Source organism: Patiria miniata, unplaced genomic scaffold (genome assembly GCF_015706575.1).
Source record: "Patiria miniata isolate m_02_andy unplaced genomic scaffold, ASM1570657v1 HiC_scaffold_21, whole genome shotgun sequence".
NCBI classification, from domain to species: domain Eukaryota; kingdom Metazoa; phylum Echinodermata; class Asteroidea; order Valvatida; family Asterinidae; genus Patiria; species Patiria miniata.
Window position 1 is genome coordinate 3,333,393 of NW_024037060.1, and position 68,902 is coordinate 3,402,294.

A 68,902-nucleotide genomic window follows, 5' to 3' on the forward strand; every position below is an offset into this window, starting at 1 on the left:
CATTTTTCAATTTGTACTTAAGACAACAGCACAAGTTCTTACGCTCGTAGCATCTCCTTAAGTTCATCTCTTTAAAAACATTGATGTAAATAATTGCCAAATATATTTTATCTGGCAATAAAAGTGGACTAACTGCAATCTTTTCGCAAAAAAAAGTTGTTTTTATACAACATGAGTATCATGGATGGGGAACCAGATACTTAATGTTAGCGGGTCTTAATTGCCCTTTTGCCAGTAATAAAAGTGTTTTCGAAGAATTTCCGACCCCTGGAAATGTTATAAATTACATTCTGAGTGCCATGTGGCACAGGACCAACCTAAGATAAATGGATTCTCGTACTTGTCCAAGGTGGTCAACCGTAAACCAGGCGACTGTAACTCCACGCTGTTAAACGTTAACAAGCTGAGTAACAGCCCAAGGTAATTCAGTTACTGGGTCTCAAAGCCCGATGCGTGCGTTGGATCTTCGGGACGTGTATATGAACAGCTGCCGTGACGGGCAGGTGCAGGGCCAGTTGGACAAGTTAGACTTTAACGATGACTGATTCAGTTCTGCAGTCACTCCTCTTGGAAAGTGCTTGGTGGGCGGATGTTTGGGGCTGTATTAGTCTCAAGGGAGGATAAAATTGAAAAACATGGGGCTGGATAGCTCAGTTGGTAGACACTGGAATGGCAATACGGAGGTGGCAGGTTCAAACCCCGCTCCAGTCACTCTTTGTAGGAATTACAATAATGCACCTAGTCAGTTTCCCTTTGTGGTTTCTTTGAAATCTTTTATCCAAGATAACAGTGGGAAATGTAACCGGAAACACTGGAATTATTACACTCATAATCAGTTTTGTTTACCTGCTGTGGTATTTTTTTATTGTGCAGGTGTCAACATGGTCCCAATCAGTTGGTGTGAGATGGTGTGTCCTAAGACCCACAGCAAAGAGTTTCGCAAGGTAGCCAGGGTACAACCCCAGTATCTGATTCAGCCAGCTGGTACATAGCACCCAGTAGTACCCGGTATCTGATCCAGCCAGCTGGTACATAGCACCCAGTACGTAGTACCCAGTATTTGATCCAGCCAACTGGTACATAGCACCCAGTAGTACCCAGTATTTGATCCAGCCAACTGGTACATAGCACCCAGTAGTACCCAGTATTTGATCCAGCCAACTGGTACATAGCACCCAGTAGTACCCAGTATTTGATCCAGCCAACTGGTACATAGCACCCAGTAGTACCCAGTATTTGATCCAGCCAACTGGTACATAGCACCCAGTAGTACTCGCCAGTAACATGGTCTTTTTTATAAATCCAATTAGCACCCAGTCTCTGGTACCTTTAGGTAGATCCCTGCCTTCTCTAGCTTTTGTTAATATGTACATAGGGTATTAAAGCAAGCACCTCATCGAAACCCAGTGAAACATTAGCACCCAGTCTTTAGTACCAAGAACAAATGCCCACATTATTATCTAGCTTTGGTACATGGCACCCCATCAAATACTAATCACTTGGAAGGTGCCTAAGGTATCAACCCTAGTACTTGATCCAGCCAGCTGGCATATAGCATCAAATCGGTACCCATGCAGTAGAACCTTTTGGTAATAGCCTAGTGCCCGATGAATTCAATTTGACAGTCCGTGTGATCTTGTTATCCTTAAGGACTGAGCACTTGCTCTCACAACTTATGGGGTACTAGCACAAAGGGAATGATAGTACCAGCAAGTCGACCTTTGTAATAAAGCGGTACCCCAGAATAGAAATTCTAAAGAAGAAGGATAAAGGGACAACAATGCAAGTATCACATAAACCCCTTGTGTGAGGTTGCGTGGGACAATGGAGGATTTGCGATACCAATAAGCCAGAGGACCTGAGCCAAGTCCTGTGGAGGTTTTCGTGTACAAACCTTAGGGGAGATGTTGAGGAAAAGAGTTCAAACAATAGGAACAAAAGAAGGGAGCATACAGGAGGTCCTCGTAAGTAGAAGGATAACAGCGTATGATGAATCGCGGGAATTATCTATTTTGTTGGAAACTAACAACAGATCAGAAACCATTCGCCCAGTATCATTGTAATGTACTATTAAACCAATGTGCTCTTTGGTTCGAAGGCTTCAAAACCAGAAATAAAGATGCATCGCAATTCAAGCCTTGTATTTGTTCGAGCAGAACATTCTACATGGCACTTGGTTTAGCTTCTCACTGTCAATTAGGGGATCATTTTTTCTCTTTCAGAATTATCCAATCTTTTATATTTTTCCCCTGAGACCTGTCCCCAAATGAAATTAAGCAGCAGATGGGAAAGGGGAGTTGTAATCAATGTGTCACATTTCTTGATGTGCCGTGCATTGCATTCACCCTATTCATGTAAATTCCCTCTTTTCATCAAGACGGTAGGATCGTGCGTGACCAGAGGTTAATGTTGTATTCTCCTCGCGCCGTATCAAAATGTATCAGACCAAATTATATTATTGCATGTTCAGATACAATGCCGTTCCAGTTGGAATTTCGCTCATGTTTTTGAGTGCGTGTTGCATGTGATTGCAAAATAATTACTTTTTCTTGTCATCAACCTTTTTCTTAGAATAGAGAATAGATGCCATGCACTATTTAAGACATTATTTTAACAAACCGACCTTTGTTCATGACACGTGTGGTTTTTTGGGTAATATGTCAAAGCTTTGTTTTAAAATAAAATATAAACGTTAATTTATGAGGACATTCGCTGTGTTTGTGTGCGTTTCTTGAATGGATTGTGTTGGTTCTTTACATAATGTAGCCATGTGCCCGTGACCTGTGGTGAAAATGCAGCAATAGGATAATTCCTCTGGTGTTTTCTAAGAGTGGAATTCACTCAATTGGAGTGAAAATTCCACTTCATTGGACTAAAACTAGGACATTGTGATTTAGAGTGACATTCATTCAATCGAGTAAATCGAGTTTTCATTCGAAATTTCACCTGAGTGATTTTTTTTTTATTTCAAAGTATCTCGAGCTAAAATGTTAGTTATTGTCTCCCAAATCGTCTGGTCCCAAGTTCAATTCGTTGCAAATGATCGAGAAGCATGTTACTCTTATTTCTTTCGGGCAGAAAGTTGCATCATGACGCCACTTTGTTGTCATCGTATTATCTAAATGAAGGTCAGTCATTGCCAAAAATGTCGAAAAAAAACATGAACCTGGGACTGAGAGACAGTTCAAATTTTCACAAGATGGATTTTTTTTTTGCGTCGGGGTGATGTAAATCAAATTAGGTAACACACTGAGTATACAGGTTTTATACGTCGGTGAAGGGCAAAACCCAATTTGATTTAGTTCCAATTTTGTTCGAAAATACTTTAATAATTGCACTCAACTCTCCATAGACCTTATCTGGCGACTGTATTCTTTCCTTGTTTTTCTGTGGGTTTTGGTGCATGTATTATTGGTCAAGACACTTTGTTGCTTGCTTCTATGCTCTGCGATTAAAACGAGAAATCTGCTGCAGGAGCTGAGATGGAATAAGGATGTTTTATTTGCCCGGTGAGCATGAGGAATAATTTCAAGAGCCTTGACCTTAATATAAAGTATATACCTATTCGCTGTATCTTCTCTCATACTGTAGGTTCCTTATAAACACCCCTTGTCTTAACTCAAAATACCCCTCCCGTTCTCCTTCATGACTTTTCGTCACACCGTCCTCTCCTCCTTTGCCCCTGCCGGGGTCTCCCGCTTGTTTTGCCCTTGGAAGAAGGACCTGTGCCCCGCTGCTACAAAAAGACAGACGGAGTCCGGCCCAGACGAAATCTGAGAACAAGAGGGGAGGGACGTCTTGCCATCAAAAAAATTAGGTCCGAAATCCATCATGTCGTCCCCTGAACAAATAACGTCATGGCCTGTGACGTCACGGAGAGTATTTTTGCTGGGAATGTGCCATTGATTTAGAGAAGACTACTGAAGGTCGTAGTGAGACATCTCCATCGGAAACGTGCCTCTCATCACTTCTTATGTTTCTTGCAAGAAATTGAAGGCCTATCAGTGAAAATGATTCATGTCTACTAAGTTCAGTCCATTAGATCTTAGGCGTTTTCGGATTTCTCATATGGTATAGTTTTTTCAATGCACAAAAAGGTTTACCCAGGCCTACCCAGCTAGAATTGCGGTCTTCAGAGGATTTTCCGGACACACAAACTCGGCCTTGTGGTTCTATTAAAAAAAACATCGTTGACTCTTACGTTTTGGAGCATACCGGCGATCAGGGCACCATACCTCTGTTTCTTATGGTTGCAGACCAGTAAATCGGTCCGAAATTGCCTGCGCCGGCCAAATCACGATTTGAATGCCCTCAAAATCTTCAGTATTTGAGCATGCTGTGGGCCATGAACTTGAGGGTTTGTAAAAAAATATGGGTGGAAGCCGTGCACAGGACTGTGAGCTTGTAGTTCCGTTCAATTCGGATGAAATTGGGGCCCTTAAAGCGCTCTATTTTGCAATGGAGTGTAGGCATCGTTTTTCAACATGGCGATGGGCTTCAGGACTATTTTCAGGGGTGATCATCTTCGGATGGAAATTTCTCCTAAAAGTCATCAGTTAACCCCCCAAAATTTAAAAAGAAAATGAAAGATGATGAAATAAGCTTTAATTTGATGTGTGTCTCGAACACCTTGGAGAGTTTTGAGTATTTTTCCCGAATTTCTGAAATGCGAGCATTTACCATTGGGGTCTGTGGAAGTTTATTTACTGGTCTGCAACCTTTAACTTCTCTCGAAGTCATCATTCACAAACTTGTCCAAAGTTGGAAGCTCCAATATGCAAAGCCTCTTGTGACATTTTAATAGCCCACCTGTTGATTAGTTTTGATAACTAATTGATAATTGACAACTTGATGGGTTCAAGTACCTGCCAACTCGTTTGTTCTACACACGTGTCCTTTTATTTTTGGTGTTTTGGCCATATTCTTCAAACACAATTATCCAAAATGAAAGAAAGTTACAAGTAAATTTGTGAAATCTGTTCTGTATCGAATGATAAATTAGAACATCGGAAGTGATTATAATCAGGGGTGAGATTTGTCAGGATTTGTCCTGGTTTCAGGATTTTTAAAGAATCCCTTATGAAATCTGGAATCCCTGAGGTTTTGCCGTAAAGGTGTTTTACCTACCGGTATGAAAGTTTCAGAACAAAAGAAATGGGTATTGTAAGGGGTGCCGTGAGGCAAATACAAACGTATACCATAGACCCTACATTGCTCCAAGGGCCTTGGTAGCCCTCAAACTCCTCTGCCGATTATTTCGTGGATTTTTCATTTTCCCTCAATCTCGACCTGTATAATTCAATTGAGCATCGGCATGCAGAGACCGCCATGCAATAAGCGGTAGATCCGTTCAAAATTGGACGGCGTGTAGTGAGGGATATAACTCCGTATGTTTTATTCACGGTGACCGAGAAATCCACCAGACATAATTATATATGTACTAAAAACCTGAGTGCCTCGAAAGCCGGAGAAGCCGTCGATTTTCGCGGTAATTCCCTGTGAAATCCGGGTGATAGGCCAAGTGTTGCATGCTATTCATGAAGATGCAACTTTAATGAGTTGCGAACGATGCCGTATATAGTCGCCGCGCCAGTCAGTAAACCCAGGCCTTACTATGACGGCATTTGTCACTGGAATTATGGTATCCTGTGCTTGTGAACAGCACTATAGCAAATAGCTACAGTAATTATGCTGTGGACACAGAATCCCTGTTTTCTGGAAATCCGATGTACGCTCACGCAAACTACAATTTGCTAAGCCGTGATGGAATACGTTAATTATTGAACTGGCCAATAGCGCAAGCTGTTCACTAAAACGGTTAGCTTGCTTATATGCTTACACCCTGCCACCATCAGTCATGATGGGTAGGGCTGCAGCTACCAGTGCTCTCCATTTTCCTCGGTCCTGTGCAAGTTCTTGTGTATTTTCCATAGGGATGTCCATCTTCGCAAGAACCTCCTTTACTCGATCTAACCATCTTTTCCTTGGAGCCCCTCTTAGTTTTGCCTTCGACTTGCCCTCTAATTATCAAGTTTGGGTAATTTTCAGGAGACATTCTCAGAGTATGCCCATGTAAGTTTACGCTTAATTGTTGGTTATGTCGCTGACCAGATGTTGCTGAGCATTACAAAGAATGTCATGATTTGTGACTCTGTCCCACGAAATTCCCATTATCTTTAGGCAACTGATTTGAAAGGCATTCAATTTTGATGTGTCCCGTTTGTTAAGTGCCCATGTTTCACATGCATATAGAAGAATAGGCATTATAAGTGCCTGTATGTAACATCCAGATCTTCAATGTTTGACTCATGTCCTTTCTTCCAAAGACTTGTTTGTCCAGGCCTTTGAAGGCTGCTGAAGCGTTTGCAATTCTGATGGCAATTTCGTCAGATGGTGTTGTCTCTAGAAATAGGTCCACCCAGGTATGTGAACCGTTCAACCACCTCAAGTTCTTCTCCTCCATATAAAAACTTATCTTCATGTGGGACATTTCTGGCTTCGATGACATGTTTTTGTCTTCTTGAGTTTACCTTGAAGCCCCACTTGGCAGTTGCCTCCTCAAAACGACGTAGTTTTTCCAGGAAGTTGTTAAGTTTGGTAGCAATTGTTGCTATGTCATCAGCATGTATAGCTGTAACAGCATGTATAGCTGTAACACTTCCTCTGCGATCTCAATGCCCGCTTCACAACCGTTAAGGGTGCAGACCAGTAAATCAGTCCGAAATTGCCTTCGCTGGCCAAATCACGATTTGCATGCCCTCAAATTCTTCGGTATTTGAGCATATTGGGGGCCATGAACTTGAGGGTTTGTACAAAATATGGGTGGAAGCCGTGCAGAGGACTGCGAGCTCGTATTTCTGTGAAATGTTGATGAGGATGATTCAAGGGCGGATCCAGGGGGGGGGGCCAAAGGGGGCCATGGCCCCCCCCCCCCAAAACGAAACCAATTATTTTTTTTTTATATGTGACATCGCAAAAAAGGCAGGCAATGAGTACACCACCATCTTTTCCTCAAAAAAACATTGGTTAAAGTGGTCAGAAATTGCCTCAGATCGCACCACAGAGCATCTAGAATCCAAAATTTTTTCGGGGCCCTTAAGCGGGCCCCGAACCCCACGCCGTAATTTTTGGACCCACTTTTTTGGAGGACCAAAATTTTTTGGCCCCCCCCCCAAAATTGTGTTCTGGATCCGCCCTTGGGATGATTAGGACCTAAAATGGCTCTATTTTGCATTGGAGCGTAGGCGTCCATTTTCAAAATAACGATGTGCTTCAGGACTGCTTTTAGGGGTGATCATCTTTGGATGGAATTTTCTCCCAAAAGTCATTGGTTACCCCCAAATAATTGAACAGAAAATGAAAGATGAAGAAATAAGCTTTAATTTGATGTACGTCTTGAACACTTCAAAGAGTTGTGAGTATTTTTCCTGAATTTCTGAAGTGGGGGCATTTATCATTGAGGTCTATGGAAACTTACCGGTCTAGATGTTGAACTGTGTAGGGGAAAGGATGTCACCTTGTCTAACTCGAACTAGTCCGTCAGTTGGCCATTTATCTTGACACATCTCTCTGATGAAGCATAAATTGCCTGAACCAGGTTTTGAATTTTCTTCGGGATGTTATATTTTCTCATCATGTGCTACAGACCCTTCTTCCAGACAGAGTCAAATGCCTGTTTAAAGTCCACTAGCTCTAGGTAGAGCTTCTGGTTGTGCTCCCATGTCTTGTCCATCAGAATGCGCATCACAAATAATTGATCGGTGCATGATCTGTTTGGTCGAAAGCCAGCTTGTGCTTCCAATAGGGCAATGTCAACGGGTTCTTTTATCCTATGCAGAAGAATGGTGGTAAAATATACTTTACTGGGTATGGAGATGAGGCTAATTCCACGGTATTTAACACAGGCTGCTTTGTGGCCCTGCTTGTGAATTGGTACAATGATTGATGCTGACCAATCGTCCGGACTTTCTTCCCTGTCCCAGATAGTCGCACAGACCAATGTAACCAATCTATCATGGCTTCTCCTCCATATTTCAGCATCTCTGCTTCAATCCCGAAAACGCCAAGTTACTTGCCAATTGTTTAAATTTATTGATGGCTTTTCTCACTTCCTCCCTAGTAAAGTCAGGAATTGGGTCTTCTGAATCTGGTGTCAAGTTCCCATTGTCCTGATCCGGCACGCAAGATTCATCAGGAGGAAAGGAGTGTCCAGCAGATCTTCGAATTGTTCCTTCCAGCGGGACCCCTATTTATAGCAGATCCTTAAAAGAATTGGGCCACTCTCAGAAATAAAACATTGGAATATCTCGGGGGGAAACGCGCCTTCTAGCAACGGATCTTGCAAGTCACACTGACGTGTAACTTAAAATAAAATAGAAAATTGCACACAACTGTAATCGCCTTCGCTCTTTTGGTTGAACTTGTGTAAGTTTTATGCCATGTAATATAACAGTTCCTATCAAAGGCACTGCTGGTATAGACCTACGCACCACTAAAGAATGCATGTGTTTGTCTCAAAGTCATAACAACAAATGACAAAACTAGCGAACTTCTGGGATTTGTGTGAGTTTCAGTTTATCTAGCATTTTATGAGGAAATTGGGCAATGAAGGAGGAGGGGGAGAAAGAGGAACATGTCTCGCCAAGCTTGGTTAAGTTTTCCCTCTCTTCTTTTTTTAGAGACAGTGGGAGTATTTATCACCTCAGTGTTTTGTTGTACGGCATATGCTTCACTGACGTACATACAGTTTGCACTGAGCCATTTGCATCATTCGGTGAAAGAGCAAATCAATTGTGACAGCAGCAAATCGTTTGTTTAATGACCCCGTACCGAATCTTCAGAAACGAGACACGATACGTGAATCCCCAACCGGCAAGGCTTAAAGTCCTCCTTGATTTTCCAGACCACTTTTATGTCAGTTAAAAAACAAGTTTGTTATAAAAGCTTCGATCACCGTTGAGGATTTTTTCTAGGTTTCTGGAAAGAAAGGAACAAATCGAAAACATTTTGGGCACCCCTGCGAAACTTTTCAGGTACCCTTTCTTTCTGTTTGATAATCTGTATAGTTTTCCAGACTTTTAAAAAGTTCGGGTTTAATTTGAACCATGTTTCAAAACAAAATTAAATGGGAATAAACCCTATGAGCGAATACTTAAAGATATTATCAACCTGAAAAACGATCTTGTATGCGTGTGTGTGGGTGCGTACGTGTTCATCTTTTCAAACCGTGGACGAAAAATACCAGAGAACAAAATAGAACAATATCGTCCACGATTCCCAGCATACGTCCGCGATTGGGGTCGTGTACAAAACCTATGGGGGTCTTCCTAAAAAGTTTTAGTACAAACAAAAGAGGGACAATAGGACGTCCACGATCGACGGTGAACACACGTTTGTGTGTGTGTGGGTGAATCGGTTTGTTTTAGCTATACGGGCTTTCCGACAATGCATATCGAACTAACTAATCATTGTAAGATTAATCAAGTTTAAATTAATGATTATTTCCCAAATGTTTCAGAAAGTGGGAACAGCTTTCAATTTGGAAGACCAAAATGAAATCAAAGATGTAGATACTTTTTCTTTTTCAGATAACCAGATAGATCATTTGCATTGTAGCCATTTTTGAGTTATTTGCTTTTTGTGCTTTCATTGTTACTGAATTAAAATATCGCATGAGAGACCTCCAAGATGGCTGCTGCTTGAAAAGGGTCTATTCAGTAGGAGGAAGATATTCCACGAAATAATTTTTTTAGTGGGAAAAATACAGCTCCACAGCATGAAAACAACTGAAATCTCGCAAACACTTATAAGCAAGGTCACCCCCTCCCCCCCCCCCATCCCAATCAACATCACATCTTCAGTTGCGTCTTTACGCCAAAACCTCATCATCATCAGACCCGATCGAATCGCGGCCGTCCTTTTTGGATATGGGGCGTAGGCTTCACCTCCAGGCTAGAGATCCCCGCGCAATAATGAGAGGATGATTTCTGATTCGTATAGCCTGCATTTTCGGCCTCACGGGTCGTTGCCCCCGTGACGCGAGACACTTTATCCATACATGCATTATTTCCTCGGATATTGTTCACGTACCAAAGTCATGCCAAGGTCGCGTAACGAAGCATTAAACATCTCTTCTTTAATGGAAGGTCTATGAGGATGAAAAGAGCTCAGAAATTAGAAACCATGAAATTGCGAAGATAGAAAATATGTTTTGTGTACGTGTTTGCCATTATCTTATAACCTTTCAATTTTATACGAGGAAAGATGGCACTAAGCTGTCGATTTTCATTTTTAAAACTGTTAAGAGAAAAAAACAACTGTGTTTATATTCAGTTTCAATCGAAACTTTGAGTCACAAAATCAAATCTCGGCTATAGAACTCATGAAAATTTGTTATCCTTGTGCAAATTCATGATTTGTTTCCATGCATGTGAAGACGTTTTGAAAACCACCATTTTAGCTTGTCGATTCGAAATCGAAATATTTTTAAGATTTCCTAAGACTTCCTCTGGTACACTGCATCGCACAAATAATGAAAACAATATCTTAAGTTGGAAAAAAAATGAAAAGGAGATGTATTTCTGAGATAGTGTGAGCTATAAACTAGATCAATTTTTCGCATGGCCGCGAGTCTTGCAAGGGCGTGCCTAATTGTGAACTGGGTCGTTCTGAGTTTAGATGGTAAACGGCTTGCTTCTTACGCCAAAAGGATTTAGTATGTCGTCCGTTTCTTTCCAGAAAGGTTACCTGCTCCATGCACAGATAGTGGAGATGGGAACTCAAGCATGAGAACCGAAAGTTAATCCTATTTGGTTAGGGGAAAGCCAATACAGCGCAGATCGTGAATTTAAGAAAAGAAAATTGTCGTGACACTCACATGCTGCTATACGATGTTGCTATTGTGTTCATGACTTTTTGTAAAGAATACTGTGCATGAATGCATTATTTCATAATCAATCATTTTAAGTTTCCTTATGCAGAACAGGTTGCATGGCTTGATATTCAACCTGTTCTAGGTAAACCTCCCGTCATATACTTGCATTGCCAATTTCCTATAATTTGGGGAAAACTTGGGTTAAAAATTTGTTTTTATCAAAACCATTCTTTTCCACCTTCAAAATAGATAATTCACTCAAGTTCTCTTTTTATACGCGTGACAATAATAATGTGAATCCCAGCCCATCCAAGGAAAGTTATCAATTCATCAAGTTTCCGCTTTTCTTGGTTCGAGCCACTGTTCCCGAAATCTGTACTCTCATAGTAAACTCCCTCTGATTGGAAAAACATCCTGCCGTATCTCTTGATACCCTCAGCTGTTTCTTTCAATACCGAATGATTTCCTTATTTAGAACCCAAACACCCGGTGTCGCTTCTACACTTTTCTGATTGTCACTCCTCAAAACGAAGCCAAGTATTCAGTCCCAAACGTTCGTCATAATTGCTGATGGGTCATCCTCTCCGGAGAATTCTGTGTACTTGCACCTGGCTTCTTGACCAACATCCTCAGTCGGTCCACAACTCCCCAAGGTGTCCCGAGCGCAACAAAGGATGGTTTCCCAAAGCAAAGTACAAAACAAACGGGGAAAATATGCCCCGTTCATGTTGCTAATGGGTCCTTAATGTGTCTATGCTGTGAATCAATTACATCGTATGACGGCTCATCGTTTGGCCAGATATATCCCCGGTGAATTGTACCCGTGTAAATAATTCATATTTGTTGGCGGCTTTGAGGCGGATTGCAGACACAAGGGATTCAATCTAGAGCTCCGTCTCCAGTAAAAAAAACACACACTAGTTGACAAGTAATCAATTATTTTTCAAAATCCCTTGAAAATCGTGTAGGCTGTGTAAATCTCAAACTCCTCTGTCTGGATCAGAACAACGAACCGTGTCTGTCGCTTTGGCTCGTCCACGTTAAAGATGACACCAATTTGAAAGGTTTTGCCGAGGATATCCCTCTTGCGGCTTTGGTTTCAGAGAATGATGGAGGACGGACGGCGGATTGTCGACCCCGTTTCTTGGTCTTCATTCTGATTAATTTCTGTGACTCCTGAAGCTATTGAATGCCCTGACAGTGTTGACATCATAATAACGTTAAAATATGCGTTATCTTCAAATATTTGCGGGGGAGTCTCTAACTGTTTGTCATTCGAATGTGGTTGGTTGTCAATTTTTTGAACAGTTTTTCAACTTTCTGTGACTTTGTGTCGATTGTTTGTGTCTTTGTTAGGAAGGGTTTCGTACGTGGTGTCAATTGGTTGAAATTTACTGCCGATCAACTTAAACTGTTAGGACTACTTGCTCATTCTCTACGATTGCTTACCAATTGTCTGCGACTACCTACCGATTGTCTGTGACTGGTTTTCAGTTTCTGCGACCGCTCGCCGAATTTTCGTTAATACCGCTTACCAAATTCTCTTGTGACTGTATTACCCTCGTGTGTGTCTGGTGGATGGTAATCTGCGACTACTTTCCATTTGTCTGCGACTGATTTCCATTTGTCTGCGACTGATTTCCATTTGTCTGCGACTGCTTGATGATTGTCTGGGAACCCTAACGATTGTCTTTGACCGCTTTCAGACTGTTTCGTACAAACACCCCTCGGGAGTCGCCAGTGCTTGCTTCCAGAAAAAGAGCTTCCACTTTTGATTTATTGCTGGGTCAACGTGTCCCAGTAACTTGAACTTGGTTCCATACTTTGAAATTAATAACAGTAATGAAAGATTTTGATTGATATAACATCATACACTTATTACGGGCATAAAGCAATACATTTCGCTCATTCAAAAATGCACTTGTCATGGATGGTTAAGTTAGCTTTCAGCATGCAATGGGTTATTTTCAATAACACTCTTCCCGTTGGTGTTCAGATTCTCATAGGCATTGGTAAAACACCGTTTATTTTGCATGCAATGAAGACTTAGTATTTAGCAAAATTCGTCTATAATAAGGTTCAATACGTCTATAATAAGGTTCGTTTCATCATAATACCCATTTGCAGTGCCTTCATCAAATAGCCGTTATCGCATTCTTAAAAACGCAAATCATAACTTTCATTCTTGATAAGAATTGCTGAGCCTCGCATCAATTGCGGTAATGCGATATTAAGTGTTGCATTTTATAACGATTTGCGTCAGAGAGTTCGTATCTGCCTGCTCGTTTGTGTTATGTGTGCCCATCTCTCTAACTTCAATTCTGTTGAGTGCATTTTTGTTTTATCTAACCCCACTCTAACAGGGGTGTATTTTTGATGTCATTAACCCCAACCTTTTGTTCCATCAAAGCTATCAACAAATAAAACCTCCGTACCTATAAATCTGCGAAACAAGGCGCAATGACCTGATGTAAAGGTAAAAGTCAAGCAATGTTTTTTCGATATTGCCCCCACTAAAAGGCATTTTTCATTTGTGCATTGCACTCAGCGCAGTTTACGCCGTTCTACTCCGCTATGACGTTAGCTGCCCACAGCACAACCATATTTTTCTCGAATTGACAAAAACAAATGGTACTTTAGGGAAACCCTTTCTAGTATATTATTTGACATTAGGGAGACAATTTTCATTAGGTTGATTTTTGTTTGTCTCCCTCCCTAATGTTTGAACTACCATTTCTAGAAAAAAAAATTCACACTGCAAAAACTGTGTTTAGCAATTGAACACTTTTCTTAACACTTTCTTGCTTTCATCTCAGTTTGTAAACATGTTTACTTCCTAAACCTGTTTAGAGTATTGATGGATAGTGTTTAGCAATTGAACAATGATGTTTAGGAACTGGACACGTAATGTTTAGCATCTAAACATGTTTACGAAGTGACAGCCAGATTATATAATTGCTATACACACAGTTTAGAGTGTATGGTCGCAAGTTGCCTAAACGATTCCTTAAGACGAAAATAGGATAATTGGAAAGTTTTGCAAGGAATAAGCAAGTTTATTGGAGTGTCACCCTAATGTACCGCTTTCGGTGGTGGACTGGTGGTGTTGTTATCATTATCATCATTATTTCATGAAATGGAAAACCGTTTAATGCGAGTCGATTGATATGAATAAAATGAATAGAAAAATATTTTGAACGTTACATTACGTTGATGCTGTTGGCTCCGGGTTTTTTATCTTAATTTTCACACTTTTTTTCAAAACGCCAATTGGGCGAAGGTCTTTGTTGATTCTATGCACTCTGCAGACGTAAGGGTCCATATTCAAATTAACCCTTGTGTCCAAGGGTTTGAGGAATGTGGGACACCAGCCTTAACTTCAATCAAGTGAATATTTTAACTTTCTGTTATTTCAATCACACTGGAGCATACCTGAGTTTATATTTTGCACAGCTAGTGTACGTTCTCAAAATGTGGAAACCTTTATTCCCTCTACCAAAAGACGAAATGTTGCGGGCGTGGGAGCCCCTAAGCGAGGGCCAAGTAGGCCCGTTGGTTAATCAGCTATACAGGTACAATCGTCGTAAGCCATTATTGTTTTTCTGGGTGTTATCGTGTTACGATAAATTATCTCAGTCTTTCGTCATCTCATATGGTAGGTGTCGTCATCCCGTGGTGATTGTCGTCATCGTCAGGGTAACATATCAAAATATGACGTCACCTATTTTCGAGATATCGTCATAATCCTGAAATAATACTTCACGATGATGACAACTTCATTTCAACAAGTTATGTGGCACTGTTACGGCACATTTAGTGAAAAGAGTTTGAAAGGAGATAAAACTTTAGCAATGTGGCAAACATACAACCTTTCCTTTCATAGAGTGATGAAAGTGTAAGTTACCCTTGACAGAAAAGTGCTCAACCAAGAGAAGCATACACCCAGAAGCATATTAGTGCTAAAATGGTCTCCAACCGAGCGTCCCAATATGCCCTTACCCTTGCCGCCCGACTGCGAACGGTTTAATTAATAATCGTTTAACTCTTGTTCAGATTTTCCGTCTGAGCGGCTGTTTTCAAAAAGCCGAGCCCCGCCTCAACAAAACGTGTCTGTGATCTTGCGGACGGTATCACTTTAATCAGGCTTGTCACTTCGATATTGAGTAGTGCGTCACCGCGTCACGTATACGCTCGGCATCAAACACACTCACCCAATCGCGCTGCAACTTGATGCCCCTCACTTTTTATTCTCCCCTCCTTAATATCAGCTTGGTTCGCCTCTGAGGATGTCTAATCGCCCAGTACTCATCACATCTCACGCTTTTCTCTCACCATTTAACACCAACAAAACGCCACAGTGACTTCGCCTCTCGTACAGTGTCACCTCAGCCACTTATGCGTCGCCTACGGAACAACAATTTCCAGAGCACTTTTAACAGAGAGGAGGTCGATAGAATCTTGGCTACTGTGGCTTAAGGCAGGTGTCATGGTCTGACTCAACCTCGTTCTCAGTTTTCTTTACTTCCATATAGTTGTGGACCCTGGAAGGGTAACCAGCATACCATGTTCTGATTCGTTGCCCCAATAACAAATCACAGAATCGTATTGAATAAGTGATTTGAATTGCCAACTTGCATTACGTGCTTTGGCGTTGATTGCGAAAATTATGCCATGTGATCCTCAAACACAATTCTCACATTTCCCATTTTGCTAATTGACATTTTTGTTAAGTGGAAGTAACACAGCTTGTCACCTTAGCATCTTACAAAATGTCCGCAGCCTTTTTATAACACGGTATACACCCAGTCGCAACGTGAGACATATCTCCCCCCTACCGCCTTTTTATTAATTCTTTTCAAGCCCATGAAATATAGTGTATATAGGTGACGTACAATGCTTGAAAAAATTGCATGAATTTTTTTTTGTGAAGGACACATTTCCAGTTAAGTTATGATTCATCGATATCTTTGGAATTCCAATTCCTTGTATCTTCCCACTCTTTTTTTTCTCCACCCTTGTGCTTTGTCAGTAGGGACCAACAGAAAATGAGCGGGTACGAGATACGTTAGCGGTTCGGAAAAAAAACTACCTGGTTATATCACAAATTTGTGTGGTCATCTGCTACATGAAACAGCTGCACACAAAAATGGCGGTTTAACAAGCAACGTTTTCCGAGCCGCATGCGTATTTTTTTTGCAGCATACTTCTTTATTTTAACCAATCACATCACGCAACCTAACATGAATATTTATCACTCTGTGTGGATGGAAGACACTTAGGTTCTCGTATAGTGTTTTCCGTTCAATTAAACCTATTCCAACGAACAAAAATATTTGTTGAAAATGGGCATGGGTTCGAACCACAGATCTTGCGGTCCATAGTTCATTCCACTATCCACTAGGTCACTGTGGCAGCTCGACGAAAGCCGTTCTTTGAAATGCTTTAAGGTACATGCATTACTGAGTGATAGCAATGGTGTGACGTCAATGTTATTTTCTTATGAATAATTATCGAACTAGCTGAATAATCATGATCCATTGACGATGTGTGCTGCAATAAAAACACCACGAGCCGCATTCGTATCTCGTACCACTTATAATAGTCACTAATAAACCAATCATGCGTAAAATAGTACCCAAACATTAGTAACGTAGTTAAAAGAAAAAAACCTCGAAAATTGCGATACCTTTTTCCTAAATAAAAATGAGATTTGTTCCAATTTTCAAAGTACGATAGTCTTGATTTTGATATTTTTTGATTGTAGCCACGTGAACTATCTCAGTCACGTGATATATCAACAGTATGCTTATTGTATTAAACGTCATGCCTCGCGGGTTTTATGGCCCAAGGAATTCCGAAGGGCGACATTTATACCAATCGAAATACACAGTGCACTTTGGCTTTAAAATTGAAAACCGCTAGACTTGAAAACAGCCTCAGGATATTGTACACAAGGACCCGTGAAAAACTGCTGTACTGTCTTTTATTATCATCAAAATTTTCATGATTTTATTACGACACTGTTCTGTCAACTACGAATTCTATGGGTGGCCCTTCGAAGTTGGTGCAAAATGTGCAGAATAATGAATGATTGTTAATTACGATAATTTTCTTTTATCTGACTGCTGTAGGTTTCATATTTACAAGCGCATTGATATAATAGTGTAACATTCTACGCTTTCACTGCTCGCATACTAACTTCTACATTGTGTGCACGGGTTGGTACACTACACAGAAGCTGTACGGTCAACGTCAATCAGTGTCCTTTATCTCTAAGAAAGAAAGACAGTACAATGTTAGTGCATTACCAAGCTGATAGCAACACAACTGTTAAAGTGACCGTAAGTAACCCTAGCTCTAGAAATCATAAATAACATAAGATATTTTTTTTGTGTCGGCGGATCTACTTAACGTTTAATGTCAGGTTGATTTTTTTAATGATTATTATGAGTGTTAGTGTGGGAAAACACATCTTGATGCACGTATAACATTAGGATATCAGGATACCTACAGTCATGGCTGCTCTACGATATGGAAGTTGGCTTGTACATCAATGAATGATTTAGAAACTTTTATCAACGATGTTAAGACGCAATGCGTGGCAAAGCGTGTTTCTCCGACATCCCCTGATTTTTAGAAGGTGACATGTAAATCCCAGACTGATATCTAGAACGTCAAAATTTATAAAGTACATCCCGTCGCAATTTTTTTGGAGGCGAGGTTCATAATTTATTCAATTAATGCGGCTCGTCAACAAAGAAATTCACTATTTATGACAGTCAGTTTCCTAATGTGCCTGTTTAATACTAAAGATGATTGCATCGCATGCTTGAAACATTTTAAACTTTTTTTAACCAGATTTATAGCACACAAGCCTTTGGGACCTAACAATCAAAATCAAGTTCAAGAATTAATACAGTTTTATTGGATTTTTAAAACCTCAAGAAACTTTGATGAACAGAATCAGAAAATAACTACAGAGTTTGAAGTTCAATGTTAATAAGTCAAGTTCATAATTCACCTCTAGCTGACGCAACGTGTGATTTATTATTCAAGGTGATTTTCTAAACCAAACCAAATATAGCTTTGTTACATAATATTTACAAGACATACACCGTATGGTAGTTTTGTGTATCCCCTTATGAAGTACATCTTCCTATAGTGTTTGCATTGATAGACGTTGGTTTGTCGTCTGTAATGGGGACGGTTTTAGCAAAGCGGCAGATACGAAAATCCTTACATCATAGTGCAACGAGGGCCTTTTGAATCATCTAAAGGAGTTCTGTTTCGTTTCCCTTTTCTCTTGTATTGATTATACACAAAATAAATCATCTTAAACTATATTTGTTTTTACTATTACAAGCGTATGTACACATCTGTTCGAAGTTAACGTTCAACAAAAGTTTTTTTGCAATAATATAGGTTCATCTATAGCAAAACGGGTATAATTCACGGTGCTGGTACAATATTTTTAAAATTAGTGGAATGTCATTTTGATCAAAACTTCTCAGCAGAAACATCTCCTCGGGTCAATAAAACTCAGGCTCTTGGGGGCAGCAAACAGATCAGCTATTCATTTTTTTTTCAATTAAATTCGAGCATGCGCATACCTGTTTTAGGCAAAAGTCAAATAACTTTTTTTCGCTACTAGGGCCTACCTTTTATTTCTCCCTTTCTTTGCAAAGGTTCTAGTTCTGGGAATAAAATCGTTGGCAAGCTTTCAGAAGCACATATTGCGAGACAGACTCGCTTCTTGGCCAACAATCTACTGCTCTGTCAAATTTCGGCAGCTGTTTAACCCAATGTACGCGTAATAAAGTTATCACATTTACCAGCATAACCCAATACAATAATGTCGTCCGTATACACTTTCAGTTTTTAAGCGCGTACTTTAAGGCCTGCATTAATGCATGACGGTGCATTGTATTCTACCCTCGGAGGACCATTAAACGTGGTTTGAATTCATCAGACGAGGATACTTTCAGAACAGCTTCCTCCGTGGCTGCAGCTATACCATTTCCATTTTAAACCACAAAAAATAACCAAATTTTATGGGGAATGAATAAGAGCAGAACAGAAGAACAAAAATCACTGGACAGGAAAAGTGTCTTGACGGAATCTGTCAGAGTGCCAGCTCCAGGGTCGGAAAGTCAGACGTTTTTGTTGCCGTAGAAAGTAAGACTGCGTGCGTTGCTGGCCCTGGAAATGGAAACACAAGAAAAGAAAGACAAGATAACATTAGTTTGATGAGTATTAAAAAGAAAATCAGTTGATGTAACGCCAGATAGCTTTCCAAAAATTAAGCCCGTATGTGTCCGTTTAGACAAGCCATGCGAAGTGACGTCTTCACAAAACGCTAATAAATGCAGGAGCTAATATGCGAAAGAAATTGAGGTATATGCATGCAATTTCATAATGAGATGCTTTTGAGTTGCAATTACCTAATGGGAGCGATCACAATTTTAAAACGTCCAGATTGGCTTTGTTTGGAGAAACCATCTGTAATTTCTGATCAATTACTAAATTAAACGGCATGTTTGGACAACTATGGCGGCAAAACAAAATTGTCCAAAGTGTTTTTTTCTCCCTAAAATGATACGCATGTTAGTATATGAGAGCAAAAAAACATGGAAGTCAATTTGAAAAAAAAAGCATTAGCATGAACTATATTAGACATTATTGGTCTAGCCGATGGCATATCCAACAGCCATTGGTGGGCCATACACCTCAAACATTTTGCTTTATTAAATGCGCTTCACTTTCGAACACTATATAAATATTAGCACCCCTTCCCCTCTTGAAAACAAAAGTATTTTTGGCCCCCAAAACCGTGTTACTTCAATCCCCTCCAAAGACTGATGTTCTTTTGGCACATGTTCTTCCTGGTTCACGTGGCAATAAAAGAACGCTTTGTTTGCATGTTTACATGTTGTAATTGCCCTTCAATCGCCGTTCAGCATTGCACAAACAGTTAACAATCACCAGGCAAATACGGGTTTGTGCAGAACGTTTAACAAACCCGCCTACGGAATCCCATTAAAAAAGTTAATGTTATTTTTTCAACGACACAGTGATTCCAACCGCCCTCCGTTTCGCTCCCACAGGGGCAACCAACAAAGAAAGATGCGCATGCAGCCAAAAAAACATAACTCGATTTAGTTTTAGGGCACAAGAACAATATTTTTGCAAATAAAATAAGCGTTATCACCCGGCAGAGAGCGGATGTGTACACTTCATTGTGATTTTAAGTCAACAGTGACCGCAACCTGTTAGAGTGTTCTTTCGGGTAAGTCAACCCGTGCGTGAGGGGGGTAAACGAGCGGAACTCTGACGCCAATTGCACCGTGCAATTGCGGCAGGTGCTCAAATCCACCTGCAATTTCCCGTTCGTACGCTCAGCGGCTCGAAATTTGAGAGTGTTTAAAAGAATCCAGTTTTTGAGATTGACTCAAACAAAACCTCTGAATGTATCACCGTTTGGGCCGTTTTTGACAACCAGGCGTGTTTCGTCTTCAGGGTTACTGTACTATACCTGCTAGGGTTTACGTGTTGCTGAATTACCAGTTTTTCCCCACTCGTCAAGCGTTATAAACTCATGGTAATTGGTTATAAACTCAAGAAGTTTTCTAGTAGTGTTATGGGGAAAACTGAAACATTTCCTTGAACCAGATCTACTATATTTGCAACCATCTACGTACACACATCGCACACTATAATACGGTATTTGGAGCAAGCAGATTTAAACAGAAAATGTAGTTTGATTTGGTGGAAACACAACCTCAAAAAGACCGTTGAATGTGGCATCGGTGTGAACCCGACAAGGGTCGAAGAAAACTTATTATTGTTCAGAAGTTTTTTTAAAGAACTAAGTCTGCTGCCACGAAGTGTCACAAAGCGTCCAACCATCTCCAACTTTAATACAAGAGCCACGTATATCACGAGAACCGGTTGGTTTGAAGATAGCACGAGAGTTACTCAGCGTTTGATATGCCCCCCTCCCCGTAAGTGTCGCAGTCAATGTCTAATGCAAAGGAGTTGAAGTGTGAGCTGAGAGATCTCCACGTCGACTTTCAGTTGTTGCACTCTCAAGGCAGTCGCCTGTAATCACCTCGCTCATATCCCAAACTCAGAGTTGGTTGTTTATTTGTAGTTTTTTTTCATTTCCTTGACAGAATAGCGGTGCTTCCCTCGCAAGTGCCTTCACTTCTGATTAAGCAAGTTCAAATCCCTTGGCTGCCTATACCTAAATGGCGCGAAGGCACTTCCGTTGCCTTTCACCTACAATTTACTTGGCTCACATCCGAAGGATTTACTTGATGGAACACAGTGTCCCATTAGGAATACGACCTGTGTTTCTAACAATTTGGTGAACTAGGGTTGTCACCGAAGGAAATTTGTTACTGTGACTTTCATTTCACTTTCTCACCGTGAATAATTATAGTCCTTGCGTATATTGACCTGAATCTATGTGTACTATTGACTGTTCGTGCAGTGTCCTCAAGCAATACACTTTACTCGAAGAATGTTTCGATGTAACCTTATCTACGATACGAATAGATATCGGTACTTTCTTTGACTGCTACCAGGGGGTGCCAGCATTGACTATAATTCTACAAATCAGATAAATAACCCGGCAAGCAAAGTTTGTTTGTATGCCAGATCCATCATATTAAAATTGTCAGCGTTTGTTACAGCTTTTCCGTGAAGATAGGGAGCCGAAGCCGTTTTGTACAAATCTGAGCCAGTGACTGAATCAATTTGAGGCACGTTGATACAGGGGGGGGGGGGGGAATGCCGCCCCTGCATTTAAAAAGTAATTGAGCTAATATACTTACATATCTCAGTGGTTTTCGGTTCTTGTAAATCGCCTGAGCAGTTCTCTGAAGCGATATTTGGGACTCGATAGTTGTGACTCGGAGTACGTCCTGCGGGGCCTCGCCATCTGGTCTCCAACCGAGTTCCTGCGGGGAAAGAACAGATGAATTCAATGTTGGTAATGGATTGGTGTGACCGACTTCATCAATTATCTTAGGAAGATGTAATCGAGGAATGATACGTGGTAACAAAGTTATACCAAGCCGCTTCTCTGTGCCAATCCTAGCGAAGCTAACAACCATTTTTACTATTTTGACAAAATTTGCGTCTGGGAGATTTTAGTTCTAATACATATACTGGGTTTTGTTTCTTAGCGCATTATTCTCTTGAGAGCATTGTGTACTCAGCGTTGGTCCGAGAGTTTGTGTTAAAAAAAACAGAAGTTAACTTGCTTGCTTGGGGTCAGCATCTGTATAATATTCTGCAAATATTACATACTTAATTATAATGGACGAAAGCAAAGACTTCAGTTCAGAAAATGTGTGCTTAATTCCGTCTGGTTGTGTGAACACACATCCGCTTGAATTGTTGTCTTTCGTTTCACAATGTATATTTGTTCCAATGTCGGAAGTTTGTTCTGAGGTTCGCCTTCGATGCATTTGTAACAGCACGAAATGGGCTGGCATAATCAGTATTGTAATACAATACCTGAATCCAATTTGTATTATGATTAAACAATACACTGTGAAATGAGCGGACGTGCCTCAGATTCCGCAGGGGGTATGCACCCCTAGATTCCAACATCCCGTAGGACAACCGACTGCCGTGTGTGAATAATGCATTTGACCTTTGGCCCTGAGAACGAAAACATTTCAATTTTGGAAATACTGATTCCACCAAAGATTGAATTCAGAGGTGTGGATCTATCTGCCCACAGCCTGCAATTAATGCATGATGCAGGTTGTGGGTTCAAGTCCAACCTGGTTCGTGATGCGTGTGTCCTTGGGCAAGGCACCTTGCTTCTCCACATTCAGTACAAGCTGACAGCTAATTGAGTACAAACTGGCATTTTCGAAGTCCGATGCCTGAATTTTTGCGTAATCTATATTTAAAGCCCATGCGCTGTGCGGTTGTGTCTCGACGGTTTTTGCACTTGGGATGCGGGAGGGCTTTGCCTCGTCACGTTCTATTTTTGGAAGATACAGGGATTATGACATAAAGTTTACTTTAAAATAAGAACATTTTGTGCAACTTTGCACTCCTCTTAAATGTATGAAAACTAATTTACATCCCTTTAAGTGCACGTCTTTAAACATATAAAATTGTCCATGTTTTTCCTGACAACTGAGGGCGCTGTTACTGCGATGTCAATTTAGAAAGACATTGTTCAGTTTAGGGGTTTTGGTTCAAATAATGTAAGCCCCAAAATTTGCTTATTGAAAACACATGTGAGAAATGGTGCTCATTAGCTTACGCTCGTGTACTCAACAACAAAGAATCACCAAAGAACAGACAATTTACGACAGCAAGATAGGGCCTATCTGATATTCTGGCAACTGTTGGTGGTAAAATAGCTGTAACATTTTTCACACTTTTGCTCATGAATATGGAAATTGGCATTAGAATAAAAACCAAAAAGGCACTAAAAAACCCTTTCAAAATGGCAAAAAGTAAAATTGAAGAAAAAATCTTAAATGCAACACAAAGGTGCATTTTCAAGGATTGCATTAAAACAAATTACATTACATGGCCCTTTAACAACTACCTCAGCTAAGACATATTCAATGACGTCAGGGGATTGTCGGATAAGGTAACCAGACTAGGACATATGTTCATGGTAGAGCTAATTCCGCAGGTACCCCGTCAATGTTTACATAGTACTGCGGGTACCAGACTTAGTCTGCGAATTAAAAACGAACCGTGATCACGAAATGCTACAACCTCATTACCCAACAACTTTTCTAATACGGAGCGTGTCTTCACATAACAGCGAAATCGACACGGCGTATTAGTCATGACTGCTCGGACTTAAAAGCCCGCTACGACAATTTGGAATTATCTAAAAAGTGGGTTTTTATCAGAATGACAATATCATCACTCAAATAGAAATACAGAAATGAAATCGACACATTTTAATAGCGACGTAGATAGGCCCTATATTTCTCAGCTGTCTTAAGTGAAGATAAAAAAATCCATTTATTAAAGAAAAGAACGCTGCAATGAATATAACCTGTTTCTAATTGAGTTGTATAAAATATTGAGCCCCGCCTTTCACAGTACCATTGTGGATAATATAACATATAGGAGCAATTCGTTTAAAGCATATACGTATTGCATTAAATTCCAAAGTGGTCCATCCAATCACTTATGTGAATGCTGCCGGCATTTTGACCAGTCATTTTTGCCATTTACCACATCGATTTCCTACAATAGCCAGGATTAAACCGGTGGCTATAGAAGTTACCAGCGTGGTTGGCACGAACACTGAAGTCTGATATCGTTTTAGTCTTGATAAATCATCTGAGGGTGAGGAAAGTACAGGTGGTTTAAACTGCACCGTTGCAGTTAATGTCTGGCCTGCTGGGGCCCCAAACTACTTTGAAAATGGATCACTTCTTAATCAGTGGAAACTCAGAGAATGCTCGATCTATATGATCTAATTAATTTCACTCTTAATAGTCGTCTTGTCTTGTATTCATCCTTTGAATACAACAATAATAAGAATGGTTTCGCTGAGATCGAATGTCGAAAGTTTGGAGAAATTTGGTTCAAATCTATATAGATTTAAACCTCACGCTCCCCATTTTCAACCAGCCAGGATTTAGAGATCATTGGTAGATATTATTATAATTACAATAATAATAATAATGATAATAATAATAATAATGTGGGGCTTATATAGCGCTTTAAACCAAATGTCTCAAAGCGCTTCATAATATACATTGTAGATATTATCTGTCAATGATTAATTTTCTCTGGAATAAATGATTTTTCCTACAACCGATTTTCAAATTACGCAATTGATAATGTTAAAGACAACTTAATAAATGTGTCAGATATTAAGTATCTTATATAAGTTTTCAATATAGACCTACCATAGTCTCGTAAAGGGTAAAAAAAAAAAAAACCCAGGATATTACAACAAATATTTATGGGTTTTCACCAAGCATTCAGGAGTCAGACTTAGGAACTCAACCCAATGAGCCCACTACCGACTTCCAATATTAGCGGGGCAGATAAGGCCCATATTTGGGGGAATTGTGCCTTTGATGATACAAGCATGGCATTAAGCACACAGTAAGAGTATGTCTAAAAAAAGAAGAAGATATTTGGCAATAAGGACATTGCAGATTTGTCCTTTGAAAAAATATAGGTAGAATAAAAAGGAATTTTCAAAATTTTCAAAATGGCTGCCATTGGGCGGTAGGGCGCGCAGATTTGTACTTTTTGTGTTGGGACAGAAAGAGCATCATTCCATCTACTATTATAGTGCTTAATTTATCTAATCTGCGGCTTAAAATGTGTCCGGCAGATCGAGATAAACCGGAAAGATCATAATACACTGGGGTTGGCACGTGTGTAACATTTTTGATACCAGAGATTTATCAAGCTGTAAGACTGCGTTAAAAATGGTGTTGGACTTTAGGTGCATTCAAGTTAGCTTTATGTCCATACACGCTTACTGCACATATTTAGAGATAGCATGGCAGTGACATCAGTTTTAACACGCTTTAAAATCCGTTTCAGATAAGTTTATCAACGAGAGCAGGTCTTTAGGCAGAAATGTTCAGTGTACACCAAGTCAATGCCTTCTTAATAATGCGCGCGTTAGTGTCTGCACTTCTTAACTCCTTGATCGCAAAAAAACACAGTCCCATATATGGAACATTCGCCTTAGCATTGATGTGAATTCTTTTTATTACCAAGCGAACGCAGACAAGCGCGGTGCTTCACATTTTCAATTGGTTTTGATTCGATCAATTTAATTCGATCAGATTGCCATTTAGGACAAGCGGGCGTCATATTTCTGGAAAATTAAAATTTACAATGACCCTTCAGCCTTGAAATTGTTCTGAATTGTTCCATATAGCTCGAGACTACCCTGCGGATGTCTTTTCAGGTTAATTTGGGGTGATTTGCGCGTTCTTGGTGAAGCCACGCGCCCGTGCAAGATTAGGCTCACATGCACAAGTCATGGGGTTCGGGCACGTTGGAACTGAACTAAAAATTGAGGCATTGTTGCATTTCCGCTTCGAAACAATATTAGATGGCATTCTATTGCTAAGAAATGAGAGACAATACTTCTGATAAATCTCAATCAAATTTGTGTAATCCAATGTACAATATTTGTCGAGACAATTATATTCTACTTCAGAATCACCAATACACGTCATGGTGATTTACGATGAAAATCCAATTCAAAGAAAAAGGTTCAGCCCTTTCTTAATGAGATTAACATTGAATATCTCTATTTTTAGTTGTGGCGTAAAGAGACGCTAAATTATGTCTTTGATTCCATTTTATTAAATTTATTACCACGTCAACACATTTTCCCCGGAGAAAAAAACTGGGACATTTCACTTTCTAACTTTTCGATCCAAATATATAGGCCTTACCTTCTATCACGGACAAAATGACCGGACACCCGTTTCTGACAACAAACTATAGTGTTTGTTCCAAAACTAATCACCGGACAGCAATATAACATTTAATTCCACGGTGCTGCTATCACAACCTGATATTAAAATTAAAACATCTGGGATCACTTTCCCCCTCTTCTTTCCATTTCTTTTCGATCTGAGTCTTTTCCTGACGTAATTACAAGACGCAAACTACTCCACGCGCTATCCGCGGCATTGACGTGAGGTCGTAAACATTATTTCATCTGGCCATAAATCCCGAGCGGGATCGATACTTCCACAAATCACCGTTGGACAACATTACGACAGCCCTGATTCAATCGCTGACCAAGTAGTAAGAATGGTTCCGCAATCGAAGATATAGACCTTTCCCCTCGCGTTCCGTTCTCCGCAAGGAATCGCCAAAAGCGAAGCTTCGGTTGCAAACCGAAAGCCCATTCTGATAAACAAAACACGTGACGCGGCCCTAGTCCAATAAACGGCTAGCTTTCAGCATCACGTGGGTTTGTTTAAGCCAAATTCCGTCCCACAGTTCATTGCTCACATCAAATTTCAGTTGGCGTATTGTTCAAAACAGCATGCTCGCAATCGTGTTTGTTGTCTCAATGAGATCCAATGACAGCTTTGCAGTGTGTGAAATAACTTACACCCGGTGCATGCGATCTACGGCTTTTACCATCCCATCAACAAAGAAAGCACCCATGGCTGCACTGAGTGTTTATGTTCCTCTTCCGAACTTTCCCCTGCCAATGTTGACAGTAGAATCAGGCTATCATAGAAATGAGATGAGCTCAATTATGCAGCAACATAACAGGCTTTGATATCAATGTACTAAAACAAGGACAATGTAACCAGTTTTAAACGTGTTCATAATGAAGGCGATGCTCCATTGTTGAAATGGAATTTCGAGCGAAACACCAATATCTTTTTGAACGAAGTTATTACCTGGATTTTTGGTAAGTTTATTATGTGAACAGGCATCCTCTCTACCGCTTAAAAAGATCGATCAATTCGATGGCTATTTTAATTGTCACATCATTCAAAACAGCAGTTCTTAAAATGACTGCATGAATTTCTTGTCGTTGCCATAGACACATCATAATGATGATATGATCAATATATTCACACGTTAAGACGAATGGGATTTTTCTGAAATGTTCAAAGGAAATCCCCATTAACGATTATGAACAAATCTTTTGATGTGCACATTTTTTATCGACGAGATTTTACTGACAATTCTGGACGCTTGAAGTAATGAAGATACCATTCCAAATCTGATGCTTGAGGCAACAAAAAATACACGACACGAAGCGATAGTCATTTGATCACATCCCACGGGTAGGACCTTCAAGAACCGACATTTTTCCCACCAAAATGTGCGAAAATAATCGGTGAAATTCGAGTCCAGCCGAGGGGAGTGAGGATCACTTTAGAACGTAGATTCTATTTATTAATATCGAACTTGTTTTCCTTTTTTCCCCACAAGTATATATATACCCTTCGGCCGGGCGATATATGAAAATGCGTAAAGCAAGACGTTTGCGCCTTGAGGGTTGGACCCTATCATAACGATGGTTACTTGGCATGTACCATACCTGCCATCCTTCAACAAGCCCCTCCGGAACTTGGGTCTTAAAATACCTCCTCTGTTGAAGGAGTGCGTTGCCTGGCGTGTCGGGATTACAACAACATGATGAGTACAACAATTACGACGGCGCAGGTAAACACGCTCCGGCGCGCCCCTGATAATGCCGGACCTCGCTCAACGACAGAGCAGGCCCGGATTGTTTTTGTCGGTGGGTGGCGGGACGGGACGGGCCGACCGCGGTCTCCCTGATATGATAGTCAAGAGCTTTTCTTAAGTGTTCATTGATCTTTTCCCTGCAACACTCCAGGATATAGTGGGCTGGGAGATTCGTTTCTCCAATCTCCTGGAATTACGTAGAACAACGGTGACTAGCCACCGTATTCGCTAGTATCGTGCCGAACACCGACTTTACACCTGATCGTCCGAGCGAGTTTACTTTAAATCGTCTGCTCTGAATAATTGTTGATATCAATACAAATAAAACAGGTGTATTTTACAAGCATTTAATTATGTGTTCGTGGTGTTCGGCCTATTAACTCATAACCATGCACGCTGACCCTTTCCAACAAAAATAGCAAGGCTGTTATCTGGGAATGCGTTCGATTAGCTTCCCCGTGTATACACGGCTTTTGCACCCAAGAAAGCCACAAAATGAGGCTAATCAAACGCTGCGATGTATTCGCCTCGGCATTCTGGGAAAATAAAATAAAGGTCAAATGTTGTTACGGGGTGGGACCTCAAAATGTAAATGCATCAGGCAAACTGTCGTCTGCTTCAGTGGTAAATTTTGTTTTATCATTGTAACCAGATCGACAATGGCTTAAATTGGAAGATTATGCTCTGAATTATCAAAAAATATTTTCACCCAATATTGAACGCCGTTAATAATTGGGAATATTTGTGTCGTAAATCTCTCCATTGTTCTCACTTCGTATTCACGTTCCCGCCATCTTCGATCTAAAACTAGCCATGGAAAAAAGTCCGGTTACGTCATTATAAAACACCCGGACAGCCACCAGAGACCCGCTCGCTATCTGGGGCAGTGGTGGTTGACACTGGGGCAGACACGAGGAATATGTGATAATGGAACACTCTCGTGTAAGTTAAACTTACACGTGTAAGTTAATCGAACGCACCCTTAGATATTTTCAAGCATTTTGTGGGGTTTTTTGGCTTTTTTCGACGATGGTTTCGTTCTGAATCAGCCTGTGTCAGAAAATGACTAATGCTTTCCACAAAAAGGTCTGGTTTACCATGTCTGTAGAAAAGGTAGCGATTAAGTGGTGGTATTTCATCTCAACATGAAACTACATTGTAAATAAAAATTTGTAATGCATTTCTCATTGGAACCTCAAAGTTAAAACCATCTTCAAAACAGACTGTTTTTTCATTAAATTAAAGGGATGATAAGGGATGAAGTTGAAATACAGACACAATGACAGGTCAATGAAGTGCTTTACCAAATTCATGGACGCCTAATAGAATTCAATTCATTGACACTGGATCAAAATTCCTTTAAGCACGATTTAAAATGCAAATTACGACTTCCATGATGGTAATATCATGCAAATCTAGCGTCGCTCTCGGTACGCTTACCATCCTGGGACCTATTTGTCCCACCGTCTTAAGACAATTTTGAGGAAATTACTATCTTTACGACTACGTTAAGAGATAATTGTTTCAAGAGTACATTTTTATGCGTTACGATGAGGGGGCAATTGCTCGTAATTACGAAAAGCAGGAATAATGTCGTCTGAGTGTTCGTTCTCTCAAAACATTTTTGCGCAGAGATTATCAGAAATTACAGCGTTTATCGTTTGACTATAGTGCAATTATTTTTAGCAACAGCTACATTTAATCTAAACAGAACGGCCACGATTTTACGTTGACAGCTTGATAAATGTTTCTGCGGTGTAAAGCATGGGTTTGATATCAAAATGATGTTTATATTAAATTTAAAATTGCAATAGGTACGATTGAGTCTTTTTATACCTTGAGCTAAAAACAGTTTTCTTAAATGATGCAGCACCTTTTAAATTTAGAATTTGATTATCCAATTTCTTACAACACCAACACATTAAACACAATAATACACTGCTATCCGTAAAAGTAGCAAATCATGCAAGTCCTGTACCATGTGGTCAGAACAAAGGATTTTCTAAGTACGACTAGCAGGGAATAATAGAACAATTACAAGTACAGAGATGAATGTAATTATTAACTTGGCGTGTGTTTCGTTTCACGATCTTGGGGTTGAGTGACTCGCACAAGAAAAATCTTTCAGAATCAATACGGGGCGTTTTTAATTACTAAGCAAACGTTGAGTGTAATTTTTGTTTCTTAACTGTTCTTAATATAAATTGGCCCAAATTCCTGTGTCGGTTTGGGTATGGTCAATTAGAACTGGTTACATCCAAACCGGGTTGACATTGTCAACGAACAGCTGTCAAAATACCCGCCTTAAAATGAAGTGAATTTTGGATATCTGTACGGATTGTGTTGCGACATCTACTCCGGCCGACGACTATAATACGTGATGAATGCTTTATTAGTACCGCGTGGTTTGGGCACGAGTTGAAAATAAACTTACAGCAAACCGGCACAATTGTGTCATTTCAATTTTTAATGCGGCTCGGTGAGTTCAAAGCGGGTTTCGTGGAAGGATTTTACCTTCTGATTGAAAACGGAATAATGCATTGGGTCGATGGGAATTCTGATGTAGTTCTGCGATTTATTTTCGGCGATAGCCCTTTTTAGAACAAGCTCCTGAACTCGGATGGGACGCGAACCCACGACCCACGAAAACACTCTCGCTTTTTTTGGATTTGTGTAAATTTAATGTCTAATACATATAGTGAAGGATTGAACATTGATAGATTTTATTTATTTAATACGGATTTCATCATGTATTATAAGCAGTTTTTAAACTCAAATGTAGATGAATACGAACATTAAAGGAGATATACATCAGTTGCTTTTACTGTAATTTTTAGAAATGGATGGTTGGGGGCAGTATTTTATAGCAAATATTGTTTCGCTGACTTGTTTGAAGTTTTGTTTTGTGTAGATGCTGGAAAACCAAGAAAAGCAATTATGCTCCAGTAGTCTGGTTCCCTGACCCAACTTAAGATGATTCAGAGCAATTTTTATAGACGTAGGGGAGTTGTAACCAGTCTAGCTGGCTTGTACCAGTTCATAGGTGTGTAAATCGATTGCAAACAAATGCTGACTAACTACATATGGTGAATTGGAGGCAGTATTTGAAAAAAGCCAGTTTTTTTTCCAACGCTGGTCGGCCGACCAGCGTTGGAAATTGATACAAAAATACCACATTTCTTGAAAATGACAGCACACAAGGTGCCACGATTTTACAGGGTGCTTTAGACTGTCACTTACAGTCCAGTAAGGTATTTCGTAATAATTTGGTCGTTTTGTTTTTTTATGTTTGCAAATGTTGTATATTCCCTTTAAGTGAAATGTCATTGGACTTTATGAAACAGGCCAATTATACGTGGACCTAGTTCGCTTTTCCGGTAAGGCACGGGGTAAATTAATAAATTGATCGCTTATAGCCAAGAACCATTACTGGTTACTCCTATAAATCTCTGAACTTTTATGGTTCAACGATTACAGTATTACACGATACGCATTTGCGATGTTATTGCTGCCATAGACAAAAAAAAATAGACTGACTAATGGAGTCGGCTATACTGAAGAAAACTATCGCAGGAAATGGATATAATAAAATAAAAAGGTCTTGCATCATAGTTTCCTGGAGAAATGGAGGTATGTTTCATGGCATGGACCTTTAATTTAAATGAATAATAAACAAGTATTCAACACAAAGTGAAACTGACTTGCTACATACACATTCGCAATAATTATCAAGTTGAAAGAAAGTGACGTGACTGGAACCTAGCTGAGATCTCAGGTTTACCGTTCTAGCGCTCTACCAACTGAGCTATTCGCAATGTTGGTCGTTTCCCAATTGTATTTATCTTAGTTTGTCGTCCATCTAAAAATCGAGTCCTGTGGCTTTTTTTCTCTTGAGGTTTTCGGGATTGACACGTAAGGTAAGCGTTCATTTGATTCTAGCGCCATGAAAGCACTGCATAACTGCTTCTTTCTCTCGCACTTTGGTTCCTATAATTTGCACTCTCATAGTGAAACACTCCTAAGGTGTTAAATGGCAAGAACAACTGTAGAGAGAAATATAGTGACTGGGCAAACGAAACGCGGAAGTCTTTAATCTACCCGTGCCTGTTGTCTTTCCGTGCTTATGTTTTCTTCCTCCCGTGGTGCTTGGTTCCAGTGTCCCGTGACAGACTAGGAGAGTGGCCACAAAGCTTGGTATACAACACCCAACTGAACGCGGCCCAATGGATCTTATTCACGAGGTAGCCATTTTGGATCGTGTTCCCTGAATTTATTTTATAAATTGTAAACTGTGGAATGGGATGGTGCCAGACTGTTTTATGATTGGAGTGTTTCCAAGCCTCACTTCCAATTTTTTTTTAAATCAGGCTTCAAACGTTAGGGTATGTTTTAAATATTTATCAGAGCAGAATGGTATTAATTTGTAATGAACTGCTATTGTATTGCTAGTTTCTACTAGCTAGTTTCTACTAATTTCCAAAAATGAAGAGTTTACCTCGCTTTCAATTTAATTAGCATTGACAACGAGGCTCTCTGTTCTAATATCGAGGGCCTTTTCTTTCTTTTGTAATCCTCTCGACAAAAGAGAACATATAAGGCCCATCGGTTTCGGTGCCAATTTAAAATTCGTCCAGAGCGTGTTACAGATCACTGGATCTGCCGTCAAGACACGTTTATTTCCCGCGCAAAACATGACAATCACCGTCTGCCAAACACCCCACAGAAGTGTCCGGCCGAGTATTGGCTCCCATCCATTCTCCCACAAAACGTGACGCAGCTATGTCACTGCGTACTCACTGACAGCTTTTAATCTGAACAAGTCTGTAACACCTCTCCCTTATTGATATTGGCTTGACATGAACCTCAACATCCATTTCACTAGGGCTTAGTTGTTAAAAGTTTGAAATTCCTGGTAGTGGTTACTGTCGAAGAAAGAGCGAAATTCGAAGTGTCAAATCCTCTTTAAAACAGTTACGTGATGACAAATTAAAGATCACGAAACATTTAACTTTTTTTACGAACATCATTTAAACATAGTTTAAGAAAACATGATGGATGAAGATCAATACAGTATATGTGCGTTCATTAGGGGAAGTGTTTTTGTTTCGCATGAGTATCTATACATTGTTAGAAAGCTTGATAGTAGGGTTACAAAACACAAAAATTGTTAGATCCAACCGTTTTGGAGGGGAAAAACAGATATGTGTCATTTTTTGCCGCTATTTTCTGTTCCGTGCAGTAAATACCGTATGGGGACGCCAACCAGTGCATGCAGCGCGGTATATAGTACACCGTTTGTCCACTCGTTATTATAACATCGGCGCAAACCATTTTGAAATCAAAATGCTGCGAAATTGTCGATTTTCTGCGTCACTGGTCACGCCCATGCATGATTGCCGGTTCGTCGGTTTATTTTCTTGATTTTTTGGTGAAGGCCTTAATCCGCCTTATCGTGAATTTGTCGATGGGTGATTTCCCCAACTGTATCCAACGATGCCGACCTATATTTCTGCCAATTCCCTATGTTTATATATGTCTGTAGCGTAACTGTAGTTCGGTTCTCGAGAGAGGAGGGCACTCTAGGTGACCTAAATTCGTCACTCGTTGGTCGTTTTTGCCCCGGCCCCCTGTGCGCCCTTTCCCCATCCTTATTTACGCTACTGCTGGAAACACAATGACTAAAAAATACCACGAAATGGAACTTGATTGGCTGCTAGAAACGCGCAAAGGTTTTTCTTATGCTTGGATTAAACTTTACACGACTGTTTCTTCTCAAAGATAACTGTTTATATGAATGCACATTGGCCGCTGCCGGTGAACTCGAGTGTACTATTTTCGCGCCTAACTGAGACGCCTTTTGGCGCGCAACTGTCAACTGAGTAGAACAATTACCCAATTGGAATTTTTTGCCCTTAGCAGATCGTTAAGAAACAATTAAGGCAGGCCACATAAAAATGTGTTATTCTGAATGTGCTACCAAAATTAAAAGGATCCCCTTTTTCACCTGCAGTACTGCAAATGAACATGATAATTGAGGGGATAATATCTGATGGTACGCCGTATATAATGGTTGCATTTTGGTAAAATATAATTCCGCATTAAGCGGTATATAAAGGTTATAGTATGAAGCCTATTTTTAATCCAGCTTACATTAAAATACCAACTTCGAAAATACTTGGGAGGAAAAGAGAAAAAAAATAACAAAACAATAATCCATTTTCATCAAGTACCAAAATGTAGTAGACCTACGAAACCCGTTAGTGCCATCGAATGTATAAATTGCTCTTATGCAAGTGTATGTTTGGTGATGTATATACATCCAAAAAACAAGTTCACCAAACATACTTGCAAAAGAGCAAATTATACATTCGATGGCACTAACGGGCTTTCGTATAGACCAATATAAAGTCACATCTTCACATTCATGTCACGATTTCGTTCAATCTTACGTGATGTGGATACTTAATCGGGCCAAATATGTTATTGTTAAATCCATCTGGTTAAAGATTCCACCCACTCCGTCCCGCAAGTAGAGAGATGCGTTCAAATTATTTTCCTGAGCACAATTAAGTCCAAATCTTCATATTTTTTCGGGGGAGGGGAGTTGTTTACTTTTTTCGCTGAACCGAGAGTTTCAATTATTCCCTTCCAGGCATAGTTGGGGTTTTGCGCCGTGTGAGTTTTGTTTTCATTTCATTGAATTTCCTGAGACCAAGCACAGCATAGCTATAATCCTGGGCCAGAATATTGGACAAATATTAAAGTAAACTGATCGTGGGCCAGTAAGTGGAGCCATACCAACTCAACACTAAATCTAAGATTTCAAGGACTTTGATCCCGCACAGAAATAAATCAAATTTTGCCTGCTCGGGTAAAAGCAAGACTCGGAAATTTCCTAAAGTGCCGGTTGCTTCAAACATTGTCCACATTATATCCCGCATTGTGTATGAATACTGCTAAAGGCTCTGGTATTTTGATTTCGAAATGATCGAATTAAGATGTGTGAGTGATGGAAAATGGTTGGCGTAATGGTTCTTTCCTCGCCTTCCACCTCTATGGCCCGGGTTCGATTCCTGCCCTGGTCCACATGTGGATTGGGTTTTCAGTCCCAATCTGATTCCGCGGGTTTTTCCCAGAATGTTCTTCTGTGGTTTTCCTCCCACCTCTAAAACAGTAATTTCTTCTCATTGTCTTCTCTCTGCAGGTTTCTTCAAACTTGCGAGCCACAGTACCTAAGGCGCTTTGAGGAAACCTTGGTTTCATAAGCAAGAAATAAATGATATTACAAAATAGAAACCATACAATAGAAACCTTTTTTGACGACTTAATTTAATCCGAATTTGAGAGATTCGTTGAAAATGGATTTCATATTGAAAATATGCGTCCCTGCAGCAAGCCACTAATCGTAAATGTTCTGCCCATGATCTGAATCATTTAGACCTCAAGTTTGTATATATATGTACATGTATATACGCATTTAAGTTCAAAGCTGACATGTTTCCCTACAGATTGTCAAGCAACGTGATCTGCTTCTGCTTCTTCTGATGACGATCTGAGCTTAACGACCGAAACGTCGTGTTGAAACCTCTATATAATTTCTGCCTCTATATAATTATATTTCCATTGACATAAACACCTAAGGCCTGACCAAACATAGGTCTATGATCAGTTTAGGATTGTTTTGCCAACAATCTTATCAGTTATTATGACGTCAACATGAAAACTTTGGCCCATTAAAATTACTTCGACCTAATCCGCGTATACTAAATGCCCACATACATTGTGCACAAGTCTATTTCAGTAGACTACAATTTCTAACAAGTTTTGGAGTACATGAAAAACAAACAAATCGTCAACAGTGAACCCCCATCGAGATTTTGACCATCGGGGGCTTAAGCCGAGATGCTGTTGCGATATTGGGTTATCACAAACTGGATAAGAACACGGTGGCCGGAGCCGGCCCAGATTAGTTCACTGGATGGATTAATCTTGCATCTTGATGTCTTGCCGATAGCGCCATCTTGCCGCCGTGGTGATGCTGGGTCAGGCGGACAACCCCCTCCCCCCGGCGGATAAATCCCCACACCAAACATCCCAATCGTGTTGAGTGGGTGTACATGCAGTTTGACCATTTTCCCACTGAACCCATAAAAACCATCGTGACGGTCATTCGGTGTCGGAAGGAATAGCAGAGAGGATTAAAGAAAAGAGGAAGACCCTTGAAACTCTTCCTTAAATTTAAACTTAATGTTAAGATGACTGAGTACGGGTACGAACCGCTGGAAATGGACTGAGAGAGCAGATTTAAATGAACATAATACTGTATCGTGCAAGTTTCAGTCATCAACGGCGCCACCTGATGTTAACAGGTGTCAAGCCACCTCCATCCCGCATCTTGTGTTTTAAATTTTCCGACTCTTCACTTTTCTTGTGGAATAGGCTCTAACTGAAAAAAAAGAATTGAGTTAAAAAAACTACACTGTTTATGACGATCTCTCAACTATAGTGTAAATATAATTATTGATTGACGTTTTCAAGAGATAATTCAGCTAAGGGATGACGACATACGATATCTTGGCCTTAACGGTGACGACGTCACCATTTCTTCGTAACCTACTTTACGGCGAGCTTAAAGTTTATCTTTCTTGGTAGGCCAAGTATAAAGCCTGACGTCTTATGAGAGCGGTTGCTATTAACATCTAAAGGGAACGTTTCAAGTAAGCGTCTCATGAGAGAAAGAATGGGGGGAAAACATTTCAAACAACTGCATCGTTGAATGTCACAATGATATTTGCGAGTCATTTTCCGTGGCTTCAGTCTTGTAATATAATTCATTGCATGGTTGCATGAACAAAAATGTCACATCAACTGTGATTAATGCAGTAATATTCACGCGCATTGTCATAGCAATCGGATTAAGAAAAGAAGACTTAGTATCAATAGAGGTTTCGTGTAACAAGCTTGCCTTTCATGCGAAATTAAAGTCACTATGGAGACGCCCCATTCACTTTCTAAATGTGAACGGACAATGCACGGGTTTTTTGGTGTCTTTCGGCCCTGGTGAGTAATGGTGACATTTTGGATCAAAATGTACATTTCCTTCTTAAGATTTGTGTGATGTTGCTGATGGCAAAATGTATAAGCATGCCGGAAAACATGTGAAGTTATATTTGTTTTAAATGTATGTCCCCGAGTCTATCAGAACCCCATTTACATTTAGCTGTGTTTTACGACATTCAGCCACAGCATTTTATCAGTTCAAAATAAAAAGAGAATATTTAAAGAACAAGTTTTGGTTAACATCAAAAGATACAAACGGTCGAGTTACAAAACACGGTTGCTGCTCTTTGACATCACAAAATATTTAATACCCACTGTTGTGGCGTAACTATACGGTCAATTTTTGGGGCTCATTTTTTTTTCACAGAAAAAAACATTCGATGAGTTTTAAACATTGATAATCCTCGTTGTTGTCTCCTCAAATTCTAAGTCGTGCACGGGGGGGGGGGCACCCACAAAAAACTCACGCAGGTCATGATCATTAGTTACAATACTAAGTATACTAAAAGATTACAAAAAAGAAATGACAAAAAATTCTCTGTTTCCTGAAGTTTTGTTCCAATGTTTAAAAAAAGATGTCTAGTTTAGTGCCTTGGAGGAGACAGAGTACTGCAGCCCATAGCTACCTACCCTGCCTCTTACAATCTATTCTCCTGCTCCCAAGAGAGTAAAAGATACACTCTTCATTATCCCCAGCAGTTATCAATACCCCACGCCATGTCCATTAATTAGAAACGTATTCTCCGGGTACCCGAGTTTAAGCTTTCAATTAAACTCTCTGTGACAGTGACATCAGAATACTGTTGAGAACAATATTTTTATTTTTTTTTGCACAACCATTTTACTCTCATTTGTTATGTTTGAGTAAAAGGCTTTTGGCAGATGTCATCTTGCTCTGGAAGTACCATCATTCCATTGAAGTCACGTAGCCTAAAGACTTTGTCTGCAATTTGGCATCTGGTATGGAAGGGTTAAGATGTCCCTAGGTGTTTCACAAAACCCAAAAAGGAAAAGCCAAGCTGGCTGAAACCAGGTTCAAACAGTCCTCCTTAAATGACACTTTTCTTCAGTTTGGAATACTTCGCATAAAGAGTGCTTTGTGAAAAGGGTGGTTAACAGCATGATTTGGGTTGGTTTCAGTTGGTACCCGGCTGTACTATACACCGCACCGCTCCACAGAAAAGGTGACGCGTTGTGTAGTTTTCTTTACGCAAATCATGACCTCATTTGTGTGGGTTTTTGGTTTGTTTGTTTATTTGTTAGTTTTTTTGTCAGAGAGATCAGAAAACCCATATACGAAAACATGCAAACGGCATTTGCATTTGAAGACAATCAGAGAGCAAGTTCCTTTCTTCTCTTTTCTTTTTGCAATTTACAAAACAAAAACGGGAATTTTCCAAATCCTTTTGTTTGTTTTTGTTTTATTGTTTATTTTATATAGGGGGGAGGATAGATAATATCGGGGATTCTATTGTATGCATTAGAGAGCGTTTTATTGATGAGTTCCCGTAGGTTAAAGCAATTAACGATTTGAAAAGAAAAAAAAATTCATTGACTAATCAATCAGAAGAAGAAAAAAGTGATTAACGCAGGCCTGTGATCGACAAGGGAGCTCCGAATGTGAATAGAAAAAAAATTAATGGACTTGTTTTGCTCGTGGCACTAAATCTGTCAAAATCCGGAGGATTAACGGCTCCCTTGGTGCGTGCTTTCGCGAATCAGTGCGCGGACAAGGCGCTCGTGCTACGACCAAAGCTCGTCTAAATTAATCAAACTGTTGCTCTAAGGAGTATCAACATTTGGGCGTCACTTCGACATTAATTAAGCCATGTGTGTTTTTTTTAAAGTGGACTCGTATAGGAGTGGCCACTGGTCTTGTCAACGTGATGACAGCAAACTAACCCTGGGGCACTCTTCACTTTCAAGTCTCCATTAACCGTTTCTGGGGTGAAGTCCGCGATGATTCCTCGGAGGAAAGTCACGAAGTCGGCTTAAACGACAGTGGCCGGTATTACTTGTGCAAATTCATCGCTGCGCGTAACAGAGCCCCCAAGCATGTAACAACACTCTTTGCCACTATCCCTCAAAACATATGGTGAATAAAACCATAAGTTTCCTTCAAAATTAATACGGTCACTACCCTTTTGAACATTCAATATAATATATTCCATCATTTTAATACTTCATTATTTTTAAATTATACAAAAACGGTGTTCCTTTTCTTCCATTTGAATTGACTTGATAATTGGTAGCCGAAAAATCTAAGTATCTTTTCTCAAGCCTGGTAATTCTAGCAACATACTCTAAATAATGAGCAATTATGCACGGAATCGCCATATATATTGGAACCAGAGCGAGGTTTTAATTACGTAATGTACGCTAGCCTCTCTTTCAACCGAACCGTGCAGAGGGCTCGTTCAAAATATTCTAAAATTGTACTATATTTTTACTATTTTTTCATAGAAACCTTATTAAATAATGCAAGTAAACATTTGTTCGAGCGATTATTTATAAGAAAATTTGTTTTAAAAAATGAAGTCAAAAATCAATTTGATATCTGAGGCCCCTTCCATTTTCTTTGTACAGGTTCCTCCATCCTTCACTCCGACATTGAAACCGTTGCCAACCAGTGTCGAAGATTTTGTTTTTACTTTGATGACAGATGCTCTCACGTCATTCATTTCATTGTAATGTACATTTCATAAAATAAATTATAATAATTTGTTCATCTCCATATGTTTTCCCCATAAGTTCAAGTTTAAGTTGATATTACGATATACAGTACGCGATCGGAGAAACCGCCGAAGTGGAAACGCAGTGCATTTTGCCATTGTCAATTTATGTCATGCAGCAAGCAATTATTTTTTTGGTTTTCCATTTGAAAACATCAAACTCACTTGGCATCGTTGAATAATTAAGTGATTGATCAATTTTGTTTTCGCTCAGTCGAATATTTGGTTGAGAGTATTCTCATCAAAAAGACATTGCTGGAAAATATTGCGGGAGTTGTTTTTTTTAATTCCAAAAAATAAATTCTAAATAAATAAACCTCTTGTTCAAATAATGAGATGCACAATTTTAATGGGATATAGAATGCTTGCTTGAATTGTTTTCCCATCTCTTCGGTATTTTCATTCTCAGATATTAATGCATGAAACGTGTTTACATAAATTGCCCTATTCAGCCATCCGAAAAAAAAGGCAAAGAGTGGAAAAACAGCATATAGAAGGTAGATTGCTTGATGGAAGATACCTTTTGTTTTCAATCCTGGATTCCTTAAAAGGCAAAGTAATTTAGACGATACTTCAAAGAGACGTAATTCCACGCGGCAACAAAATGAGCCCACTAAGGACATTATTACACTAAGACTTTGAAGAAATCCTACAGTATTGGTCTATGAAACGAGATTTTTGAATGGATTAAAAAAAATGATAATTGTATATTGGTCATTTCTTTTTGTCGTGTACAAAATCACGGAAAAATAACAGCAAAATCTAGTCGGAGACTACAGGATCGTTAAATTGAAGCCAGGTGGCTACACTGAAACATTGCCTGGGTTAATTTGACCCAATAAAGGGTAAAAAATGCAACTATCCAAAATTGGGTTGTTCAATAACCAATTGTTTGGGTTAGAATTTCTGTTAATTTTAACCGGAGCTTGTGGTCATACCAGACTAAATATCATTTGGTCTGGTATGACCACAACTTTTGGTTGAATTTAACGGTAATTCTTACCCAAACAATTAGTTATAGAACAACCTAATTTCGGGTAGTTGCAGTTTCACCCTTTTCTGGGTAAAATAAACCCAGGCAATTTTTCAGTGTACGGTCAGCTGGGTGCAAGCTTAATAATATTCTAATCATGTGCAGTTATATTGTGACAAGCCTAACGTGCATTAATTTGACGTGCGCCATGGGCTCAAAATGGTTATGATTAAGATGTCGAGCCCCATGTGAAATTTTCAGACCCACAAACTCTGGATTTATCCTACGAGTACGAATACAAAAACACCTAAACATTTTGTTTTTGTGAAAAACATACAATTTTCAGTTTACATTAATTAGCAGCATAGACAGCTTAAACCTATAGCCTTATTTGTTATTCTTGTGGGAAAATATTTCCTGTGTTTTCAACCCAGCGACTTGATAAATTCATTGGGGGTAATTGTAGTTGACGTTTGATTTACTGGAGCAGCGGATATCGCCATGAATTAAAAAAGACTAGATTTGCATGATCGAACGAGACCCGAAAACGTCAGTTGCAGACATTATTAACAATCCGTAAGTTAGTCAATCAGTCAGGTCAGTCGAATGTGGTGGCTCGGCCAGTCAGCTGCCAATGGGCTGGCCTTCGAGTCAAGGAGCAATGGTGTATCAGAAACCAACCAAAGATGCTGGTATTAGCGTTAATTGTGTTTGGGTGAGTAATATTAACCACTGGTGAATGCGCCCACTGAATTTACAGGCTGCTGCCGTATAATTGGACTCCCAAGACAGACTTACCTTCCAATATCCGTAAGCGCTCTTTTCCCCCACCGCATCTCCCCGGGCCCTTTGCCTTCACAATAGATGGGCGCCGGTGGGCATCCTTGCCCGGCACAGTTTCTGGCAAGGCACACCACCAGTATCGTGGCCAGCAGCCAGTACGTCAAGCACTTCTCCGCTGCTAACATCATCTGCCTCGCGGGAACAGAACAAAAAAAAATAACCCCAAAGTCAAAGAAGGAAGTTTAAAGTTCGAAGTCACGCTGCCGCTAAAGGCTGGTAGCGTTTGATGCTATCTGGATCGATCCGGTTTGTCACTATAGTTTTACGGCTTAGATTGCAAGCAGGTATTGAGGAGTAGCGTAGTTTCCCAATCTCCCGGCTTTGACTCGTGTTTACAGAGACGGTTGATAGGCCTACACAATGGACGACACTGCTTCGTTACTTAGGCTAGATTATGACAGCCGTCGCATCACAACTGCTTCCTGAGGAAATCTGTGGAGAAGCCGTTTTGTATCCAGCCTTATAGAGCTTTCGGTATGTGTGGTCGGAAGCCACGTGTGTTTCTACCGGTCTGCCTATTGTCAGTGTGTGCGCGCGCCTACCTGTGATGACGCGCCCTGCGCATGCGCACAAGGCTACACCCGCGTCTCGGGTTCCGGCCAAAGCTGTTCCGTCATTCAGCCATATATGTATAACGAGAGGTGTCCGGCATAATTTGCAGTGACAATGATAAGAAGGGGCAACACTGTTCTTTTTTTATTTTTCTGCGCCTTCCTGACGTTGACTTTTCGTAGCTCACTGGGGGATTCAAAGTCAACGCGCGGGGCCAAAGTAATTCTGGAGATTTTGGAATCTCGCTGAGCACAGGGGAAATTAAACTATGTGTGCTCAATCGATTCTGGGTCATGACAACACGCAGCATTTGCCATCCATTAAAATTTTACTGTCCGACCTCAAATCCTTTTTCTCAAGCCCATTTTCATTCTAGAATTATTTCCTCGAATTTAACTTTAATTGTCATTGAACACGAGATTCCCAACTCCAATATGTTGAGTTTTTTACAAAGTCATGTCATCATGGTTGATAAAAGAGAAACCTTAACATTACACTTTAACTGTATTGAAGTAGTTTTGCTGGTATCGATTTAAGATGGTCGTAAAATAGACTTTAACAAAATAAGCTTGGGTTGGGGCACGTGAAACCTTAAATCGATCCATCTTTCTCTAGCCCCCTCCCCCAAACGGTCTTTGTTAATTGTTTCCTTAGATGTTGTTGTAAGTAATCCTTGATTTTGAACATTTTCCCCTTGTTTAATTTTTATTTTCCCAAAAATTTTCCCAAACAGTAGCTCATTCTAGAATCAAATTTACATTTTCAAATTGAGACTCACACTTTCAATTATTGAAGAAAAAAACAGACCTGGATGAACAAAGCCTGATGGGGAGAAGGTCGCATAATGTCGTCACTAAAAATAATGGTATATATTATTATAAAAAGAAAAAATTGCGCCTCGTTGGTTTTTAGCCCCTTCAATTTTACACTCCTATTATCTAGCCCATCAGCGCCTAACGTTTCTTTTCTCTGCAGTTCGAAGACATTATAGTAATCAAACACGCGTGACATTATTGAACGATCACTGGTGCTGCTCAGCAAAAAACAAAAAAACAATGCGGAATGAACGACCTGGCCCTACTTATTGATGGAACCTGGGAACGGACTGCGAGATTGTGCGAGAAGTCGCGAGAGGTCAACGTTTAAATGAATTATTTTGATGACGTGCAAGTCAACATATTTGAGCTTCTCGTTTGTATAAAGTTCATTAAAACTACACGGTGAGTCAAAAAGAAAGTGACTCGAATTAATGTTTTTTTCTTGAAAATCAATCAAATTTTAAACACCAGTGAAGTATATCTTAAAAGAGCATGTTTCTTACCCTCATCTAAAACAAAATGACTGAAATTGAATAATGCTAGCAGAAGTTATGCACGTTTTACCAAAAGAACCCATTTTTATAGCTGTCCATGGAATGACATTGGAAGCTATTGAGCTGAGTGAGAATTATAGATTACACACAGGCATTCAAATACAAATGAGATTTTAATAGCCTAATTTAAATCAAGACTGAAACATTTTTTTTTACTGTCAGATTTTGTGTTGTGAATATTATGAGGAACAAGTCATCTATTTTTTCCTGAAATATTAATGTTGATTGTGGCATGTTTTCCTTTGCAAGTTCTCCTCCATTCATAGAGGTGGGAAAACGTCCATGTCTCATTGTATTTAATGGGTATTCATCAGTTCGCAGAGCGGTAAAATGATCAGTGGTGGACAGCTGAATTGTGTAATCTTAGTATTAAAATAGACGTAACTTGGGAATATAGTATGCAAAGTACGTGAAATGTTCACAGTTATACTATGTCCTTTTTGCTGTTTTTTATGAAATGGAGCGTGCCACATTTATTTTAAATATTTGTTTTCGAATTCGGTTACTTTCTTTTTGACTCACCCCGTACAGCAAAACCTGCAAATCCATGACATGCAAGGTTCGCTTCAACAAGATCTCAGGCTCAACAAAAAGGCACAGTTGACGGCCGTCCAAAATCGCACATAAATACGCAGCTTCCTACAAAACTGTGGTATATTGCACCACTCTAACCCCACTTAACATAAACTTCGCTTCTCTAATCTAATCCATTTCCACTCGACTTAACTCGTTTTCAGCGCAGATACTTATTGTAATGACAGCAATCCTTTTTATATCAAACAATACCTTAAGGGCTTATATCGTAGATATCAGAACGTCCTTGGAGTTACATATTTGTTTTACCTAACTCAGAATATCGAGAAGGAAATGAAGACACGAAGCATTTCGGTTGTCCTACAGGAGACACGGGTACTGACGAAAAGGCGGAAATTGTTGTTGTGAATCGGAGGGGTTTGACTTAGGGTGAAAATTGCATCGCACTGTCTTTTTTCCCCTTCTACTTCTTGTTCTTGTTCTTCTTCTTCTTCTTCTTCTCCTTTTTTTTTTGGTTTGCATTAAATTTGATCTTAACTTACGTGGTCTCTCACATTTACACCTAATTGATAAACAAAAATAATGCACAGTATGGCCGGGTAAGGCGCCCATTTTTCTGGTCCGAATTTCAATCTACCGGGTGGTTCAAAAATACTTGTTGAGCATATTTTTAAAATTCAATGGTATTAAAATATTGATCTTTAAACATAAGTGATGAAAAACGATTGCAAATGCATCTTTTGTCTCTGAGATATGGTAGTTTAAAAATGTCATGTGCCAAGCCTGTTTGTCCACGGATGGCTTTATTCCATCCGCTTGACTGAGCTCTGGAGCTTGATTTGAGACCAAAAAAAAACACTACACTAGACTTACACGTTGACAACAGTGATTGTGGTGACTTGTATTCAAATTAGAATATTAACACTATTCTTGCGATAAGAATTTTTTTACCACGTATGGTTGAAGAGCTATACTTCACTACATTATAACCAAAAAAAACACAGTTCAAAGAAGTAAAGTAAGTAGGTTAAATTCCTGTCAAAAGTGGGTTTCCTTCTTTTTGCACCAACCATTTTGACACTTAACTCTCTGTAGATGCGGTGCATTAAAAAAAGTTCAGCCATGAGACAAAGTTCTATCACTGAACCTGTGTGATTATTTTTGCCTTGCTTTGAAGGAAAGGAGAAGAGAAAAGTAATGTGTCGTCGGTCGTATAACAAAGGAAAACTACTGACATAATTGCCTTTATCTTTGATGACTTTGGACGGCTCCTGAGAATGTTGTTTCTCCCGTTACCAACCGTGATGGGGAAGAGAGGGTCTCTGAACCGAAAACGGCAACAAATCAGACTGAATTGTTCTGCACCTGTCTTGAGTTTTAAGTGCTTCCGTGTTGATCTCCCCCTTCGATGACTGCTCAGTTCAATTTGCTTGACAATGAGGAAGTCTTTCACTGATAAGAATCGCGATCACGCTGTTAGCTAATTCATTTTGGTAAAAAGAAAATCTAAAACGCCTTCTTGTGTTAGAAACAGCGCAAACAGAACGGCACCGAAGCCAACAACGTTCATTTCAGTATAAGGGCGTGGAATTAACATTGAACCCTTTTGTAAATACCGTATAATGTCAAAATTGTACAACTGTTTCATTAGTTAGCTGATTTGAAATCCAAACAAAAATCTGTAATGAGGCCTCCATTCTAATTTCAGTAGCAAACTTGGGCACGACTAAATGTCTTTTCTGTTTAATTATTCCTGTAGAGAAAGACCTCATTCACGGGAAGTCATTTTCGATCGTGCTCCCTGAATCTATTTTGCATGCGTTCCAAGCCTCACTTCAAATTTGTTTTAGATATGGCTTAATTTTTTTGTTTTAAATGTGGCTTAATTTTTTTGTTTTAAATGTGGCTTAAAACATTAGAAAATGTTCAATCACAAATGTTAGATTATTCATCAGAGTGGACTGGTATTAATTTGTAATGAACTTTGCTTTCATTTCTACTCGCAAGTTCCAAAAAATGAAGAGTTTACCTCGCTTTCAATTTAATATGGCCGACTTGTGAATAAGGTCTATTCACTGCTACCGTCGAGGCAGCCCATGTTCACCTGCGCGCAGGAAATTACCGAAGAATGGGGAAGAAAACTCTTCCTCGCCTGTTCTCAGTCAAGCTCTCATTATCGATTCCAACAAGCGACTTGTTAACCATCCAGGGTAATCGCGACAGGAGTAACATGCGCGGAGGTACTTACATGAACGTGTTGATAGCGAGGACTAATGGTTTTGCCGCGCGATGAAACGTGACTCGCGCCAGGGCGCTTAATGGGGCTGGCGCGTCTCCGGGCCGGCGTGCGGGCAAGCACCGCGCACGGTATACGTGACGAGGCAAATCGAGAACCAGGAATCCCCTCGCTAAACGTTTACCCGGCCGCTAGATTTATCACAATTATCCCATACCCTGCTTTGCTTTAATCATTTTAAATGGTGCCCTTCACAGACGATTTCGGCCGGCGGGAATGCGTCAGAAAGTACAGAATTTGGAATAAGACTTCATCAAAAAAAAATGGCGCACGGAGACCAATTTATTCCAAATTAATTTCCGGTGTTGGGGCAACCCTTCAACATCATCACTAACGCGGCATTAAGTGCAAAGAACTCAAAACAACCAAAAAGCCGGGAGAAAAAGGCAAAGACACTTCCTATTGGTCCAGACATACAGGATATTAAATCCAACCCCTTTAGGAAACCAAATGTTGCGAACTCTTCATCATTCCATTTCCAGAAGAATTCTTTTAAGGTGTGCCTTAAGAAAATATATATTTGTAACGAGCACTGCTTGTTTTACAGTTTCGGCACACTGATTTAACTTTGCTACTTAATTTGCTTAGGGCCTATCTCTTTATTTTTGACACAGAGGACAAACACCTATCCTAGTTTTTACACCTTTTTTCGCAAATTATCTTTTCATTTTTTCACGCGAGGCTTGCAAAGATTGGCAGAGGTGTCAGATATTTTGAAATAAACGCCAATGTTGTTTTCGTAATGGCATGCTTGAGGCCGAGTTCTGTGGTGTGGTTTCAGTGCAGTCCGCACCCAATTTCGCAACTAGGTACCCCAGGGCGGTACCAGTAAATTGGATAATCCTGGACGAGTAGGCCAGCAGATCTGCTTGTACACTAGAATAGGGAATTTACATTCCCAAGTTTGGTTCAAGTTGCAAATGTCGCACACTGCCCGATCGACTCCACAGTTGACATTGATATACGTTGTTTTGGGTTTTTTTAAGCCATAAAGGCATTCCATACCAATAAGAAACTAGATTTCTTTTCAAATGGAGCTTTCCAAAAATAGGTCTACTAATATCGATTTGTCGTTAAGATTCTTATGACTTTGAGATTAAAGTTTCTAATTTGGTCGCTCTCCAGTATACCTTCTCGCTGCTACTGTGGCGCATGGCGTGCAAAGATTTATCCCTTTCGTTTCACAATTTTTAATTTCTAATTCAGCGCCGTCAATCAGAGTGAAAGATCAACGCTGTCACACAGTAATGAGTTGATACTGAACGACTGCATTAAGGAGAACCATCCTAAATTTCAAAGTAAATAAAAAAAACTCACCGAATGTTCGGGTCGTTCAACCGCAATTTAACGTGGAGGGAGGGTGTATTAAGAATAAAGCTGACTTCCCATTCGTATGTCATCCCAATGTCTTCTGAAGGGTTTTTGCTCGATTTATTCGCATTTATTAAGTAATTTTTTTCTCGTTCAGTTAAAGCACTGAGTTGACGTCAAACTTACATTATTGACTTGCAAATATATTACAGGTACAGACGTTAAATGCGTTTGTGATTATAACTCCATAGCTAATTATATTCGAATTCCTCTTCTTTCACGTAGTTCAAAGCTATCGATAACGATCGATTTTATATGAATAGAAGCTGCAGATAATAATTAAACACTGTGGCCACTGTGCGTCTTCTGCGACTTAGTATTGTGTCGTCATTCTGCGAGTAATGGTATTTCGCTTGGCAGTATTCCAACCACGTGTTAATAGTACGGCGAGGTAACACGCTAGTCTCTCGTGGTTTCGAAATAATCAGACAGGACACTCCCAAGACGTGAAAGACTGCTCTGTGGCACGATTTTCAATTTCAAAATTATATCGGAGTGTTTATATAGAGTTGCCGCAAGTGGCTGGGATAATGATACCCGTTTCATATTTTTGTTTGTGGGAAGAGAAAATGATAACTGTCATCCAGTGTGGATGACCACCAGACTGGATGAGCATGAGAAGAACATTATTCACCACAGGATAATGAGAAGTTGGGACTAATTGCATTTTGCTGTCTATGGAAATCTGCGGTAACCATTAGCTTGGCAATGATAACAGGCTTAAGCTTTCGGCGCTTTGATCGTTAAGAGCTACAATAATTCATAAACCCGTTATCTGTGGGTAAGAGGCAAATCGAATTACCACTGGTTTAGGGAGGAGGTGTGCGTTTGGGTTTATACAACTGCGAAACAAAGCCACCCCAGAGCCATTTGTGACAAAAGTTTAGGCCCGTCAATATTATTATTGACGTCGCGAACTAATGAAATTCCCCGTAGTTGAAAATGTGTTCAACTTTTGCAAATGCGCTTCGCGAATACTTGCCAGGACGTCACGATTTTCTGTGACGCCACTCGCCAAACGTCACAATTGTCTGTGACGTCACTCGTTAATGAATAGGTCTGCTGCCACCAAGCGACTGAATACCTTTACAGACTTTACGTTATGATGGCATTCAGTCAATGTCGATGCGTGCACAATGTATACATTTGTACTAATATTTTTCGCTCACTTCGTTGCCACTCAAATTGACGTGTTATTTTGTGACATACGTTATAAGAATTCAATATATTTACGTTGGTTCCAGCTGGAACCACGGTGTATAGCAGCTCTCTTATATTCGTGACTTTTTAAAGGGGCACGAAATGGAGTCATCCAAAACATTCTTGGATTTTACTCCAGGTAACTTTTCCGAATTAAGTACATAAATTTAAAAAAATCGTCTGTGGCAAAACCCGATGGCCGGTAGAGTATCCGCCCCCAAAACTGACAAACTATCACGGTCCATGAACGTTGCCGTTGAACGTATCTAATTTCTCTACCGTCCATAAAATGTTTTCCACCCCCTCCAAACGCAGTAAGTGTTTGTAGCCTACCCGATGACATTTAGACGATCCCAACAAAGCAGAAGTATCCCGACTTGTTAAAGAGAGATACACGATTATCGAGCACAAAATTCGCAGATCGAATGGTTAAATTTTTATTCGCTATTTGCACAGCGGTGTAGGACATACAGCTGCGCGGTTGACGGCCCGAGGGGAAACCGTGGCTAAATAGTGTCCGTCCTCTCTAACTTGATGCCCGTCAAATACAGCGAGAGGCCAGACACAAACAGACAAAAGAAATCTAACAGAATCAGGTATTATTGGGTTTTCCATTAGCCCAGCTGCAGACAGGCTTGATAAAACCCACCTGCCCGATCCGGTGTTGATGCAAACACCTTGCAAAAACAGGATTGTGCATGCAAGCTTGTTTTTCAAAAGCAACCGATGCTTAGTTGTTTCTTTGTTGGGTTTTATTTTTACCCGAGAGATTGTTTCGACTCTTCGTGATTGGCCTTCAAGTGAAATCTGCTGAAGCTGAAATTCTCGAGTTTTTCGGTGAAATTAGCGGTCTATTGTGTGGTGTGACTCGCTAATTGTTGGGGGCTGACTTCGCACGGCGTCCGTACTCGAACCAGGGTGATATTTTCAGTGAAGGCCAATCGACAATGAGTGCAATTAATAAACCGTATAGCGCGTGGGCGCGTTAGAAGTGGTCATTGTCTTTCGCGCATCGCCTGAATGAAGAGCTAATTGGTTGTGTTTGTGTTGCCTTGTTTTTGCCGCGCGTACCAATTTAGTTGAATTCATTTTGTGTAACTGTTTGTTTTCTCCGTTATTCTTTGGTTCACTTTTTTCCAAAACATATTCAAAATACATTTTGCAAGCCTAAAATGAAACAGGTTTCCGTGACGAAAAATGAACATGCACTATGCAGGCACACATCTAAAACTCTCAGCAGATTAAATTATCTTTCTCGGGGTAAACAAAAGAGCCTGTTCTACTGAAGAAATGCACGGCACTCACTTCAATGGACTTGAACTTCTCCATCAGAGCTCTATGATTTTAGAAATCGTGTTTCTAACAGAAATCGTGTTTACTTCAGAACGCAGCAGTATAGGACGTAACCCAAGAAACTAAACAAGCCGCGGAAAAAGACCGATTAAATGTAGGGCACTTTGCTGAAATTCAGTGGTTCACAATTCATCTCTGTCCCTTTCTACTGCTTTCATTTCACATCGCAGCAGAGAAGGTGCGGTGAATCGGATAATCATTTACTGGGGTCTCTCCCTCCTGGTGTTATCTCTGCAAAGTGTCAATACGAGATGAAAACACATTTCCATTTTTTTTTAATTTCATATTTAAACGGCTTAAAAATGTCAAGAACAGGCAGAAAGCCTATATGGGTTACAACATGTAGGCCTTTACAAGAAGGGTTTGTTTCATATAACAACATGATAAAATGGTTTCTTTTGTGAGGTATTAGACAGACTTTTGTGAAGTATATTGCACGGTGATGAAATATCCTTACCCTCTTCATTTTAAGACCCAACATCTCTCCAATTTATCAATTTATCACATGGTCCAATCCTTTTAAGCGTCAAAATAAAATGGCCTGGTATTTGGTTGCAAAACAATGCACAGCTTTTCATTCCTACCTGTGTACATTAAAGGGGATATTCTCGATTTTTAACTCTGATCTAATTCGTTTCACTGATGATGGTGAGAAGGAATTTTTTAAGGGAGTACCATTGATGATGGGATGAAGTCTTCGTTTGTAACGGGTCTATTTTTGCAAAATCAAAGTTGCAACAAATTAAGTTAAAACCAACAAATCGTCCACTAAAATCCATTAGCAAGATAAAATACGGATTGGTTGACAGCAAAAAAAAAAATTCATCCTTTCATTTTCTCTTCACATTGGTGTCCATCGGATATTCTATCACGCTACAGTCTCTCTCACCGTACATTGGCATCCTGTACTGCAGGTACACACCTGCAGGTGGTCACCTGCGTTTGCGGTCGCCTGTCCTTTGTGATCACCTGTTTCTTAAGGTCACCTGTCATTCTTTGTGGTCACTTGTCCTTCGTAGTCACCCATCCCATTTGGTTGCCTGTCGTTTGTGGTCACATGTTCTTTAGGTCACCTTTCGTTTGTGGTCATCCTTCGTGGTCACTTGTCGTTTGTAGTCACCTATCCAATGTGGTTGCCTGTCGTTTGTGGCCACCTGTCTTTTGTGGTCACCTGTCCTTTGTGGTCATCTGTCCTTTGTGGTCATATGGTGTTTTTATGGGCACAGTGTCCTTTGTAGTCACCTTTCCAATGTGGTCACCCGTCGTTTGTGGTCATTTTTATGGTCACCTTGTCCTTTTGTGGTCACCTTGTCCTTTGTGGTTGCCTGTCGTCTGCCGATTAACGCAAACAGCAGGCGACCTGCCGTTTGCGTTAATCGGTGCTTTGTAGTCACCTGACCTCCGTCGCAATGTCACCTGTCCTTTCTGACTACCTTACCATCGCGGTCTCCTGTCCTCTATAGTACTTTCTTTTCAACTGCATGTACGTCCTAGGTGATCAACTGTGTGTGTATAGGCGTGTGTAACTTGCCTGTTACGGTAATCTATCCGGTGTTTATCAATCCACGGTTATCACTGTGTGGTTATTGGTTAACATCCTTGTAGTTCACTGGCTATAGTGATGACCTATATGCCGGGTGTATACCTATGTTCCCCAATACCGATGTTCCCCGAAATCCTTACCCTAACCCTAACCCTAACCAACACCCTTATCCTATAAGGATTTTTGGGAGCATTGGTATTGTGGAACATAGGTATTGGGGAACATCGGGTAGACCCCCTATAGGCCTATACCCTTATACATTATCTCCTACGCAAATTGCATGTTTTCACCCCAATATATTCCGGGATTGTAAAAGTCTTTCATTTTGCTTAATACACGACGCACATGTTACAAGACGACATTTCAGGCGGTATGTGAGTCTACCAGTGGTAGACTCACATACTTTGCCCCCCCCCCCCCCCCGCGGATTTTTTTTTTTTTTACCATTTTTTTTGTCAGCAATAAAAAAAACATGTCTACATTTCGGCGCGGATGTGCGGTTGTCCCCCCCCCCCCCCCCCCCGACATCAGAAGCTGGATACGCTGCTGGAGTCTACGATATCCGACATGGTCACCTATCTTTTGTAGACACATTTTCCTTGTGGTACCCCTTCAATGCATATTATGGGCATTGTTTAAATATTACATTATGGTTAGTATACATTATTACAAGGCGTAATTAGGAGGTAAGATCTAACGACCTCAAGAACAATTCAGCTGTAAACAGTGAAGGGGTTTTCTGTGAATTGGACCGTGAATTACAGGCCGGAATTACAACCAAGTCCTCAAATTACCGAGCACTGAGCCCTGACAATGTCCTCGCTACTTCAGTCACACTATTTCACCACAGTGACGAGTTGCCACAACAAATTAATTTTGCCCAATTGACGGGTATAGCGGCTTCCACCTCAAAATAGTGCAACCTATAGGTGAGAATCTTGCAGAGCTATTGTTGTGTTAATTTAAAATGGCCTTTTGTCATCCAATGGACTGATGGTCAGGCGTAATCGTCCTTAATTGTTTTTAATTTCATTGCCCTGGCGATAATTATCTACGTCCCATTTGATTGTGAAGTAGCGTCAAGCAGCCGACGAGAGCACTTGTTATTTGACTTGTTAGGAGCTATTAGGCGATCGTTCACCTCTTGATTGTAAACAAAGAGCAAACGCTTTGGGTGAAGAACCGTGGTCGTTCGGAAGTTGACGTACAATTAAACCGGAAATAACCGACTGCTTCGCATGGAATACTGCATGTGTTCTTTTCCGACTCGGGCCTTCGTTAGCTGGTTCTAATCAATTGGACAGGTTTCATTTTTAAAGGATACCATTATAATATATTACACCGTATTGAAATCAATTGCCAGCTTTTTCGTGTAAAATCAAATCTACACACCATTTCATAACTAGAATGTTATAATCATCATTGTAGTGATTAGTTTTTGTCATGCATGCATTCTTTACCGAATTAAGTTCAAACTAAATGTGGGCCTCCAAGTATTTTGCTGGACGGCACACTTTCCTTTTCTTTAATAAAAGGAAAGAAGCGGGGTTAGATGAGGGGAAAACCTTGATCAGCATTTAGAGAAAATAATAAGAATGACCGGCCTCCAGATTCTAGATTATCAAGGATGTGAAATGCGTCTTCGGTTTTAACCCAGATTTACGGGGGTGGGGCCCGCACAGTCTTCACATGATGTGAGGCATTACTATCTTCATCTTTCTGTGAGTGATATGGTTGAGTATCATTGGCAAATATCATAATCAAATCATGGGGCAGCCGCCGGCTCTGAAGGATCGCGGGTACTTTATTTACCTCTTCGAAATCAAAAGACGAGAGATCAATAGCATCTTATTTATTTTTGGGGCTGAAATGTGGGTGAGCGGATAAGCAGGTTGGAAAATCCGTCTTAGAGTATGTTTATCTTTGTGTGCCTTTGCACTAGTTTTTCGTTATAGGTCGCATCCTATATGCGATTGGCAATTCCAAGTAAGTGATCTTTTAAAAAACCTTTTAGTGTGTTATTCATGCTTCATCCCCAGCCAAATGTGCCATTTTTACCCACTCATCCTCAGCGGAAATCGGGAGACCACTATTGGGAAATTAAGTTTTGCAACAGAAGGGAGTGCCAAACAAAACCAACATGGCTGCCTCTGTACAACTTCAGGGCGCTGCAGAACACAGACATTTGAAAAGCACAGAAAATGATTTACTTCGTGATAACAGGTACTACCTAAAATGTTATGTAATATACCGCTTGTGACTGCACCCCAGCTGATTTTTTTGTCTAGCAAGTGCATATTACTATATACATTTTCAGCTTAATTAGCTCGTGAAATTGGGATGTGATATGATGTGACATGAGGGCGGAAGTGAAGACAAAATGCTATGCGAACTTAACCAACCGTGTCTGATGTAATTTTCTAATAGTGAAAGGTGATATATAAAAAAAAATATTCGTCCGAACGGAGATGATGAGCTAACAAGAGCCAGTCTTCGCATCGTATCGCGCGGGGAAAACTGTTCTCTCGTTTGAGATTTCGGCGGAATCGGCTTCCGCACAGAGAGAAGAAGGGTAGACTGATTGATCGAGCTACCCTGAAAAAAAGAAGACGGCAAACAGTGAATGTTGTTTACGTAGGATCACGTCATCGTCATAATCAAATAAAGTGCGCCCGCTCATTGGCTCCCACCTGTGGAAACATTTGTGCTTGATCGCGTCTCAGATCGGACAACCTCGCTATTTTCACAGCAGCTATCCTATTAGCATGATTATAAGGAGCTCCGTATAACTGGCTCTGCGGAGGATATAAGGAGATGAAGAAGAGAGCGGGACAAGGGGCCCCATAGGTCCTTGTAAGACGCTGAGGGCCCGCAGGCGTCGAAGATATCTTTACTGAAATGTTTTGACAACTACCCCGAGGCATTGTTTTGTTGTTTGAAGAGGATAAGCTACAGCTACAGCGACTGTTTTTAATGGCCACTTTTTATCTTGGATTATTTTTCGTTTCAAAAACATTTAAGAGGAACAATAGTGTTTCCCTACCCCACCTATATCCCAGGAGAAACAGCGGATGTAGGGACACCTGCAAGAAAAGTTGCGAAGCCTGATGAAAACTTTTATTTTCCAGTTTTTAGATAGAGCCTTCGTTGGTATACTGGTCCATAAACACTTCATTTTGTACAGTGGTTCCTTCCTCTCTGTCCACCGTTGTGACTCCGGCTATAGTCTCCCACCAAAACCAATAATTGAGGTTTCTGCAGTTTATACCTCACTATGTATAGCATACAGACAGTCCATTGCAATTTTTCTTATATGCCCCTTCTATAATTGAAATGTCTCAAAATTCGTCATCTCCTCTCATTCATAGATTGGACTTGAGGCATGGCCGAGCACTGATACGCCTGAGGCCACCCATAGATTGAAAACAAAAATGACGCGGGAAGAATTGGAGAAGCCCCGCGGCCACATACTGGATGAAGGTGTGGAAAAGCATTCAAGTGTTGAGACCAGAAATACAGTTATAGGCCTAAATGACTCTCCTCCCATGCGCTTATATTTTTCATAATCGGTATGTCTTGCATAAAGCAAATGGTGTAATACCTTGGTCATTATCAAACACAGCATAAAAAGACGACTGTACTATGTAAATAATTTATAACAAAAAATATGAAAGAAAACTTCAGGCATGGATGCCTTTTGCCTATCGCTATACCCATGAAATGAAACACTGCGTTTTGGTAGCGTTACATTCGATGAATCGTATCATGCATCAAATCTTCAAATGGCAAAAATTCATTTCCTTTTGAATGAAGGCCAAATATTCCGCCCTTTTTATTCCATATGCCGCTTCAAGACCTAATTCTGGGGATTAAGTCAGCACGCGCGGTCTCTCTATTTTTTTAGCGAGTAGGGAAAATAAATTTTCTCTTCCGATGTGCCGCTATAAATGTAAGCACATATAATTATTTATGTTTGGAAATTAGTTCATTTTACTTTAATTCTACGAAATGCAATGATACCAATTGACAGTAATACCATCTTTCTTGCTAGGTATCAAAGTCAAAGCTATACAAGGATGAGTGTGTATAGAGAACCACTCAAGAATATCTTGAAGGCCAAATGATTATGCAAATGACCTGCTTGCTTAATCAATGTCGTCATTCGTGGTGCATGATGCCATAGTGTTGGGCCCCATGATGATGTATATACAGCCAATATCTTACGTACGTGTTCAGCTACTAAGGTTTATAATTATCTTAAATTATCTCCAGGATCGATAAAGTGCCTTGGCCTTACAAAACGTCCTTGTCGGTTTCTAAATTTAAGGGGGAGAGAAAAGGGTGAGGAAAAGAGATTCGATAATTGAATTTTTGGAATGAGCTGGGGATCGAACATTTAACAGAGTTGGGCAGGGGAAGGATGGGAGAAGGATAGGCAAAAGTAGACATTTTATTAACATACTAGAGGCGCGATTTTCGCTAAGAGGAACAGTGGGAGTATTGTGAAGTGTTCAACTCGTAAGCATTTTAATCAACTGTGCATGTGGAGAAATGGAACGATTTGATATGAGAAGATATTTCGGCTTATAATAATGACCATTTTGGTCCGTTGCGTTGCAAGTAATAACGGCTTCAAGATCAAGGGCTAAGGGCGATATTACCCGCAATACATGACAACTACCGGAATAATAGTAGCCTTCAGGTGGCGTAGTTATTAAACAACTTCTCGTTCCAGTTGCAAAATTTCAAGTGAATTTGGAAAAAAATCTTCATTTTTGTTTAAATAGAGCGCTGAACATATTGCTTCTTAAGGAAAAGTCATGTCTTCTCCTTTAACTTCTCATTATTGACCAGATTGTTTCTCAGCAATACAATAACTTTGTGATGAAACTTGCAATTACAGAATTAACATTGCTCGAATAACCATGTGTATAAAGGCCTAATGGTAAGATCGAACACACTGCTTCTTTCTAGACTGGGGCTCTTTTCTGCATGTTTGATGACATCATGTGCAATCCAGATATAGTCGCACTGAATACCATAAATTCTACCACAAAGGGCATTATTGCATGCATGGCGCCAGTCAGTATGAGCAGCACCCAAAAAAAACCTTCTCCGTGCACTGCCCCCCTGTCCATTGCTTTCAGACTAGTTACAATTTTACGGTTTTGGGGGCTCAATTTGAGCCCCTAATATAGGTATTAACAAAATATATATATCAAAAAAAAACAGATAGCCCCAAATCCCCCATCCAGCTAACTTCTTGGTGCATAGCGTAGCTTGGCTTCTGAACTTTACTGCAGCTATTACGACAGGTTTTTTTCCCGGAAACAAGCATCGCAACCCCCAAAACAGTATCGCGAAACAATCGAAAAAAGATACAAGATCTGTTTGGCATTTTGTGGTGCATACGGTTATCCACCTTGTTAAACCTTTAGGACAACATTTTCTTGAAGTTCTGAACCATTCTGTAAGCTTGACGCCTCTTGAAATATCTTGTATTCAAAAAGTTGAATGGGCTTACAATGTCCACTTTAAAGGATATACCGGAAAACGAATGGCGTTTTCCCTCCAAACATCTGCAAACTCAACCCTGCCAGCCTAAAAACGTTGTCCGAACTCTTGACCAATGATTGCACACGTGTACAGCACGTGCGCAGTAATTGAAAAGAAAACTGATTTTGACATTTCAATCCTGATTCTATGAACAGCAATCCCTAACCCTCATCCTCCAACTACTTCTAATTCTTCTCCAACCCCAACCCACCTTTACCCACGCATTTATGCTGATTTTGTTTACTACAAAGACACACAGTGAGAGATGGAGAGTGCATGATTCGTTGAAATCAGAAAAGTGCCCTGAAAAATGAACTTCAATGAAAATATACATTGCTCTTATCATCTTGCATGCAGCTTACCTTTTACGTTTACAAACGAAATCCTTCAGATGCCAAACCACCCAAGTCCTCTAGTCTGTCCTTTGATTCGCAATTCACGCTCTTCCTCTCTCAATGAACACCAAAATTACTGCCTGGGAAACACGAGTTCGTATAGTGCCGTCCGCAAAATGCTATCCGCGTCTGTGTTTCTTTTCTTTGGGTTGTGCTTTTCGTTCAAAAGTACGTACGCACCAGCAGAGGAGGTAGCTTCGTGTGGATTGCCCTACAGTAAATGAAAACAAACACGCGGTATTATACTCTTTATATAAACACGCTGTCAGCGAGATGAGACGGGCGCGAACTTTTCTCGATCGGTAGTTTCTTCTGCCCACGCGCACGATACGAGCGCCCTGCAGCTTTGACACGAAACACGAAAAACAAGCAAGCGGTAACGAACCCTTTAGACAACAGTGGACGGTTATCTTAAAGGGATCATAAACATATTTTTCTCCAACAATCTCTATTTTATTCTTCAATTCACCGTGTTTATTTTATGTAACATACTTGCCCTCCTTTGGCACCTAAGGGCGTTTTCCCGTCGTGTTTCTTCAGAAACTCAGGGCAGGCCTACAGATATGCGTTTTTCTGTACAAAAATTATGAACTAAATAATTTGCGTTGCTTATCGTAATTTCTTTTTTTAAATGAAAAACGGTTCCTCATTTCACTGCCATACACAAACATAGAATCAACCAAACGAGAATTTTTTTGTTAACCCAAAGTTTCTTTGTACCTAAACAGCTATGGATTTATGAACGGAAACTGCACTCTCAAAGTTTGGACACATTTTTCATCATTCAATTAAGTAATCATGGCATAAAGTGCGGTTTTCTAAATTCATTCCGTAAGACTATATATGTCACTCAAAAACTGAACAGAGAAGGCACAACTCTCGCGAGAGGGACTACGGTCAAGTAAAATTCACGAGAGGGCACTGTTGTGTTTAACAAGCCCACAGTCGGAAGAGTTTAGGAAAACAAGACAAGACAAGCATAGTATAAATTTGGTCCAAAAGTGCGCAACAGAAATTACTTTGAATCGATTCAGAATGGTTATTCACCGATTATTTGATCCTTACAGTCCTGACTCCTCCAAGTTTAAAATGATTCTTCACAAAGCCCCGGGGATTAGGGTTAATGGCGATTAGAAACACCGAAGCTTGAAATACTCAAAATAAATGCATTGTTAATTATGATGGAGGCCATTTATCAAGGTTGTGGAAGTATATAGAACATGTTAATGTTGATAATGATAAAATGTTGTGTCTTCACCAGAATTAGGTAGTCTTCATGACGCCGCGTGGCTTATCAAACGAGTCATTCTCAAGGATAATCAAACCAATGTCTTTTTTTCTCTTTTTTTTTTTTTTTTTTTAGATAAACACACTTATTCGATTTTGGTTTCGATCAAGAAACAACAACTGAATTAAAAAAGAACCCCACATTTTTTTTAAAGAGAGCGTTGGACAAATTACACCTTTTCACTCATTTGATTGTATTTCTGGATCTAGAGACCAAAATAGAATGGGGTAAAAAGGAGTGGATTGAGAAGTAGTTAGGCTTTAATGTAATATTTAATTTGATTGGAAAAAAACAGTTAACACTTTATTAATTTGTTTTCTGATGTTACACTTTTTTGGCACACTCTGTTCAAATTATGAACTGAATATGTTGCTCATCGCAAAATTGTTTTTGTGACAAACGGTTCATCATTTAAGTGCCATACATCAAAAAATAATCATCAAAGAAACACAGAAACATTAGAAGTGACCAAAGAAAAAAGAAGACATCCAAAGTTTATTTTGTGCTCAGATAATCAGAGTTAAGCAAAACAAAACAATGTTAAAGCTGGTCCCAGAGTGAACAAAAATTCTGTTCAATTCTGAGTCAAAATGGCTGTTCACTAAAAAGTCTTTTGTTGCATCTAATGCTCTGGCCAACATTATGGGCCGGATTTACCGCCATTCCGTACTCCTATACGATAACACTGCCCGGTTCACTAGTTACACTCAATTAGGACTCTAGGCATGCCCTCTGGGGCCAGCAAAAATGATCTCATTACGGGGAAAAATACCCCTTTAATCTTTGCAGTCCTGAATCTTTCAATTTTGAAATGATTTTTTTTCACAAATCCCTAGGGAATTAGGGTTAATGTAGATTAGAAACATCGAAGCATGAAATACTTAAAAATAAATGCATAGTTAATTATGATGGAGGCCATTTATCAATGTTGTGAATGTATAGAACATGTTAGGCCTAATTATGATAATGATAAGTTGTGTTTTCGCCAGAATTAGGTAGTCTGCATGACGCCTCGTGGCTAATCAAACGAGCGATTCTCAAGGGCCATTAAACCAATGGGTTATTTTTAGCTCCCCCCCCCCAAAAAAAACCCAATGTTTTGGATTCAATTAACAGACGAACGACTCACACAAACACAAAACAAACGAAAACAACGCTGCTTCATCACGCCATTGTTGATGTTTTGTTTTCTGTTTTTGCAAGTGGATTTTTTTTTGTCATTACACTGACTGACGCAAGACGCCAATCTCAAGTGACAATAATTACAATGAAAACCATTGTATACAAAGTGACCAACTTGCCGGAAACTGCGCAAGTATTTAATTGAAAATTAATACCATTGTTACAAACCGGAAACTGCTGGGGCCAGTGTGCTAAGTATCTCACAATGACGAAATAATAATGGGTCGGGGGAAAATCCATTAGGTGATTTTCGAGGTAGGTCTTTTCGTAAATTCTGAACGTCAAATCTGATAGGGAAAACAGGTAATTGGAACAACCAATTGACAAGTGGAGTCTGTACGTTTTATGCATGGAGCAAGGAGGATTTTTGAAAAAGGGGAGACATTACAAAGTAGAGAGAGAGTAGAGTCTGTCACGAGCCAATGTGGCCCATCAGGCTGGCGCTTATATCCGGTTTCAGTAGCATGAAACGACTGAGAATATTTCTACTCCCCCTGGATGGAATGCCAGTCCATCGCAGGTTACTCCCCAGCTAATGCCGGTACCCATACTCCTGGGTGAAGAGAGGCAAGTGGGGATGAAGTGGCCTGCCCAAGGACACAATGGCCAGCTGCTGGATTCGAACCCTGACCCTCGTATCACGAGTCACGAACCCTAACCACTAGGCCACACTCCCCCGAAACCTTATGTATAACGCATCAAAATTTCAAAGAAAATCAATGAGTGCGAAAATGGTGAAAAAGACTTGGAAATGTTTTTCATCTTTTAAACGCGATCTTTGAGGCTACATTTGGCATCTCAGGACTATAACTTTCTATCATTGATCACACACAAGTAATTTGATGTAAAAATGAAATGCCAATTTCATTAAAGACTTCATCTTGACAGCCTAACTGGAAAAACCGAAATGAAAACAAGTTTTAAAGGAATATACAATGCTTTTGCTGTGATTTTCAGAAATAGATGGATTTGGGGGATTAGTATTTCACTTTTCTTGAAAATGACAGCACACTATAGGTGCCATGATTTCACAGGATGCTTTTTTTTATGTTTGCAAATATATTACCTTCAACTTACAAACAATTGAATGGTGTTAAATAATTAACCGTTATTTCATAATTATCCTTAATTGTAATCAGGGGTATGGATGAACACATCATCATCTGATAACAGTTTTTATACTGTTCATTACGTGACAGCCCCGCTTACATTTTTGATGGTATCCTCTAAATTTACTTAATATTTAAAATAATTTTTTTTTTTTTAAATCCAGTTTCGAACCATCTTCCTGCACCCTTTCACATCTTTTTCACAAAATGGTTGACGGAACAGTATAACCTGAAAACCTGAACCAAAAAATCGTTCTCCAAGGCTAATTGCAACTTGCTCACCGTTGTTTTACCGCATTCTGTCCATTCTAGTTAATATCTGTAGATACTGGGCAATTAACGGCTATAACTGCGCACTTAAAGCTGAGAGCTAAGCCCGAGGCGCCACCCGACGTGTAGCGCCATACAAATGCCGGAAGCGCCACACACCGCCCGCGAGCATTTTAGCAGCGACGCGTGGTATAAAACATGTCTACGCACCAGAAATGACTCGAGGCACTCTCGTCACACGCAAAATAATTGGGGGAGAAGTGGCGGTGATGAACAGTGAAAGAGCGCCGATTGATAATAACTTGTGGGTGTGTGATCTGGTCAGTATTGATGGTCGTTTCTGCTGGGAAGTTGTTGCTTTTTTTTTGCTCTTTTGCGGCGAGCGCCTTGGGTGACTTTCGGAGTGTGGTGCGCATACAATGACAAGCCTCGTTTGAGAGAGGCATCTGGCTTGGGACTTGCTCTAAATGTACGTTTCCATCTTGCGGGGTTTAATGTCCGACGCTGCGATTTCTCGTTATTGTAGTCAACTGATGAAAGGGGTCAGATGGCTTCAACTATAGCCAGTGGCGTAGCCAGGAATTTTTCAGTGGGGGGGGGGGGGGGGGGGGGGGGTTGGAACATTTCATGGGGGGCGTCATGTAGATCAATGATAATTTTTTTAGAAACTCAAAATCTCAGGGGGGCGACTGGGGGGGGGGGGCGACAAGGTTTCATCCCCCCCCCCCCCCCCCCCGTGGCTACGTCACTGACCATAGCTTCAACAATCTGTAATGGCTGCCGACTCGGACACCTTCTAACATTCGGAATAATCTCCAAATGTACAAGAGTGAAGAAACACACAACCGTAACGAAAATCAGCAGTTATGGCTCTTTAAAAGGCGAACGTTTCACTCTTTTATAGTGAAGTTTCATCTTTTTAGAGTGGCTTTATAGTGAAACACAAAACTTCATTCTACAGTGAAAGTTCCACTCTTTTAAAGAGCCATAGGCCTATGGCGGACAACTTTTCCTTACGAGTGTTTTTTTTTCTCACTCTGTTACATTAAGAGTGAACTGTTTCGGCTGTGAATTTTATTCAACAGAATACCTATCTAGACCTAGAAAGCAGGAGGTCGTGGGTTCGAGTCCCACCCTAGTGATGTTTTTGTAACTTTCACTGGGAGGTAACACACCGAGTCATACGGTGATTATACGTCGGTAAATTTTGATTTACATCACTCCGACGCAAATTCCATCTTATATGAATAAAATATACCTCGCATGATGGGTTGTTTGTTGAGTCCAAAATAAAAGAAAAAGAATGTTAGGCTACGTTACTTAAGCACGTTTTTCTCCTGATTTTTTTCGGCACTGCCTCACAATAAACTTTTTAATCAAAACATTGCCTTGGCAGAGAATAATCCTTTGTCCATGATTTTTCCCTTATATATTAGTCATCACCAAGCGATGACTTTTATGTATATTTATCTTTTTCATGTCTTGCACGGCACGTTTTGAAATGTACCTATACCCTGCGAAATTGCAATTTCTTTTACCGCATGTTACGTTGGCGTGACTCTTTGAATGGATCATTTTTATGGTAAAAGCAAAGGACAAGGCAGGCAGCAAAGCTGGTCCCCGACTGCAGAAAATTATATTCGATTGATTATGGGACGAACTTTGCCCATGTGACCTCCAAGATTCAGCCAAAGCAAGAATGATACCGCGTTTTGGAAAATCCTCTATATCTCCTCTGCGGGCTTGATTTATAGTATCAAGGCCCAAGGCTGATTTTAATTTTTACAAGAGTATTTTCCACAGTTAACACGTATTGCCTTTCCGGAGCTGATTAATATCGCGTGCCGTCTTCGAACTAAAACTTCGACAGGAACTGTTATGAGATTGAAAGTAATGTGTTGCAACTTTCTAATGATACCTGGAACCAAAACTCCCACGAATTCTCCTTCGCTGCTTCATAGAAATTAAAACGCCTGTTGTTTGATTTTTTCATTTTTTTCTATTCTTCTTCTTCAGCTACGGCACAATTAGCGTTGAACAGAGCAATTTATTTCAAGGTCAACTCGTCAAATGAGCGAGAGGCGGGTTGAATCAAAGCCAAATTTATGCATATCCGCGAATATTTACACGAATCTGAACGGTTTTAATCCTTGTTTACACTTTTCTTACTCCAAAAAAAAATCTGACTACGTGACGTTTGTTCTTTTTTTTCTGCAGAACGTGCACATTTTCATTTTAGACCCCAAATCGTATGCTGGATGGGAATTGGCATTCCGGTCATGCTCAATACATCCGTTTTCACAACGGGATTTAAGGCAGAAAACAAATTATCACGTATTAAAAAAGGTTGTCGTCAGCCAATCATTGACAAATGACGCATGTTCTGTGGGGGGGGGGGTTCGTTAAAAAAAATTGCGCTTTTTACAGTTATAATCGGGTTTTGGGAATTGTTATTTTGTATAGTTTTTCTTGGGTACTGTTTGATGTAGGCATGCCAACAAACTTAGGGGGCAAACCAAAAAATCCACACAGTAAAGTTGATTTCGTTTGGAAACATCTTTTATTTTAACTTCGTAACAAATTGTCAGCATTAGAAGTTGAAAATAAATGCCACTGGGTAATCGAGCACAATTCTTCAAAGATCATCAAACATTAATCGTCACTTTTTTTCTAAGTCCAATCATGAAACATCTATGATTAATGGCGTATACAGCAATTATAATCACGCAAAAATCTATCATGGAGTACACAAAGGTTGTCATAACGTTCTTTGATTAAAGTCATACTTTGCCGTTTCATTGAGACACGTTAAGAAATTCGGAAATATCTTCTGCCTGCACTGTATAAACTGTGTTTAGAGTTTCAAAACATTTCTAAACGCTTAATTGCACCCCTTGTTTACACGTTTGAATCTAATACATGTTTAGATTTATGGATCTCTGTCATAATGTTTAGGTACACAACGAAAGCATGCTAGTACCATCAAACATAAACTGTAAAAGTAAATAAAATCGACTTATCGGGGTTAAGGCGAATGACTCAGGAAAGGAAATTTAAAATAATTCACATTTTTACAAGTTATTTTTGATGGTACGAACAGGCTTTCATACTGTGCAAAAAATCTAAACCTGTCTTTGACTAAACCTGTGAAAAAAGTCGGGTACAAATTAGTGTTTAAAATCTAAGCTGCTTAAATAGGGAAATAAACTGTAAAAAAATTGCTTAAAGGGAATGTACAACATTTACTTTTGCTGCAACTTGCAGAAATAAATGGATTTGGAGGATTAGTATGTTATAGCAAATATTGTTAAACTGACTTGTTTCACGTTTTGGGCTTGTATATGCTGGAAAAACCAATAAACCAATCATGTTCTTGTAGTCTGGTTCCCTGACCCCACTTTTTAAGATTAAACGGAGAAATGTAAAGACTTTGCGGAATTGTAAGCTTAAAGAATCACTCTAGCAGGCTTGTACCCCCTTCACAGGTGTGTAATCAATTGCAAAGAAAGTGCGGAATAACAAAGTGAAAAGTTACGAGCACTTTTGGAAAAAAGCCATTTTTTTCCAACGCTGGTCGGCCGACCAGCGTTGGAAAAATACAGTTTTTCTTGAAAATGTCAGCACACCAGGAGCCACAATTTTACAGGATGCTTTAGACTGTCAATCCCTAACAATTTAGTAAGGTATTTCGTGATTATTTGATCATTTCGTTTTTTGATGTTTGCAAATGTTGTATCTTCCCTTTAAAGCACCTTGTTTTACAGTTTATTTTCCTATTTAAAACGTTCACTTTTATCATCTCGGGCGGATCGAATGTAAGTTCATTCCACATCAAGGTTAAAAGAATCAACATTTCAAAAATGTTCAATCGAAATTTATAGATATAATTCAAAGTATTCATAAGGAACTCAAAAAACAAACTACGATAAAATGAAATCAAAATGCAAAATACTTAAATTGTAATTACAACTTGGGTAATGGCAAGAAAGATAAAGAATGCTAAGAAGATTGTGAACTCTGGCTCTAAGTTATAAATACATAAGGAATTATTTTTTTCTATGGCAATTTACTTTAAAAACATGATTTAAATCGCGAATTAAAATGCCTGTTTTTTTTACATCGTTGGAACCTGTTTTCGAATATTCTGGGATTATTTTTTTTTCAGAATTGCGTATTTCAATACAATATTTTAAGTTCTAATGGTCTGCAATACTATAAACACAAGGAAGATTGTAATAATGTTATTCTTCACTTTTCTTCAAAAGTCGGGATGGATCTACTTAAAATTCATCTTTATTTCATTACAAGTGATTTCTTTCTTTCTGTTTTCATTTTCTTGTCGAGTAGTTAATTTTTTTCATTTACATATTTTGACAATCCTAAAATAATTCCACTAAAAGTCAACAAAAATCAAGATTTATTATCACTGATTTAAGAAAGTGCAATTTGAAAATTAACACTGTCAGAATCAAGCAACAATAAATATACCACTTGCTCTCAATTAATGTTAATTTAACTTTCAATTATAACTTAAGGAATAATTTATTTATTTTTCCAATAGAAAATATCAAAGATTGGGTTAACGGTAAGAAACAAATCACAATTGTTTCTGCGATGCACAAAAATACAACCAACAATATCAGTAATATCAATTTTGTGCCAAACATGTCCAAGTGATTCAAGTTTTCAAGTTTTACATTTGCAAATCTAAAGGTTCTTTTGAATTAAAGAAGTATGGGTAACACTGATTGACGAAAATTACTCACTATTATTTAACATTTGTCAGAAGTATCCTGAACGAGTAATTACAAACTGTTGGTAAAACTTGGCCATTCCAAGATCTTAATGCATTTAATATTAAAAATCAAGGTGATTTTATAAAGTGTAATCACCAATTTAATGGACAGGGACAACAAAATAACCAGCTTATAAGCACCAGTTACAGTTGCAATTTTTGAACAGAGATCATACCAAGCCAACTGCCACAAAATAATAATGAAAAAAAGGGAACCAATAACCACTACTCGCATAATGGACCCAAATGGCGTAATTTCATTTAATGGCACAATTAGTAGCCTCGTTGCCATGGTTAAAAACGTGGTAGCAGAAAGGTCTTCCGCGAGAAATGTATAAAATGGAAATCGAGTCAAATGTATAAAATTGAACTTAAGTCCATTTCAAAGACTTTCTGCAAAATGGTACTAGATTAGAATTCTGAATCATTGGGGATTTATTTCTGAAGATTGCTTACGATTTCTATTGGACGAGTGAATGACTGCCTTCATTCTGAGACACCCTGTTTTCCTTGGACATCTGCAGAGCACACCACAGGGCCGTGCGGATGCTGCGGGTAGCTTTGGCCAACTTCTCAATCACATCCACAAGGATATATCCTGGCAAGAACAAATCAGATGATTAGGGATTTGTGGATAATAGCCATAATCTCATGTTTTCATTATTTGTTACTGGCATACTGATAGGACCCACTTAAGTTATGCTAGTCGGATTACACAATATTTCTTGGATCAGATGAACAGATGCAGCATTATGTGATCAAAGGTTCTTTAAAAAGAAAGGGTATTGTTTTCTTTCGGTGATTATTAATAACTGTGATATCTGTAGTTTAAGAACAATTTCTATAATTTAAGATATTCTGTAACACTATCCATCACCTTTATATAATGGGTTTGTAGAGCTGGTTATGATTTGATAGTTGATACATCAAAGTGCAGTGCATTATACATAAGTGGAAAACTGTATACCTCAGTAGCAATTAAAGGGAATATTCATCATTTGCTTTTGCTGTAATTTTCAGAAATGGATGGATTTGGGGGGTTGGAAATATATAGCAAATATAGTTACAATGACTTTTTTTGAAATTTTGGGTTCAAAAATGCTATAAAAACCAAGAAAAACAATATATATAAGAAGAGACATATAAGAAGAAACAGAGCAGTTTACATACATTGGGGAATTGTAAGGTCAGGGAACCAGTCTAGCTGGCCCTTTACCCGTTCATAGGTGTGTAATCAATTGCAAACAAGTGCGATGGTCAATTGGGGCCAGTATTTGAAAAAAAAGCCAGTTTTTTCCAATGCTGGTCGGCCGACCAGCATTGGAAATTGATACAAAAATACCACTTTTCTTGAAAATGACAGTATACCAGGTGCCATGATTTTACAGGATGCTTTACACTGTCATTCACTAACAGTCCAGCAAGGTATTTCAAAATGATTTGGTAGTTTAATTTTTTGATGTTTGCAAATGTTGTATTTTCCCTTTAAGCCTAAGCTTTGACAAAGTCATACATTTTGTTACTCTTGTGTTCTTCTGGGCAAACTCCAGAAGTTACTTGAATTATTTGAAAGGCAGTTACTTTTAGTTTACAAACATAATATTGCTTTTGAAGATTCATGCCCCCAATCTCTGTTGTGAATTGAGGGGGAAAATATGAATTAGTGTTATGGCCAACCTCTCTGTTCTGACTGCTCCACGTTGCCATCTTGTGCACGTCGGAGTTCCTCTCTGCGCTTAAGCCCAGCCTCTTGAATGGCCTCCACCCAGTTGTCAAGACAGGCATCGATGCTGGGATGCAGTGCCTCAGCACAGAGGCCCCCAATCTTGCTCATGAGTGTGTACACCTGCAAACGGCGATAAGGGTGACTGAAATCATGCATTCAAAGACAAGCAGGGGATAATTGTAAACAAACAAAATGATTGCAAAATTAACCATTCACTCCACGAGATGAAGCCATGTGTTAATAACAATATGATGACTTCTTTGTTATTATGGTCCTTATTAGGTAACAGTTGTTTGCTTGTTTTCTTAATATTCCATGAACATTTTGTTTGTTAAAACAAGTCAGAGCGTACAACCCCCTCACATGTTGTTTCTGTTGGAAAATCCTTTAAGTCCCAACTGGTAAAACTTGTATCGTTTTTATCTTGCTCTTTTTGGACTAATTAAATAATATAAATACACGCAAATAGCTATTCACCATGAATAACAACAATCTGATTCTAAAATTTGCACTTCAGCTTGAATATAATATTTTAACAAGCAGTTTGTTTGTTTTTTCATTTTAAAAAGTTAGTCATGCAGATTAATTAATTGCATGCTCATTTCCCCATATCTGGACCCTTATTGAGGGTTACAATCATATCCAAGACATCTAAAGTAGTGAAAATGTAACAAGGTTTT

The 68,902-nt window shown here is 39.6% G+C and overlaps 1 protein-coding gene, 1 long non-coding RNA gene and 1 pseudogene across 3 annotated transcripts in view; 1 reads left to right on the top strand and 2 right to left on the bottom strand.

Moving 5' to 3' along the window:
* Window positions 1-2,708, top strand: part of LOC119729719 (exosome complex component CSL4-like) — an 8,219-nt gene extending 5,511 nt beyond the window's left edge. Inside the window, exon 6 of the mRNA XM_038202418.1 lies at window positions 874-2,708. Coding sequence (XP_038058346.1) covers window positions 874-992 — 119 coding nt within the window. The 3' untranslated portion in view covers window positions 993-2,708. The remainder of the gene's footprint in view (window positions 1-873) is intronic.
* Window positions 2,709-16,842: 14,134 nt separating this feature from the next.
* LOC119729777 lies at window positions 16,843-58,079 on the bottom strand. Of its 2 annotated transcripts, XR_005271268.1 has the most exons (4): window positions 57,820-58,079; window positions 41,636-41,808; window positions 21,709-21,834; window positions 16,843-19,072 (listed from the first exon to the last, which is right to left on the bottom strand). It is a non-coding gene; the product is annotated as an uncharacterized LOC119729777 (long non-coding RNA). The 2 variants fall into 2 exon arrangements; XR_005271267.1 differs by lacking the exon at window positions 57,820-58,079 and having other exon boundaries at window positions 41,636-42,155.
* A 7,789-nt stretch (window positions 58,080-65,868) lies between these two features.
* Window positions 65,869-68,902, bottom strand: part of LOC119729556 — a 7,662-nt pseudogene continuing 4,628 nt past the window's right edge.